Source organism: Mytilus trossulus, chromosome 3, assembly GCF_036588685.1.
Source record: "Mytilus trossulus isolate FHL-02 chromosome 3, PNRI_Mtr1.1.1.hap1, whole genome shotgun sequence".
In the NCBI taxonomy this organism is placed as follows: Eukaryota; Metazoa; Mollusca; class Bivalvia; order Mytilida; family Mytilidae; genus Mytilus; species Mytilus trossulus.
In genome coordinates, this window is record NC_086375.1 from 10,623,802 (window position 1) to 10,684,749 (window position 60,948).

The 60,948-nt window shown below is 32.0% G+C and overlaps 4 protein-coding genes and 1 long non-coding RNA gene across 5 annotated transcripts in view; 1 reads left to right on the plus strand and 4 right to left on the minus strand.

Moving 5' to 3' along the window:
• The window catches only part of LOC134709225 (uncharacterized), a 16,063-nt gene extending 15,643 nt beyond the window's left edge, over window positions 1-420 (minus strand). The window contains exon 1 of the long non-coding RNA XR_010105928.1: window positions 390-420. This is a non-coding gene — a long non-coding RNA (uncharacterized LOC134709225). The remainder of the gene's footprint in view (window positions 1-389) is intronic.
• Window positions 421-17,586: 17,166 nt separating this feature from the next.
• Window positions 17,587-32,706, minus strand: LOC134710136 (alpha-2A adrenergic receptor-like). Its single transcript, XM_063570349.1, has 2 exons — window positions 32,686-32,706; window positions 17,587-19,109 (listed from the first exon to the last, which is right to left on the minus strand). The coding sequence occupies exon 2, from the start codon at window positions 19,087-19,089 to the stop codon at window positions 17,875-17,877; it is 1,215 nt and encodes a 404-aa protein (XP_063426419.1). The 5' UTR covers window positions 19,090-19,109; window positions 32,686-32,706; the 3' UTR covers window positions 17,587-17,874.
• Window positions 32,707-39,706: 7,000 nt separating this feature from the next.
• On the plus strand, window positions 39,707-46,912 carry LOC134710137 (uncharacterized). Its single transcript, XM_063570350.1, has 2 exons — window positions 39,707-40,247; window positions 46,104-46,912. The coding sequence occupies exons 1-2, from the start codon at window positions 39,796-39,798 to the stop codon at window positions 46,150-46,152; spliced, it is 501 nt and encodes a 166-aa protein (XP_063426420.1). The 5' UTR covers window positions 39,707-39,795; the 3' UTR covers window positions 46,153-46,912.
• A 3,878-nt stretch (window positions 46,913-50,790) lies between these two features.
• Window positions 50,791-51,775, minus strand: LOC134709226 (transmembrane emp24 domain-containing protein 7-like). The gene has a single exon (XM_063569392.1). It carries the CDS (start codon window positions 51,733-51,735, stop codon window positions 51,082-51,084), a length of 654 nt encoding a protein of 217 aa, XP_063425462.1. The 5' UTR covers window positions 51,736-51,775; the 3' UTR covers window positions 50,791-51,081.
• A 1,842-nt stretch (window positions 51,776-53,617) lies between these two features.
• Window positions 53,618-54,301, minus strand: LOC134710371 (transmembrane emp24 domain-containing protein 7-like). The gene has a single exon (XM_063570727.1). It carries the CDS (start codon window positions 54,299-54,301, stop codon window positions 53,618-53,620), a length of 684 nt encoding a protein of 227 aa, XP_063426797.1.
• Between the last annotated feature and the right edge of the window lie 6,647 nt (window positions 54,302-60,948).

Consider the following 60,948-nt stretch of genomic DNA (forward strand, 5'->3'; position numbering starts at 1 on the left):
CAAAAAAAAAAAAAAAAAATATAATTTTATTTTATAAACACTGTATAACCTGTTTTAAAACTTTTGATTTGAAATGATTATCATCAATAATGAATGCTAAGCAAGCTTTTCCCAGTTTTTCGCTATTTTTGTCAAATTTTGCTATTTTTCACCCAAAAAATCCATTTTCCCACTCAGATATTTTGGAAGACTTTTAGTATGTTACAAAGAAAGCCTTTTAGAATTGAAAAATACCAAAAATAATTCTGTTGCAATTTTTTTGAGGTTGGCCACATTTTTCATCTATATTGACTAGACTAATATACATGATATAACCATTGTAATTTTTTTGATAAAATGCTTCAATTGTTTTTTAGTTTTTATACTTTTGTAATCAGTTAGTAACTTACCAGTACATTTGCAACATGCCTTTTTACATTTGCATCTTACAGACAGTTTCTCTACTTTCCCTCCTAACGAACTACATGTTTTAGAGTCCGAACAATATCCTCCATAAATCCCAGTACATTCAATGTTTCCTTCACCTGTAAATAGTTATCAAAGGTACTAGGATTATAATTTAATACGCCATACACACGTTTCATCGACATAATACTCATCAGTCACGCTCAGACAAAAATAAATAAAAAGCCAAACAAGTACAAAGTTGAAGAGCATTGAGGACCTAAATTTCCACAAAACACAATTATTGTACAGACAAATAGAAGCCTAATCTTGAAACGTCTACTATTCGCAATCATAAGCAATTCATACTTATATTGTTGTACTTCTTAAAAAGTCAGTAGGTAGGTAAAATATCATATTTTTGTTGAAATAGGTAAAATATTATATAGTTGTTGAATAAGGTAAAGTATTATATAGTTGTTGAAATAGGTAAAATTTTATATAGTTGTTGAATAAGTTGAATTATTATATGGTTGTTGAAATGGGTAAAATATTATATAGTTGTTGAATAAGGTGAATTATTATATAGTTGTTGATATATGAAAAATATCATGTGTTTCTAATGCATCTCTATTTTGATAACACAGTACTCAGTCAAAATGTTTTTAATCAAAACTTATTCTTTTTTTTTTAATTATAAATTGCATTAATAGAAATAAAAGTTTACCTCATTCTAATGTGGTTAAAAGTGAAAATTTGCATGAAAACTATACGTGATTTCTTAATAAATTTCGAGGAATCAAAAGTTATTCAAGCATAAAAGAAAAGAAAAGTCGTCCATCTTTCAATTGAAGAACCTATTCGTTGAATATATGAGTAATTTAAAACAAAATGTATTTTATTTTATTGTATGCTACAATTTCTTATAAATACTAAGACAAAACAATAGAAACAAACTATGTTAGCTGTATTAATATTTGATTTCAAACCACTCGTTTGGATACGAACTTTTAAATTTGTAAATGCATTTATCAGAAAAAATCATAAAAAATGAAAATAAACAGTTACCTTTAACCGCAATGAAAGCCACAACCAACACAAGAATAACAGTTATTTCCATGTTATTCGTCTGAGAAGTGTCATAGGAGAATGATTGAAACAAAGATGGGGATAGCTTATAATCTACACGACGTGGAAATATCAGGTAGCCAATGCACAACTTCAGAAATTATGTTACCGTAAAGAATGTCATTGACTTGTATTTTAATTGGTCCATATGTTACAATCGGGGGAGTTTCTCGATGCTGGGTGTTTTTGACGTCTTTGTCAAGATCTTACACGACAATGAACTTGTAACAGAGGCAAAAGGGTGAATAATACGCGACAAACGACAAAAAAGGACAATTTGCATTATACAGAATGATAAATAGAAAACTATGCTGAGGCACACTATCTTAATCAAAAACTTGGGGTTGTAAGAACAATACGGATTTGCAGGACGTTCGATGAGTGAAACAATTAATCACCCGACGCATCCTTTCACTTCCTCAAAAATTCATTCGATTCCATCAGAGATATTTTCATATTAAAAAGACTTGCCAATTGTTTAGCATAATTATACTCTTGTTGACTATCACATTGTATAATAATCATTTGGATGTTTTTCTATTATATTCAATTATTGTCAACCAAACCGAAATTATTTCATTGTATTAATTAAATTAAACATTTGTTAATCTGTAGAAAAGATGGAAAATAAATACGTGCGGTTTCATGCTGTAAATATAATAGAACATTTCCTCGTTCTTGTTTTGTTAACACCTGTTGATACATTTTACTAATAACAATATTTTGTTTCTTTTTTTCCCTATATACATTGTTTTTCCTACTTTTTGTGATATTTTGCAATGAGAATTGAACTGTCTTTTTTGTTTTCCTTGCTTGTTATTTGCAATTATGTGTATATTCAAAAAAAATCTTTCAGTGGAGATTTACATTAATTTCATCGTTTCAATTACATATTTGTAAATTTGACGTATCATTATCATCCCGTCATTGTGTTATTGAACTACTGTACATTTGTGTATTCTTTAATTTATTACTAATCTGTTTGGTGTTTACGTCTTTTTGTGCTTCTTTTTTAAATATTTGTTTTCTTATTGTGATTAAGATTATAACACATTGCTGACTGCTGTACCCTTATTTTTAATTTTTTTCATTTATTTTGTCTGTTTGATTTGTTCACGCATCGTTGTCGATATAATGTAATTTGATGCGACTGTCATACAAGTGAGAGGTTTAGCAACATTAGAAAAATGCATGTACCAATTCAGGAATATGACAGTTGTTATTCATTGGTTTGATGTGTTTGGGCTTTTGATTTTTGACATTTGATGAGGGACTTTCCGTTTTGAATCTTCATCGGAGTTCAGTATTTTTTGTGTTACAATTTTTAGATTGAGTTGCTGAATCGGTTTTTTTCATTACGAATTAACAATTCAAGTTATACACAAGAATACAAAAAGACAGATAGTAAAAACAAAATAAGGGTTTTGAGTTGCTCCACATTGAAGCTTTGAAATAATCACTGTCTGGGTAACTTGAAATTAGTTGTTGGCGTTTGCTTGACGTCCAGTGGCAACTATTTGATTTTCATAGTTTTCAAATAGAATAGTTTCCACTACATGAACCAGTGCACTGGATTACATGTTCCGATAAAAAGGTTATTTCTTTGTATGTATTATGCATACATGAATATGATGTTTTTCCTATACAAAGAATTCATTAGTTAATCAATTTGCATATGTTTATTCCGTTCAATAACCGAAGTAGCTGCGTAAACAATATTAATGAGACAGGTTGTTGCTATACACTCTTTAACCTTAGTATTCACAACACAATTGAGAAAGGAAATGGGGAATGCACGTGTCAAAAAGACAACAACCCGACAATAGAGAAGACAAAAACTGTTTAGTAAAATATATATATTTATATTTTGTTATGTTATTGTCTCCCAATTCACTTTGCCAATCAATAGTTGTAAAGGTCGGGAATTAAACAAAAGATACTGTTAAAAAAAGGTTTTCATGAGACCGTCATGCAACCTTCTTCTATAGGTTTTCTTTTTAAATCCCGCCTTTTATCAATATTATCACCAAGCACTGGTCATGTCTAACTGCAGCATCTGTTTCATAGATAATATAATATTGCAAAATATACACTTTATAAATATGTCTAAATGTTTTTGGCAAAAACTTGCATTATTTGAACGTACTTTTTCTCTATCGAAAAAAATGAGGAAAAAATGTGTTGTTGTAATCACTCATATTGCAGCATTCTGTAGACAAGCCCCGATTGCATGTTTACAAAATTCACATATTGAAGATATGTTACGAGATATCAACATTCACGGTTTGTATTTTAAAATATGGAATACTGAAAGTATTTTATTCAATTGTTCATAGCGTTTACAATACAACAAAAACAACAATACAACAAAAGATGGGATTCGTCCTCTATGAATTGAGACTTGCACAATAAATAAACATCCAACGTCACTTTATCGTTCAAAATTGATACAAAGGTCTTTATTTACTTTGGTCTTTTATCTTACAATAATCAACAAATCATTTCAGTTTTCAATGCACTATTCCGCTAAAGTTGACAAACATTTCTTGGAATCAGTTATTTGTATATTAACAAGTATTGTTCGTATGACATCGATACATAAGTGTTAAATTAAATTGAGAATGGAAATGGGGAATGTGTCAAAGAGACAACAACCGACCGACCATAGAGCAGACAACAGCAGAAGGTCACCGACAGGTCTTCAATGTAGCGAGAAATTCCCGAACCCGAAGTCGTCCTTCAGCTGGCCCCTAAACAAATATATACTAGTTCAGTGATAATGAACACCATACTAATTTCCAAATTGTACACAAGAAACTAAAATTAAAATAATACAAGACTAACAAAGGCCAGAGGCTCCTGACTTGGGACAGGCGCAAAAATGCGGCGGGGTTAAATATGTTTGTGAGATGTTGACTGTTATAACATGTTAATATTCTATGGGCCACTGTTTAATTGCTTAATCCAACACACTTTGTATGATAGTAATCATATCATGAGTTAATCTATGTGTGTTAACTTTACTTTTCTACATTGGTTAGAGGTAAAGGGGGAGGGTTAAGATCTCACAAACATGTTTAACCCCGCCGCATTTTTGCGCCTGTCCCAAGTCAGGGGCCTCTGGCCTTTGTTAGTCTTGTATTATTTTAATTTTAGTTTCTTGTGTACAATTTGGAAATTAGTATGGCGTTCATTATCACTGAACTAGTATATATTTGTTTAGTGGCCAGCTGAAGGACGCCTCCGGGTGAGGGAATTTCTCGCTACATTGAAGACCTGTTGGTGACCTTCTGCTGTTGTTTTTTTATTTGGTCGGGTTGTTGTCTCTTTGACACATTCCCCATTTCCATTCTCAATTTTAAACATAAAAGATGTAAGAATATTGTTATAACTATTAGCAGTTGTTTGCCTGTAAACAATAAGCATGCTGCTCCTGATGGTCTCATATCTGATAAAATTCAGCGAAACCTACCGTGTATTTAGAGTTATAAAAGCGGGACTAAAGATATCAGAGGCAGAGTCAAACTCATAGATAGAAAATGAACTGACAACGCCATGGCTAAAAATAAAAGTTATTAGAATCGCTAGACACTAAACAAACGTAATAGAAGAAAACAACGCCACTGGTTTACAGTAATAAGAAAAATTAAGAAATAATTCATGGAAGCTATAGATTGTTGGAAATTTACACATGGCCTGGGCCGTGATATTCGAATTTATCCTTAAGTTTTTAAGATAAACAAAATCACGTCTTCAATCATAATTGTTCATTCAATACCGAAGAAATTATTTTCATCGCAAAATGAAACAATTTAAGGAAGAATAAACAAGCCAATCAGGAAGAAGTCATTATTTTATAAGTTAAAATAACAAAATCAAAAGAAAAAACACCTCGAACCAATGATAATAAAAAAACTGTTAAAGGTTAAGTGTTAGATTTCTATAAAATTTAGACTTTTTTTTAGCAAATTTTTATTCTAGTGAAGGAGGAAGAAAAATTTAAACGCACAACTTATGGATACATGAATTCTCTACTTTTGAGCAATACTATTAAGTTTGGTATTCAGATCTATATATAAAAGAAGACGTGGTATGATTGCCAACAAAACAAATTTATACTTAGGACGAGGATTTTAACAACTATATATATATAGTTCATTTTGTAATCTTCAAATCTATATGAACTTATACCGCATACTAAGCATAGTAAGCAATAAATGATCTGGCATTATTAAATGTGAAACCTTTTCAAAACACAAAAACAACAGCCTGATTTTTAATAAAAACAAGAAATCACTTTGTTATTCTAAATACTTTGAGACTCCTAAATTAGAATTAGTAATACTTTGTTATCTTGAATGCTTTTTACCCTTGAATTAGAATTACTTTGCTATCCTAATTGATTTGAAACCCTAAAATAAGAACTATTTTGTTATCCTTAAATAAGAGATTCAAATGCGGATAGAACTGTAGTAAAAGACAATGTTTGCCATCAATTTTTTTTTTAAATCATATAGTTTTGTGTATCGATTTTTATCAAACATCCGCAAAAAAATTTAAATCATGGGATCTTTTAAGCGGAATTTAGTTTCTTTCCTACAGGTTTTGATTTTCATAATCACATTCACATACATGTATATATGAAAAGATTTTAAAACAAGTGGATCTCATTTTGTTTTATACTAAAATACTTTTTGATCAATTTGATTCCACAGTCGGGTATTGTTTCTTTTGTTAAATAGTATAGTAATTGTATATAACAGTTACATACTAAACCTAAAATCCATAATATAAGAATTTTGGAGAAAATGAATGTGTTTTTCACGAAACGATGCGGTTGAAACATTTTGCTTTAGGAGTGTGTTATCTCTACAAATGGAAATATCTTTTTAATTTTTGATATTCCTCGTGTGATTTTTTATTGCAAACAAACAATTTAAATTTTACACAAAACTACAGCTAGAAAATAAAATAAGAGTTTGAGTTGCTCCGCTTTGAATCTTGGAAATAACCACTGAATATATAAAAAATGTCTGAACACCTTTGGATTTGATAAACGACCAGTAGCAACTATTTTTTATGAAAATCAAGGACGATGTATCACCTCATAATAATAATGATAATAATAATGTATTATACAAAACTAATAATTATAAAAAAAAAATATGAGAGTAAATTATATCGAAGCCGGCATTTTGATAAAAAAAAAAAAAAATCTTTCATCAATGAAACTATACGGAAACAAAATATAAACATTTACAGAACGAACTTCGACTTAAATAATGTTTCAAGTTCAAACAGCACATTTGGATCTTATTTATTTAATATCTTTTATTTCTGTTTTGGAATCTTATTTCATATTACTGCTAATTAATGCATCTATACCAATCATCTCCCTATTTGTTGAACACGGTTGTGAATCGTCAACTCTTTACCTGTTCACATAAAAGATAAACAGTGCAAGTTGTGTAAAACGTTTTATACTACAACTAGTTGTGTTTATTTCCTAAATATAATAACATAGCTATATCCCAATTAATACGATATTCCCGTGTTTGCATTTCCTATCATGATTTTCTTGATAGAAGGCTGCTGCTCACAATGAAGCTATTTAACCAAGAGTTCCAAATGTTGAAGTTGAAATCATCCCTTCGTAATTTTTTCGAGTTGGTTGACCTTTATAGAAATAACCGTTTCACAAATGATATCGGATATTTCCCTTACATCGTAACTACAATCCCCTTCCCTTTCATGAATGTGACCTACCGAATAAGACTATTTTCCGGATTTGTTATCACATAAGCAACACGACGGGTGACACATGTGGAGCAGGATCTGCTTACCCTTCCAGAGCACCTGAGATCATCCCTAGTTTTTGGTAGGTCGTGTTGTTTATTCTTTAGTTTTCTATGTTGTGTAATGTGTACTATTGTTTGTCTGTTTGTCTTTTTCTTTTTTAGCCATGGCGTGGTCAGTTTATTTAGATTTATGAGTTTGACTGTCTCTTTGGTATCTTTCGTCCCTCTCTTGTATAATGTCAATTTCATCATGGAACACCTTCTCGAGAATCAGAGGTTCATTAAGGGATGAAAATAAGTTTGACATATGTGTTACGATTTAAAAAGTATCAATATATAAGTTTGTGTTGCAGTATAAAAAATAATCTTAGGTCAATGTTATTAAGATATAAGCTTTGTTGTAAACGGCGTAAAACTAGGGAAGGGTTCGGTAGATCCTCGCTCTTCCCCAGTTTGTTAGTATCATACAAAACAGTTTATATTTTTCTTACATTGACCTAATATTCTATGTATACAAGGCATTTGAATGTTCGGTATTTTCGAACAGCACAGTTTCCACTTTAAAATGCACTATTGCATTTTATTTCATGTATTGAAAAAGGCATATTTCTTGTAATTCATTTTATTATTTAATGAAGACGAAAATTTTGCTGTTATTATTTCTTCTTTACAAATGTTTTTTTTCTCAGACAAATATTTGATTAATGTTAATGAAGTGGTTGTGATCTACACTTTATTCAACCATTTGCTTTGAATGCATTCGTTAATCCATTTGCAAATGTGTACGTTCAATTAATAAAGCCGATGTGTATCGATACTAATGAGACAGACTGTTGCTTTACACTCCTTAACCATAGTATCTTCACAACTGTCGTCGTTTAGTGTTTTTGTTTCACTTGAGTGTTTATGTTGTTTCGTTGTTTTCCTCTTAAAGTTGGTGTATATCCCTCGGTTTTTGATCTACACTTTTTATTAAACCATTTGCTTTGAATGCATTCGTTATTCAATTTGCGTATGCTGTTTAATTAATAAAGCCGATGTGTATCAAAACTAATCAGACCGGCTGTTGCTTTACACTCCTTAACCATAGTATCTTCACAACTGTCGTCATTTAGTGTTTTTGTTGCACTTTAGTGTTTATGTTGTTTCGTTGTTTTCCTCTTATAGTTGGTGTATTTCCATCGGTTTTAGTTCGAAGCCAAGACTTGTTTTCTCTCAATCGATTTATGACTCTTGAACAGCGGTATACTACTGTTGCCTTCATTTAAAACATTACTTTGCACAACTGCTCATAAAACACACAACCAACCTGAGATTTCAAAATTAAATGTTTCGGAATATACTAAAAGAAGATGTGTGTAACTCATAATTTTGTTTTTGTATAAAGTGATGTACAAAACCAACATTTTTCTCGAAACACTTTTTAAAGTGGTTTTTATCTTGCACGCCACTTTTGTTGGGTTTTTTTCACATAAGATTAAATATGTGTGTTTATCTGTTGCTGTTAAAAACTCTTTTAAGGCCCTTGGTTATATCAGAAAGGCCGTTTTTATTTTTGAACTGGATTGAACAACTGACCATCGTAAGGTTATTTCATTTTCAATATTATATCAAGCAGACTCTCACTATACAAGTGCTTTATATTCAAATTGTTTTAAAACTTTTTGCCCTGTTAACGTTTGTAAAAGCTATCAATTACTAGCATTTCAGTAATTTCAGTAATAGTTATTCACCGAGTGATAGTTGTAAACGCCGTATCCCGAGGTGTAAAACTACTTACACCAAATACTAGACTCTATATTAGTTAACATTGATTATGTAATGAAAAAGAACTTTTTCGTGCATTTCTATTACACAAAAGAATACATAATGCTCCTTTTATGCAGTTGTCAATATGGACGAGTATATGACGACGACATTCATTTTGAGTCAAGCGTTAAATTTAGTAGAAGAGACTAAAGACAAGAAGCTCTCAAGAGCCTGAATCGCTCACCTGAATTGTTTTGGTTTAATCTTTCATTAATGATTATTTTGGCTTTTCAATTTATCTAAATGTTTTTTGAATCGTCCTATTTTCTTCAAATGCAAAAAAAAAATCATTTTCTCCTATGTTCTATTTTAGCCATAGAGGCTATGTTTCTTGACATACAAGGAAATGAAATATAAAATTTATACTAGATGCTCTGAAACTCTGAAACTCATTTAGCCTAAGTTTGGCTGAAATTGATACAGCAGTTTCAAAGGAGAAGATTTTTTAAAGTAAGTCAACATGATGAACAAATTGTGAAAAAAGTCTTTAAAGGGCAATAACTCCTTAAGAGGTCTACTGACAATTTTGGTCAATTGACTTATTTGTAGATCTTACTTTGCTGATCATTTTTGCTATTAACAGTTTATCTGTATCTATAATAATATTCAAGATAATGACCAAAAACTGCAAAATTTCCTTAAAATTACCAATTAAGTGGCAGCAACCCAATAATGGGTTGTTTAATTCATCTGTAAATTTCAGGGCTGATAGATATTGACCTAATGAACATGTTTAACCCTTGTCAGATTTGCTCTAAATGCTTTCGTTTTTGAGATATAAGCCAAAAACTGCATTTGACCCCTATGTTCTATTTTAAGTAACGGCGGCCATGTTTTTTGACGGATCAAAAATCGAAGCACACACTTTGTGCAGGATAATCTAAGGAACAATCATGCTAAGTTTCATCCAAATCCATTCAGTAGTTTCAGAGGAGAAGATTTTTTAAAGTTAGCAAATATGATGAACAAATTGTGAAAAATTGTCATTAAAGGACAATAACCCCTAAAGGGGTCAATTGACAATTTTGGTCATATTAACTTATTTGTAGATCTTACTTTGCTGATCACTTTTGCTGTTTACAGTTTATCTTTATCTATAATAATATTCAAGATAATGACCAAAAACTGCAAAATTTCCTTAAAATTACCAATTAAGTGGGAGCAACCCAACAATGGTTTGTTTGATTCATCTGAAAATTACAGGGCTGATAGATCTTGACCTAATGAACAATTTTACTAATGTCAGATTTGCTCTAAATGCTTTCGTTTTTGAGATATAAGCCAAAAACTGCATTTGACCCCTATGTTCTATTTTAAGTAACGGCGGCCATGTTTTTTGACGGATCAAAAATCGAAGCACACACTTTGTGCAGGATACTCTAAGGAACAATCATGCTAAGTTTCATTCAAATCCATTCAGTTGTTTCAGAGGAGAAGATGTTTGAAAAATTGTTAACGACGACAGACGACGACGACGACGACGACGACGGACGCCAAGTGATGAGAAAAGCTCACATGGCCTTTTAGGCCAGGTGAGCTAATAAAGTCAATAGTTACCCAAAGTACTTATCTGTTCCCGTTTGATGAATGTGATTATAAAGGTATTTTGCATGTAACGGTTATATTATACCCCCCTTTTCGCGAGAATAAACACACATTGCTTTTCGAACATACTAATGGAAAGGTTTGTCTGAATTAGTAATCCCACGACCGGAAACGCTCAGCATACAAAAAATGCAGATTAAATATTAGGCCGTTACTTTTCTCGTTTGAATTGGTTTAAGTTTGACATTTCGGGGCCTTTATAGCTGAAAATGCTATATAGGCTTTGCTCATTGTTAATGGCCGTACGGTGACCTGTAGTTGTTAATATCTGTGTCTTTTAGTGTCGTGTGGAGAGTTGTCTCATTGGCAATCATACCACTCTTTCTTTTTTATAATTCATTTTTTACACTATCAGAACTTCCTAAAAATGTGCATTTTTAATATCTTAAAACAACTTGTTGTGAACACAATTAGTAATTTCTAGTTTACACTTCGGTGCTGACATGAATATCAATAATGTGGTAATTTTTATAAATTTCTCGTTACAAAACTTTGAATTTTTCGAAATACTAAGGATTTTCTTATCCCAGGCATAGATTACCTTAGCCGTATTTGGCACAACTTTTTGGAATTTTTGATCCTCAATGCTCTTCAACTTTGTACTTGTTTGGCTTTATAAATATGTTGATATGAGCGTCACTGATGAGTCTTATGTAGACGAAACCCGCGTCTGGCGTACTAAATTATAATCCTGGTACCTTTGATAACTATTTCATGCTATTTAAAACATAATCAATTTCTATGTTCAATGTTATAAATAACAATTGACTGGGTTTTCTTGGATGTAGAAGCAGGGGTTCTCATAATCCCCGATCGTCACACACTTTCGTCAAAATCCATTTGTATTCGTACCAATACTTATATTCAATCAAAACTTGTTTCCGAAATAGAAACTAAGAAGGATAACAATAGAACTGGGATTTAATTTTTGGGGGTAGAACAATATTCAGTTTCCTCTAAATATACTTTTGTACTGTATTACATGTACTTTTTAAAGTGTATTTCCTGTAATTCATAGAATGCATTTATGACCATGTGTACCGTTATTTTTATCAGTCAAACTTTACAAATGTTTTACTCAGACAAATATTTGATTAATTTTTATGAAGTGGCTGCAATGAACACTTGTTATTCACTCATTTATATTGAATACATTCGTTAATCAATTTGCAAACTTTTGCGTTGTTCATTAAACAAAGTTGATGTGTAACAATATTAATGAGACAGGCTGTTGCTATACACTCTTAAGCCTCAGTATCTACAAAACTGTTGATAGAAGTTAAACGTTTTGTCAAATTTTTATCTAAAGGAGTTGTGTTGTTGTCAACCATTCCACGTTGCCGATCAATTTTTGAAGATGGCATAAATAAATATTACTACAAAAAAGTATTTGAAAATCTCATATGACGGCTTTTCTGAGACCGACATTTAAAATTGAGAATGGAAACGGGATATGTGTCACAGAGACAACAACCCGACCATAGAAAACAAAACAACAGGAGGTTACCAACAGGTCTTCAATGCAGCGAGAAATTCCCGCACCCAGAGTCGTCCTTCAGCTGGCCCCTAAACAAATATATACTAGTTCAGTGATAATGAACGGCATACTAATTTCCAAATTGTACACAAGAAACTAAAATTAAAATAATACAAGACTAACAAAGGCCAGAGGCTCCTGACTTGGGACAGGCGCAAAAATGCGGCGGGGTTAAACATGTTTGTGAGATCTCAACTCTCCCCTATACCTCTAACCAATGTAGAAAAGTAAACTCATAACAATACGCACATTAAAATTCAGTTCAAGAGAAGTCCGAGTCTGATGTCAGAAGAATGTAACCAAAGAAAATAAACAAAATGACAATAATACATAAATAACAAGAGACTACTAGCAGTTAACTGACATGCCAGCTAACCTTTTTATCTAGCTAGTTTTCTTTTTCAACCCCCCCCCCCCCCCCCTTCTTTTCAAAATTATCATCAGGCACTGGACATGTCTGTCTGATGCATAAATATCTTAAATTATCTATTGACAGCAAAATGAAGAATTTATATAAAGGTTAAATGTAATATTGCAAAAAACTGAATGTATATTATAGTACTACTTTTCTTACGAAATAAATGAAAATAGATTGAAAATAGAGTTTTATTGTTGTAGTAAATGTGCTCATCATAGATACCAGGATTAAATTTTGTATTTACGCGAGACCCGCGTTTCGTCTACAAAAGACTCATTAGTGACGCTCGAAACCAAAAAACGTTAAAAAGACCAAAATAAAGTACGAAGTTGAAGAGCATCAAGGACCATGCAAATTCCTGAAAGTGTTTTAAGTACAGTTACGGTAATCTTTTCCTGAGGTAGAAAAGCCTTAGTATTTCAAAAATTCTAATCTTTTGTAAACAGTTGATTTATTATTATATGGAAAAAGAAAATGTGGTATAACTGCCAATGAGACAACTGTTCACAAGAGACCAAAATGACACAGACATTAACAACTATAGGTCACTGTACGGCCTTCAGCAATGAGCAAAGCCCTTACCGCAAAGTCAGCTATAAAAGTCCCCAAAATGACAATGTAAAACAATTCAAACGAGAAAACAAACGCCTTATTTATATAAAAACAATGAACGAAAACAAATATTCAACACATAAACTCACGACAACCACTGAAGTACAGGCTTCTGACTTGGGACAGGCACATACATAAATAATGTGTCGGAGTTATACATGTTAGGGAAATCCCAACCCTCCACCTAACCCGGGACATTGGTATAACAGTACAACATAAGAACGAACTATAAAAATCAGTTGAAAAAGGCTTAACTCATCAGATGGACAAAAATACAAATGGACGTGGCCGGGTACTTGTACATCCCGACAACAAAAAGACACTAGGCACAGATCTGAAAGTACTCGCAGTTATCTGGCCCCTAGTTCAAAAACCACTAAAAACTTTTAAAAAAATTATGCATCTAAGACTAAACTATCTATCCGTACACATCCGTCATCTAATGAATTTAGTGAAAAGACGTAATAAACAGTCAGAGAAAAACATGACCTTGTGCAATGCCAAGTTACATGTATCGACAGATTCTAGATCCATGAATAACCATTATTATGACCATATCAATGATAATTCATGTCAGCACATAAGTGCTGACTACTGGTAGGTAATACCATCAGGGAATTAAAACTCCGCCAGCAATGGCATCGACCAAGTGGTTGTAAATAAACTCATCATACATACCAGGATTAAATTGTGTATTTAAGCCAGGAGCGTGTTAAAAAAAAAGTAAGAAAAATATATAATTAAAAGATCTTTGGGAAATGGGGCACACGGCAACCTATATTTCATTGCAATCAAAAAATGGAAATGATGGAGGAAACTTAACCATTATACCAATGATTTGTATAGTAAGATGTTAATTTTTACTATACAAATCCTCGATTAGACTATAGGAGGGTTTATTTTGTTTGCGGGTTTATTTTTTGTGCCAGTTACTTCTCTGAGTTTATTTAATAAAATAGACAACCATCATTTTTTTTTTTTTTACATTTGTAGCTAATTCATCAAAAATACCAGGATTCAATTTTGTATATTTTACCCAGACGCGCGTTTCGTCTTTAAAAGACTCATCAGTTAAGCTCGAATCCAAAAAAGTTAAAAGGCAAAATAGAGTACAAACTTTAATAGCATTGGGGACCAAAATTCTTAAAAGTTTCAGCTGAGGTAATATATTCTTGAGGTAGAAAAGCCTTAGTATTTTTAAATTAAACAGTTTTGTAAACAGTTAATTAATAAATGCATGAAATATGACCATATCAATGATAATTCATGTCAGGACAGAAGTGCTGACTACTGGGCTGATGATACCCTCGGGAAATAAAAAATCCACCAGCAGTGGCATTGACCCGGTGGTTGTAAGTAAACCCATAAAAGATACCAGGATAATTTTTTTTTATTTACGCCAGACGCGCGTTACGTCTACAAAAGACTCATCAGTGAAGCTCGAATCCAAATAAGTTAAAAAGGCCAAATAAAGTACAAAGTTGAAGAGCATTGAGGACCAAAACTTTCTAAAAGTTTTGCCAAATACATATCAACAGTGACACTCGACTCAAAATAAGTTAAAACGGTCAAATAAAGTACGAAGATGAAGCAATATTCCTAAAAGTTTTGCCAAATACAGCTACGGTAATCTATTCCTGAGGTAGAAAAGACTTAGTATTTCAAAAAATCAAAAGTTTTGTAAACAGTAAATTTATAAATACATGAAATATGACCATACCAATGATAATTCATGTCAGCACAAAAGTGCTGACTACTGGGCTGGTAAAACCCTCGAGGAATTAAAACTCCACCAGCAGTGGAATTGACCCAGTGGTTGTAAATAAACTCATCAAAGATACCAGGATTATATTTTGTATTTACGCCATATGTGCGTTTCGTTTACAATAGACTCATCAGTGACGCTCGAATCCACAAAAAGTTAAAAATTCCAAATAAAGTACGAAGTTGAAGAGAGTTGAGGACCAAAATTCCTAAAAGTTTTGTCACTTTTCTATACTACCTGATACTGATGGTGCAGTCGGCCTCAATATACATGAAATATTTGCCACTGGCTGTTATGCAATCATTCAACGACAACCAATGGCGTACACATGTAAACCACTAACACTACTTCCGGTCTAAGCCTACAGTTCGTTATTATGTCTGATGTCGTGGAATACTAATGCAACATGTACAAGCCATCTGACTCTTTTCATAATTATCTATTGAAAAACATGGCTTGCATTCAAAATATATGTTGTGTGTTTGTTTTAATTAAATAATTATAGTTAATCAAAAGTACTAAACCAACTCTCATTAATTAGGATACGCTGCTGTTGAAAATATATCATCTTAAGAGTTAGGTATACTTTTAAAGTAACTGTGAATCATGAAAAATCTTATAATTTACCATTTTGAAAAAGAATTGATTTTGCAGAGAAATTTCTCACGATTGCAATAGAAGTATTATGAAAATAAACTAAGAAGCTCATAGGTTCTAACAATAATAAACAAATGAACAAATAGTAAAAACCTAAGGAAAGATCAAAACCACTATTTTGACAGATTGTGGCAAAACTTTTATTAATTTAAAGCTATTATTGAAATATTGAAGAATTAATAAACGAAACTTCTAATTATCGCCAAAGAAAGGAAAACAAACAATACGAAAAGGAAAGTATAACATTATAGTCTTGGGAAGCGCAAAACATTCCAATTATGAACGAAACAGCGATCGCTTTTTCTTGGCTAGATTGGATAAGGGTGTGTTCAGGTAGATGGTTTTCAAAATATAGGTAGTTCAGTCGAACCTGCTATAAAAGTAGCCTCTATTAAAGCGAATCACGTCTTTGATGCCATCTTCTTGTTGTTCGATAGTTATAATACTCTATTTAAAGGTCCCCTCTGAGATCACATTCAGCTTTGGTGGGGTTCGTGTTGCTCAGTCTTAAGTTTATTGTGTAGTGTTTTGTGTACTATTGTTTATCCGTTTGTCCTTTTCATTTTAGTAATGACATTGACAGTTTATTTTCTACCTTTTTAGTTTGAATGTCCCTTTGGTATCTTTCCTATCTCTTTTGTACGTAGTTATCAAAGGTACCAGGATTATAGTTTTGTACGTCAGACGCGCGTTTCGTCTACATAAGACTCATCAGTGACGCTCATATCAAAACATTTATAAAACCAAACAAGTACAAAGTTGAAGAGCATTGGGGATCAGATTTTTCCCGTTGTTGATCTTTATAGTTTATTTGCATGTCTGATTGTATATGTCGTTTAAGAAATATCTCCATGTAGTTATCTATAATAATTATCAAAATTCACAGTATAAAATCAAACGGATAACATGTTAACTTGGCAGAACATGTATATTTCATATTAATAAATAATTTGACTTTGGAATGCATATATCAACATCAATCTTAATATAACACCTTTCGTTTATAACATAAACATATGTGATGAAAAGTTTATCTTGTATGTCAATCCCGGGTGTATACTGTAGCTAAGAGATTTCTAGACGTATTTCATGTTTTGTATTCAGATTGTTACAAATCTGATTCACATATTCACCAAGTCATTCAAAGTGGAAGAATTTTATATGTGCATCGGTATGCATTATAGGAAACTCATGAACTTTAATGAAAATGTTTTCCTTTTACCATCCCCTCTATAGTCTATAGAGAGGCTTTCGGGATATATGATGTCGGGACGAAAAACTTTTCAATTCTTTTTTGTGCCTTATATTCAAGTGTAATATAAAGAAGCTTGTTTTAATCTTTCCAAATTAAAACGTGTGCAAACCTTAAAAAAGTGTTTCTATACAGAAAATGAGACTCCTTAAGACTAAGTTGTCCAGTTTTCATTCATTATTTAAATACTTTATTTTGGAAAAGATCATTTAAAGAGTAATATGTAATTCTATCAAAATACCATTTCAAGACAACATCATTGTTTGCTCAAAATCTTACAGTCGTAAATTCTACCATAGATGGTTTACAAATGAACGTCTATGTATCATTGGTGTCTGCAGCATATGACATAATGTAGGTTTTATAATATTCAAATATCTAAACCTGAGCTTTCATACAAAGTATTTTAATCATGTTTTTATGTTTATTCATGGTAATTTTGAATTGCATTGTGTTCTTGATAACCGGACGTATTCCCTGAAGCAGTCATCTCGATGCTCGTCTAGTATCTTCCAGTAATTAATACTGAAAAACACTGAGAATCCGTGGCAGCTATTTCATCGGTTTTCATGATTAAGGTTTTGTCTTTTTCTAACTTGTTTAAAATATTATTACAATTTATACAATCCTCCAAATGAACGAACTAAGCAACAATAGGTTGTAATTATCTTCCTTCTGTTTAATAACTAGCTCCTTGGTATCTCATTTTGCATTTCTGTTTACCACCAGTGTAAACAAATATGTTTATAATCAAAACACATATGCCCGTGTTCGTGTTATTTTTACTGAAGTTCAATGTCGTTAACAGACATTCAAACGCAAATATTAACGTCAGAAGTTGAAATTTCCGTACTATTGCGTATATAAACTTTCAACCTCAGAATATTTAATACATAACCTATCATATGATTAAGGTTGATAAACGTTTTGTTTTGTACAGAAGAGTTTCCGGTAAAACTTGACACACTCCTGTCGGAATATCCGGTTAAAGTAAGAGTATATGATTGGATTGATAGCACAGTTTGCTAAGTAGGATCGCAAGAAAAATTGATAAAGTGTTTCTCCGGCCTGAGATAGATTCAACCATCGTTCTGGATATATCGATCGATGACTAGCTAACCCTAAGAATGGCGAGAAACATAGAATGTACGCAATGGTAACCACAAATAACATGATTGTTGTTTTCCCGATACGTATCGCCCGAGAGTCAAACACTTTTTTCTTCTTAAGCATGGTTGATGATTGGGATAAATATGGGAGTCTAGCTACATTCGGTTTCAGTTTCGGCTCATTTTCGTTTACAAGGGAGGAATTATTATCCTTTTCCTCGTCGTCTTTCCAAACGCTGTCATCTTTATCATTGCAATTAATAGACGAAATATCAGCAATTACTCCATCGTCACCATCGCCCACGGACTTTAACGATGTCGTCCGAAACTTCCAACGACGGCATACTTGGGCGCCAATTATTGAATAAATGACGACTAAAACTATAAATATAACTATAGTGCATGCGCACTGAACAAGAAGATATGCCAATGGGTATTGAGTGTCACGATATCCAGTTTCAATCAAGCAGAATTTCAGTTCGATCGTTGGTGTAATGGGCCGAACTTCTATGCCGTATATTATAAGAGATGGCCAACACGTGGCGACAGACGTCACAATAATTACGATTGATATCAGTTTGGCTATCTTTGGGTTCATTGGCTTTTTATACGGTTTACAAATCCTCATATGGCGATCTACGGCGATAGCAATTAGCAATAAAGCCCCGCCACTATTACAAGTGTAAGTAGTGAAACGAAATAACTTACACAATACGGGAAAATCGAAGTTAAAAGGGTTGAACATATGTGCCAACTCAAATGGGAATGTCAATGTACAGTTTGTCAAATCCAATATTGCCAGGGCAATGATAAATACACGAGTAGAACTTTTCTTCCATCTTGTAAAATAGATGTAGAAGACGGTGGCATTTCCTGGTATGCCGATAAACAGTAATATAAATGTATATATTATAGACGGAATATTTATATAGACTCTCCTCTCTGACAATGATTCCAAGGTAAACGGCACAGATCTCCGGAAACTTTGGGTGTTGTTTAAGGCAGTAGCATTCATGGCACGTATATTTGTGATGGCTGAAAAATAAAATAGATTTCTTTTAATGAAATGTCTTCTAAATGAACAACTCGATACTTTTCTGTTGTTTTTTTATGAATTAAGAAATTCAGATCCAGTAGTTCTGTGTATTCAAATTTTTACACTGTGTGCCTCTGCAAATATTGATAGAATTGTGAAGTGTCACTGCAAATTAGACAATTATCCACCAGAATCCATTTTTCTGATTTGTAAATTTGGAATTAAATGATTTGCAATTTATATTTCATTCCCGTTCTCCAGACATCTGACACAGTTCGTTCGTTTTCTGAATACGCATATATTATTTACACAGGTATGTCATTATGTACAGATTTTTTTGTATATTCAATGAACTTATAAATAAAAATCAAATATTGAATAATAATCTGTATTGGTTGGCCTTAAGCATATTGAAAACAGCTTGTGACAAACAAAATACAAATTACATAATCATATCAAAGTTATTTAATATAGATAAGCAAAAATAAGTTGTAATATCGAACGATCGAACAGAATGATTAATTCAAAGATGTAAAAGTCTAGTATGAGCTCATCAAAAATAGCTTTCGAAATGTAAACAAATATTCCACGAATTTGAAAAATTCTATTCTTCAACTTTTGAAAACGTAATGAAAACAACATAAGCTATAAGAGGAAGAAAACACAATATTTTATATAACTTCCATTCGCATTAATCCAACAAATATAGACTTTCATTGTATGACTCCAGCTACTCGCATATTTATGTTCAACTGAGATCCTTAGAAGATAGTTGAGTCGACCGTGCGAGGGCTGTAAAGTCAGTCAATGTCTCATAGGAGGATAGTGTGTGTGCATGGAAGATTATGGAATAGAGAATAATAGACAAACTGAATAAAGATATAGAAAAGCGGACAAAAAAATAGTATAATGAAGATCTAAAATATAAAGCAAAGAGAATAACGTTCAAACATTTTACAGAATGGAGAGAAATTGCCATACAAATATACTAATTAAAAAATGAATAAATGAAGGAACCCCCCCCCCCCCCCCCCCCAAACAAAACCAGACCTCTTAGGAGAGGTTCTTTCTACAACTCCAGGCAAAGATTTTTGGTTGTAATTGAAGAAAAAAAATATTTCAACGCTTTCCTACACAGACAACATTGAAGTTAAAGCTTACTTGGTTCTATTCGAAGTACTTGTGTATAAAAAAACAACTCAGTATTAAAATAAACTTTTAATTTGATAAATAAATAAATATACAAGTTTTAGGAAGAAATTATATAATCTGTTTCGGTAACTTTTTTTAATCCATTAATTGATTAATTATAATGGCGTTTCCGTATAGAGGAAAACTATTATCCGTCGTAATTTTAACCTATCTACTGTGATATACAATTTACATTTTGTATCGTATTTTTTTCAATTCAAAGGTACTTGTGGTTAGATATTAAAGTATGTATTAGACATATTTCTCATAAAATTATAATCCACCCCCTTAAATTCATATATAAATAAGAAATCAAACTTACCGTCTAGAAATTAAGCAATGTTTATAAATGCTTGGGATGTTGATAAACCTCTACGTACATAATGGGTTTCACAGGAAGGAAGAACGAAAATTAACGATAACTAAAAACTGTTACTAACACTTTACATCAATGAAAACTATGTCATAGTCTTCCCATCCCAACTGTTTTTACTTAACTTCACATAAACTAAAACCTTTTGAAAAGCACCATTCATTAGCCTGATTATGTTTACCAAAATTAAGTCATGATCCAACGAAGAGGAATACAACTGTAAACCCCAGATGCATGGCTACTGATAATAACTACCGCTCGGTATTTGTCGATATTTTCATTAAAAAGTGTGTAAACATTAATTATAGTGAATTAACACAAAATATGGATTAAATTAAATATTTGTATCGGTTACATGACCTAACATGTGACCCATATTTTATAAACTAAACAATTATCTCTACAATCGGAGGATTCAGTACAAATCATATCAGATCAAAATCAAATTATTTGTTTATGCAAACTCTAAATATTAGATTGTTAAAAACTTACAAAGATATGATGTCAATATTTTTTAGCATACACTATTCTAAGTTCAAAAACATTCGTAACATATAAACGCTGCATTTGCACCTATTTTAAGTTAGGAATATGTTGTTCGGTGCTTGACGTTTGTTGATGGTGGTTCATAAGTGTTTCTCGTTTTGTATATAAAAGATTAAACCATTGGTTTCCTTTTTTGAATTGTTTTACTCTCAATGGTGATTTCTGGAACCTTTTATATCTTGTTGTTCGATGTAAACCAAGGCTCTGTGTTGAAGGCCGTACATTGACATAAAAAAGTTAACTTTTGGATGGTGACTTGGATGGTGACGTGTCTCATTTGCACTCACATCACATCTTCTTATCTCTGTATATATATCATATAAGTATATAATATATTCAGTACAGTTACAGGATGTAGTATACTGATGATATATATATAATTTGGTAATATCTTATTGTATCTCTATTCGATCGGATCCAAGGTCACACAACAAGTATTAAATTTAAAAATATTACTTGTAATCAGCTTATTGTAATGGACATTTATACAAATATTAAAATAAAATAAAAGAATAACAACAATATCGCATTCAAAGACTATTTCGAAAAGTGGAATTCCATAAAACCTGACAGAGTCTAACGCTGTCAATCACCTGACTTGGTACCGGCATTTATCAAGGTATCAAGGAACATGTGGATAAAACCTGGTTTAGAGGTAGCTTAAACTTTATCTTGTATGAGAGTCAACACTCAACAAAAATCTTCAACTTCGTGAATAATCAATTGCTCTTTGCTTCACGTCCAGTGACAAATATTTCGTGGATAATCAACACATTTTGCCAATACAAAAAAAAACCCTAAATGAAGGACTGACGTATGCTCTCCATCCAATTAGTATGATTTCATAATCTGAAATCAAATCGGCAGCTATAAATATTGGAAAAAACAGAGTTTGATCAGATTCTGTATTAAATCAAATAATGAGGCAATTAACTTAAACGCATCTATACAGCTGATCGAATATTTATTAACAGGATAATTGTGTCGTCCCTAATAGCAAAAACGAATGTAAATACAAGTCTCTCATGAAAAATAATGTTTATATAATCATGATCGTATAATGACACTTTTTTTTCACTCTAAATGCAGAAAAAAGTCTGCAGACACTACTCGTAAGGTAATCGAAAAGAAGACAAAAGAGCTCAATCCTCCTGAAAATCTTATCAAATTTAAAAGATCCTTTAACAACAGGACATGATTAACACATAACTGAGAGGGTGATAGAGCAGATTGTTACCCCTCGAAAGAGCATTGCAAACCTTCGCGGTAGTCGATGTTTTTGAAGGGTTACAATCTGCTCTATCCCCCCTTCAGTTATGTGTTACTTATATTTATAGAGCATTCCAAGGAGTCAAAATTGCATGGATTGTCAAATGGGAGGACAGACCAGAAAACACATTACCCTCCTTAAACTACCGTATGCAGTGTCTAAGAAACACTGCAATGCTTAACACTGTCTGTCTTGACACCAATACCAAATTTATAAAACGTTAAAAAAAAATTAAGCAAAACATACTGATGTCATAGAAGTAATGATCATGTCTATACGGCCAAACGGATCTTTGTAAGACATTCTTCTTTTCTTTAATAAATAAATGATCATAACCATTAAAGCATAGGCATGGAATACCACATTTGGTTTTATTCAATCAAATGGAAACATGTTACTAATGATAAAATATCGCTTTTCATCACTTTTACTGAACGTGATTTTGACGTCATTATTTTAATGAATAAAAGAAAATGCCCGGTGTACGTTAATGCAACAGCAAGTATCATACGACACAAGAATATACTGAAAATCTGGCTGTTATTGATATCATAATGTAATCACTTTCACGTTCTCTTTATAGAGAAATACTTAATTGTTTCGAATATATAAAAAAAAAAAAGATGTGGTATGATTGTCAATGAGACAACTATCCACAAAAGACCAAAATGACACAAACATAAACAACTATAGGTCACCGTACGGCCTTCAGCCATGAGCAAAGCCGAATAGTTATTTTTAAAAAGATGCGTTGGCAAGATTAAAAGAAAAGTTTTTTTTTAGAAATAAGTGAACCTAAGAATGAAAATTATCAAAGACCCCATACTTTTAAAAGAGGTACCGAAAGTTGCAATTATCAAATATTGCATCCCCCACAAACAAAACCAACACAAACACAAAAAAACTATATTCACTCACACAAAACCAGATGATTAATTTAAAAATCGATCAAAATACTTAGGTATGTCAACAGAGGAGATCAAAAAGAAGAAATTCATAAATCCACTTAAACTGTCAGATTCTTCTGATCAATTGATCTTTCAATACATGCACTCTTAGATAATGAGGACATATACTTGTGTGTTAATTGATATAATGCACCATCATCAATCATCTTTTAGTGAGGTGACCCTTTTAGTGAGGTGACCCTTTTTGGAGTACGATATATGGGTTGGTGGGGAATTAGAATGTTGAATATATAAACTAGTATATGGCCCAGGTTAACAATTGGGATATGTAGGAAAAAAATATTGAAACAAGAATGTGTCCATAGTACACGGATGCCCCACTCCCATTATCATTTTCTATGTTCAGTGGACCGTGAAATTGGGATAAAAAATATAATTTGGCATTAAAATTGGAAAGATCATAACCTAATGAACATGTGTACAAAGTTTCAAGTTGATTGGACTTCAACTAAATCAAAAACTACCTTGACCAAAAACTTTAACCTGAAACTTGCACTATCAATTTCTATGTTCAGTGGACCGTAAATTGGGATCAAAAGTATAATTTGGCAGTTAAATTAGAAATATCATATCACAAGGAACATGTGTACTAAGTTTGATGTTGATTGGACTTCAACTTCATCAAAAACTACCTTGACCAAAAACTTTAACCTGAACGAACGGACGGACGGACGGAAGGACGGACGCACAGACCAGAAAACATAATGCCCCTGTACTATCGTAGGTGGGACATAAAAAGTAGAATTAAGCAATTGAGCGACCCCATGTCACCCCTCAAACTTTTGCGTTAATTGATATAATGAAACATTCTCAAACTTCTTAATCATCTGTGTTACTTAAGTCCAATTGTACGGAGCCCCGCTAGGGACATGCAAAGAAAAAAAAATATATTGTGCGCACAAAATAATATATTGTGCGCACAACTTAAATATATTGTGCGCACAAAATAATATATTGAGCGCACAAAATAATATATTGTGCGCACAACTTAAATATATTGTGTGCACAACTTAAATATGTTGTGCGCACAACTTAAATATGTTGTGCGCACAACTTAAATATATTGTGCGCACAACCTAAACATATTGTACGCACATTATAATATACTGCGCGCACTAAAATAATATGGTGTGCTCCCAAAATTAGGAAAACAGTTTTCACTTGACCATGACCTCATTTTACGTGTTCGTGTTATGTGTTCGTGGTTTAGACAAAATCTAAGATACCAAATGCAATAGTTTTTCTATATTTGGTTGTATTGAACGATTTTAATGTCTAAATGTCCACTTCACAGGTGTCATCTAACATTGACATCATTTTCAGGGTTAAGTGGTCCGGCAAATTAAAATGTTTGTGTTTTGGTGTATTTCTCGGATACTTTAAGCATTTAGTTAGATATATATTTGAGGTATGGAATGTTTGTATGGTGAAATTATCTATCTTGCAATTATATTAATCTGACCTTGATTTTATATTCATGGTTCATTGGTCCATGTTATTTGATTCTTGTTTGGTATGTTTTTTAGATACTATAAGGAATAAATTAACAATATTTGTTTTATAGAGTGATTGTAATGTATAATATATATTTGGCTGGTCGGTATCGTCATATATCAGAATTGGTCTATTTTTTTTATAGATACAATGATAAAGGTATACATGGTATCTAAAACTGTACTTCATGTACAAAATAATTATAAGGCGCGCACATCATATAAGGGTTGTTTCTCAGATATATTTGGTTCTTCAATACAACAAGGAAAAATCCCGCACCCAAATGCGTGCTTCAGCTGGCCTATAAACAAAAATATGGACTAGTTCAGTGAAAATTGACGTCATACTAAACTTTACAGTTGTTTCTCGTTTCTCGTTTTTTATATAGATTAGACCGTTGGTTTTCCCGTTTAAAAGGTTTTACACTAGTAATTTTGGGGACCCTTTATAGCTTACCGTTTGTTGTGAGCCTGAGATACTTGTGAAGACCGTACCTTGACCTATAATGGTTTACTTTTATAAATTGTGACTTAGATGGAGAGTTGTCTCATCTGCACTCATACCATCTCAGTCTTCCTTTATCTATCCAAAGTGTATACAAAAAACTAAAATTAAAAATCCAACAAAACCAATAAAGGCCAGAGGCTCCTGACCTTGGACAGGCACAAAAATGCGGCTGAGTTAAACATGTTTTGTGAGATCTCAACTCTCCTTTTATACCTCTAGCCAATGCAGATAAAAAAAAACACACAGCAATACCGACAGTAAAGCACGTGTCCGTTGTCAGAATAGGTAACAAATGAAACTTAACAAAATGACAATGATACATAAAATAACAAGGACTACTAGCAGTTACTGACATGCCAGCTCCACACCTCAACTAAACTGATTGAAAGATTATTTTCTAATCATATGAATATCAAGCAAAATCCTTACCGTTAGGGGTTGAGTATCATGCCATCATAAAAATATATGAGAAGAATATAACCCGTATTTGTATGAGCTATGTTGTATATGTATATAGTTGTCTCTTTGGCAATCGCATAGCGGGTCACAAAGTTTTGAATAAATGATACCCAAAACGGACCATATTTGGAAAAAATGAATCATAATTGTTTCATTTTTTTTTCAAAATATTCCACTGAGGAACTTCATTGGCTATTCTTAAATTGTTTCGTAACATTTTAGTTTCATAATGAATACGAACAACATACTGTAAAATTTTATGATGAAATCGATCAAAAATAGTCTACTATAAGTGACCTCTTATCCTCTCTTCTATTAAACAGAATGAAACTATAACTTGACCTGAAACATTTGTATTCAACGCTTAAAAAATTAAATTATAATAAGCATACTGTTCAATGTCGGGAGCTTGTTATTCAGTGATTGTCGTTTATTGGTGTGGTTCATATCTGTTTATCGTTTTGTTATAGTCATTTCGGGCCGTATAGTTTGCGGTTTGGTGTGAGCCAACGCTCCGTGATGAAGACCGTATTATAACCAATAACTGTTAACTTTTAATAAATTATGACTTGGATGGAGAGCTGTCTAATTGGCACTCATATTGCATCTTCTGCTTTATATATGTACCCAGTTTTATCTTTATTTGATCACAATTTCATGGTGAATTTCGTAGACTGAACACACCGTCACATTTCAATAACGAACAGTACATTTTGGGTGAGAACCTTACTTAACCATGATCAAACATAGTCACCTTTGATAAAAAACAAAAAACAAAAACAAAAACAAAAACAAAAACTACAACAACAACAACAACAAAACAACTTGTACGTGTATTCAGTTTTCAGTGGATTTGACTTACTCTACACTTTTACAATGATACCTTCTTAGAAACCACATAGTTCATTTAAGTTGGTGACACTAAAACTTCATCATAAACTATAACCAAAACATTTACAATAAAAAGAGACGGACGGATGAACGGACGTAAAGTCTTTTCAATATACACAATGTAATGACCATCTCTGTCGTCGAACAGGGTAACAAAATCAAAGTCATGAATTGAGTATAAGTGCAAAAAGTACTTTAATTCATATTTGTTACCAGAAAACAGGTAAAGCCATAGTACTGTGGATTCATTATTGTTCGTGGGATACCAATTTTCGTGGATTTCGTTGGTACAGGCAAACCACGAAATTAGATGTTCAACGAACGACGATTTTTACAAAACCTTGTATGCAGAGTTCGGTAAAACCACGAAATTGAATATCAACGAATATATAAGTTTCCCTAAATCCACGAAAATTGGTACCCACGAAAATAAATGAATCCACAGTATCAAAGTGTACATAAGTTCGATAGTTTCCTCGCTCTTTGCCAAGTCTGTTTCAAACCGTTCCAATAAACTCTGATATAAAGTGGAGGCTTCCAACGCATTTGTTGGTAAACCAAGTGTCAGACGAAATAAACGTTACTTCTTCAGTATTCCTGTCAGGAGTTGATACAAATGCAATGATGAATATATCCATGTATTCTAGCCCCATTTCAAAAGAAAACTTTATGCATTTCTCCATTCTGTCACTTTAAAAAGGAGACATTGAAGAACTGTATCATGTGTAAGGTCAAAGAATTTAACGCACACTATATTATTTTGTGCGCACAATATATTTAATTTGTGCGCACAATACATTTAAGTTGTGCGCACAATATAATTAAGTTGTGCGCACAATACATTTAAGTTGTGCGCACAATATAATTAAGTTGTGCGCACAATATATTTAAGTTGTGCGCACAATATATTATTTTGTGCGCACAATATATTATTTTGTGCGCACAATATATTTAAGTTGTGCGCACAATATAATTAAGTTGTGCGCACAATATATTATTTTGTGCGCACAATATATATTTTTTTCTTTGCATGTCCCTAGCGGGGCTCCGTACAATTGTGTTAAGCAGATGCAGTTCAAGTATGTGTTCATTGGAGTACTTACATTGTAATTTTTATTTTATAGACTGCAGTTATTACGGGGCGCCGAATGGGACTCTTGTGGTTTTGTACAAAATTCAATTCTGTCATAACAAAATCATTTTTGTCTTACAAAACTATGTGCTACAGATTTGTTTTGTGAGAACTTCAATTTTGTGATGACAAAATTCATTTGTGTAGACAAAATTCATTTTTGTCATGACAAAATTCATTTTTGTAGACAAAATTCATATTTGTCATGACAAAAGTCAATTTTGTCTTAAAGGTATGCAAATATAAACATATTTGCATACAAAATTGACTTTTGTTACCTGATATGGAAATTTAATCACAAAAGTCAATTGTGTACGGTAAGATTCAATTTTGTGAGACAAAATTGACTTTTGTGAAACAAAATTAACTTTTGTGAGACAAAATTGATTTTTGTGAGACAAAATTGACTTTTGTGAGACAAAATTGACTTTTGTGAGACAAAATTCAATTTTGTCAATTTTGTTGAGACAAAATTCAATTTTGTCATTTTTGTTGACACAAAATTCAATTTTTTCATTTTTGTTGAGACAAAAGTCAATTTTGTTAATTTTGTTGAGACAAAAGTCATTTTTGTAAATTTTGTTGAGACAAAAGTCAATTTTGTTAATTTTGTTGAGACAAAAGTCAATTTTGTCAATTTTGTTGAGACAAAAGTCAATTTTGTCAATTTTGTTGAGACAAAAGTCAATTTTGTGACGACAAAATTCATTTTTGTGATGACAAAATTCAATTTTGTAACAACAAAATTGACTTTTATGAGACAAAATTGACTTTCGTGAGACAAAATTGACTTTCGTGAGACAAAAATCAATTTTGTTGAGACAAAATTCAATTTTGTCAATTTTGTTGAGACAAAATTCAATTTTGTTAATTTTGTTGAGACAAAATTCAATTTTGTCAATTTTGTTGAGACAAAATTCAATTTTGTCAATTTTGTTGAGACAAAATTCAATTTTGTCAATTTTGTTGAGACAAAAGTCAATTTTGTGTAACAAAAGTCAATTTTGTGTAACAAAAGTAATTTTTGTGTAACAAAAGTCAATTTTGTGTAACAAAAGTCAATTTTGTGAAACAAAAGTCAATTTTGTGTAACAAAAGTCAATTTTGTGTAACAAAAGTCAATTTTGTGTAACAAAAGTCAATTTTGTGTAACAAAAGTCAATTTTGTGTAACAAAAGTCGATTTTGTATCCAAATTAGTTCACAGAAACCAAACTAAACTAATTTCAATACAAAATTGACTTTTGTCGCTCAATTTTCAAATTAGGTAACAACGAAACTTGAAATAAGCTGACTTTGTGATAACTACGGGGCGCCGAATGGGACTCTTGTGGTTTTGTACTCAAAATTCAATTTTGTACGGACAAAAGTGACTTTTGTTCAACTAAAATGAGTTCAGTTTAACAAAATTTGTATCATACTACAAATTTAAAATTTTGTCATACAAAATTATCTATCAGCGGACAAAAGTCACTTTTGTCATGACAAAATTCATTTTTGTTACACAGACTTGACTTTTGTTACCTAATTTGAAAATTGGGCGACAAAAGTCAATTTTGTATTCAAATTAGTTCAGTTTGGTTTCTGTGAGCTAATTTGCATACAAAATCGACTTTTGTGAGACAGAAATGACAAAATTGACTTTTGTCTCAACAAAATTGACTTTTGTCTCAACAAAATTAACAAAATTGACTTTTGTCTCAACAAAATTGACAAAATTGATTTTTGTCTCAACAAAATTGACAAAATTGATTTTTGTCTCAACAAAATTGACAAAATTGACTTTTGTCTCAACAAAATTAACAAAATTGATTTTTGTCTCAACAAAATTGACAAAATTGATTTTTGTCTTAACAAAATTGACAAAATTGATTTTTGTCTCAACAAAATTAACAAAATTGACTTTTGTCTCAACAAAATTGACTTTTGTCTCAACAAAATTGATAAAATTGAGTTTAGTCTCAACAAAATTGACAAAATTGAATTTTGTTTAAACAAAATTGACTTTTGTCTCACAAAAGTCAATTTTGTCTCACGAAAGTCAAATTTGTCTCATAAAAGTCAATTTTGTTGTTACAAAATTGAATTTTGTCGTCACAAAAATGAATTTTGTCGTCACAAAAATGAATTTTGTCGTCACAAAAATGAATTTTGTCGTTAAAAAAGTTGACTTTTGTCTCAACAAAATTGACAAAATTGACTTTTGTCTCATTAAAATTGACAAAACTGACTTTTGTCTTAACAAAATTGACTTTTGTCTCAACAAAATTTACAAAATTGACTTTTGTCTCAACAAAATTGACAAAATTGACTTTTGTCTCAACAAAATTAACAAAATTGACTTTTGTCTCAACAAAATTGAATTTTGTCTCAACAAAATTGATAAAATTGAGTTTAGTCTCAACAAAATTGACAAAATTGAATTTTGTTTAAACAAAATTGACTTTTGTCTCACAAAAGTCAATTTTGTCTCACGAAAGTCAAATTTGTCTCATAAAAGTCAATTTTGTTGTTACAAAATTGAATTTTGTCGTCACAAAAATGAATTTTGTCGTCACAAAAATGAATTTTGTCGTCACAAAATTGACTTTTGTCTCAACAAAATTGACAAAATTGACTTTTGTCTCATTAAAATTGACAAAATTGACTTTTGTCTTAACAAAATTGACTTTTGTCTCAACAAAATTTACAAAATTGACTTTTGTCTCAACAAAATTGACAAAATTGACTTTTGTCTCAACAAAATTGACAAAATTGACTTTTGTCTCAACAAAATTAACAAAATTGACTTTTGTCTCAACAAAATTGACAAAATTGATTATTGTCTCAACAAAATTGACAAAATTGACTTTTGTCTCAACAATATTGACAAAATTGACTTTTGTCTCAACAAAATTAACAAAATTGACTTTTGTCTCAACAAAAATGACAAAATTGAATTTTGTCTCACAAAAGTCAATTTTGTCTCACAAAAGTTAATTTTGTCTCACACAATTGACTTTTGTGATTTAATTTCCATATCAGGTAACAAAAGTCAATTTTGTATGCAAATATGTTTATATTTGCATACCTTTTAGACAAAATTGACTTTTGTCATGACAAATATGAATTTTGTCTACAAAAATGAATTTTGCATGACAAAAATGAATTTTGTCTACACAAATGAATTTTGTCATCACAAAATTGAAGTTTTCACAAAACAAGTCTGTAGCACATAGTTTTGTAAGACAAAAATGATTTTGTTATGACAGAATTGAATTTTGTACAAAACCACAAGAGTCCCATTCGGCGCCCCGTACCATCTTCCAGAATCACATTATAAATTAAACAAAAACATTTGTACGAATGAACATGATAAATACGTTTAGGGAGCAACCATTTAACTTCATGGAGGGGAAGTGTGGCTCTGTTTTTGTCTTAGTCAGAAAATTTAACAATGTAAGATATTGGGGAAACCTTGATTCAGATTAATTATTATTCTTCTTTTTTTTTTGTAAAATTGGGGACCAGAATTGTTTTCTCGGAAAAATAACAATACTCCTTCCCTCGAAGTTAAATGGTCGCGCCCTTGGTGAGGAGCCTGGTGATGTTTTTCGGGTCATTCGTCATATAAAATTTTTTAAAATTTCCTATTTTATTTTCCCGCCTTTTAACTTACGTCTCTTTTAAGCATTGGGTTTGATTTTTTTTTTAAACCAATTCTTAATCATTTTTTTTCCCAGAGTTATGAGTTCGCATTGTTTCCATTTGTTTGTGTGTTGTGTTGTTTTTGCTTCTATATCCATGTTTATGAATATAAGAAGCTTTAAAAGTGAGACTTTGCATCATTATATATTCAAGAGTACCGAAAGGCAACATACGTTTTCAACAATATAGAGACAGGTGTTCATAGCATATGCCAAACTCTACCTCTATATCGAGTTCATCCAGAGTTTTTAAGAGACGCAAAAACAGCTATAAATACGAAGTTCGGTAATTGATAAACAGCACAGCGCCAGGTGTGTACTGGTGTATAGGTAAATAAATCACTAACTCATGCACATCCGATAATGGTTTTCTTTAGATACATTTATATGATGGAGGACCCAATTATTTTAGTCTCAAAATCTGAACCCTTATTTTACTTTTTAATTATAGTCTTAACCTTATAATATCGGTAAAACAAACGAATTTCAAAATGTATGAGCGTACAGGTCAAACAATTATACCGTATATAATACTTGCATATACGGAAAGTAAGTTTAAAGTATTGTTTCTACTATAAAAGTCATGACATTTTATACTCGTTTGTAATTTTCTAAGAGTGCGACGCCATATTCACGATAAGAACCCTTGCAACAAATCTTTTTGTAGTTCGTAGGGGGCCTGTTGCTTGGCTCAATTTCTGTCCCTATCGAATATAACTTTGTTTTCCAGTAGCATTCCAAATTTCTCAAAATCCCGGTAAGCTTGTTTTTCAGGACTACCCAATTGTGAATCTTTTCCTGACTAAGTGAAATATTTGCCACTGGACGTTTCGCAAACAACCATTTATCAATCCAGATTCAGAGTTAATTTCGAAAGATGATTTATTGGAGTATAACAAACAACTTTATATAATTTACTACATGGACTAAGGTACAACGAAACTTTTTTGGTAGATTGTTATTGAAAAAAAGATGCTTTCATAGGATGACCATGACCTTTTAAAAGTTTTTTCACCATCTAGTTACATCAAAATCATAAACCTCGTATAATATACTCACTTGCAATGTCTGTAATCACAGTATTACGATAATACGTCCGCTTAAATACACTTTAACTGAAATCAAAAATGTTCTGTTCTGGGCATCTTTTATGCATATCTTAGTGAACTTGCTATTGCAAACGTTATAAACACAATAAAGTAATTCTTCTAAGTGTTCAATCTCATCTGTATAGTTTCATTTAATTCCTTCGTTCATGAAATAAGCATCCAATGATATTAGTGGAGGTTTAGAGAGAACGACACGCGAAGCCATACATCGACCACGATTTCTTTGCGGTAATGTCAAATCGTTGGAATAAATATCCAAATCAAAATACAAGTGCAAAGTTTATTATGGTATTGACAAATAAATATGTCAAAATTACCATATTAGTTTCATGTAATCGCCGTCCAGTGTCTTTAAGTGTCTGCAAACAAAACGACCAAATCAATTCTGGCTATAATTCTGAGTATAAAATTTTTTTCCTGGAATTATCTTCGATTTTAACATGAATTATAAACACTTTTATAAAAAATTCCTTTTGACTGGTTCGTTTAAATTTGAGAGTTTTTAGGGGGAAATGGTGTTTACCAGAAAACGAGGATACACTGTATTTCTAGATTAAAAAAATCTTTTACTGAAACCATCGGACCTTGACACAAAACACAATGAATATTTTATTTGGAACGTGATATTCCGGAAGGATCAGTTACAAATGTACATGCGGACATACAAATTAAAAAATATGTATATTATATAAAAGGTATAGCTATAACCGAAACCTTCCGGGTTTATTTTAAACTTCCTTGAATACAAAAGCCCCATGGAAGTGAAGATACAATCTGTGAACGCGCTGGGGTAGTTAGTACTCCAAAACGTATTTAGTTTGACGCTCATATCGAACACAATGGATATATTAAACCGACTTCATCTTCATGATACCGATATCTGTATCGCAGAATTCCCCTAGCTAGAATCTTTTAAGCCATACCAAAAAAAAGAAATATACTTGATATTATATTTATCTACAACACGGCAACTTTTGCATCATCCAAATTTCACAAAATCATATCTACATGTAGTGATAGTAAATTACCAACGAGACAAAATTTCCTGTACAGACCTAAAACGAGAATATAAACAAATTATTCTTCAATTGTACAACAAAACATCAGAATACTGAATAAAATTGAGAATGGAAATGGGGAATGTGTCAAAGAGACAACAACCCAACCTTAAAAATAACAACAGCAGAAAGTCACCAACAGGTCTTCAATGTAGCGAGAAATTCCCGCACCCGGAAGCGTCATTCAGCTGGCCCCTAAAAAAATATATACAAGTTCAGGGATAATGAACGCCATACTAATTTCCAAATTGTACTCGAGAAACTAAAATTTAAATAATACAAGACTAACAAAGGCCAGCGGCTCCTGACGTGGGACAGGCGCAAAAAGATTACTTGTCGCTGCATACACGTGGTATTCACCTAAATTTAGAAACCTTGTAAAATTGGTCCAGACTCAATTCAATAATTCATCCTGAAAACAGCGGCAGATCAGCTCGCTTCTTTTTCTAACAGATCTGTACCAAAAATCCCTTATCACCGGAGAAGTCCCACAAGACTGGAGAGATGCTAACGTGCATGTACCTCTTTTAAAGAAAAATGAAAGACATTTAGCCGCCAACTATAGACCTGTATCATTAAACTCTATGACATGTAATGTCTTGGAACTCATAGTTCCACAGCAGTGTTATGGACCATTTTGACAAACACAAATAAGTTTTCTCGTTTGACTTGTTTTACATTGTCTTATCGGGGCTTTTAATAGCTGACTATGCGGTATGGGTTTTGCTCATTGTTGAAGGCCGTACGGTGACCTATAGTTGTTAATGTCTGTGTCATTTTGGTCTCTTGTGGACAGTTGTCTCATTGGCAATCATACCACATCTTCTTTTTTATACAACATACTTATCTACGCACAGCATGGATTTCGCCAAAAAAAAAAACGATCATGCGAACGGCATCTTATAATAACAATCAACGACATTGCAAAAAAAAACTGGAAAAAGGATCCCTAGTCGACATCATCCTTCTAGACTTTGCAAGGGCATTCAACAAAGTACCTCATCACCAACTTTTACAAAAACTAGAATTTTATGGGTTAAACCATACAGCTACCGTGAAAATGGATTCAATCATTCCTTGAAAATTAACACAATGCAGGGCGTAATATTAACAGAAGCTGTCTCTTCTCCAGTCCCAGTACTATCATTCGTCCCCCAACTTCTCTTGAAGGAAGTAAATAACATATAGCGTGTATATAATTTCATTTGTAAATTGGCGAACGTTTTAAATGTAATTAATTTGGAGAAGACTTGCTGCCTTGTCCGGTACTGCGCTAAGTTTTCGCGGGACCATACAAATTCAATATGAATTTGGTTCCCGGTTACTTGAAAGAAGATGAAGAAATGCCGAAAAATTATATATAAATTTTACAAGAGGGAACTGTACCGTGGGGGCAATCACCAACTATAGCAAAACTCAAACCGTAAAGTAAGCTAAAATAAAAGCCTCTGAATAAAAAAAAATATGAAAATAGATGAGTCAACAGTAATATACGACCAATAAAATAGTAGTTTCAGTGCGTAGTGGTATTTTCAATTTTTAACAATGTTTAGCAACTCTTTTGTTACATTATAATTTGATCACGTCTACCTAAAAAGAAAAAGAAAACCTTCAGTTTTTTCGCAAATTTACATTTTTTTAATTTTTAGAGTGTATGATAACGGATATATCACCGTCATATACAATGTATGTCTCTGCCGTCTCCTATCAAGTATTTTTATAATTCATGACTGCTTAACACAGGTATTTATCTCAGAAAGAGAAAAATCCTATAAACTTAGTAAAAAAATATTCTGAGACAAGGGCCTGTTAGTCCTGTAAGGCTGCCTCGTCAGTTATTCGATTATTTTATACTTTTAAATTATAACAAATAATTATATCTGTTTTAAACATATACTCGAACGCCGATTAAAATAATTGTTTCAGCTGGGTGGGTAATTTGCTTTTGTATATCTTATATTGTAACTGATTAGAATTTTACAATACAAAAGCGATAAGTTGTAATATTTATTTTTAAAATTGGTCCTCTTTGAACATGTTGAATAGAATAATTTGCCGTAATTTATCTTATAAAATTTTCTGTGATGATTCCCCCCTTTTCCACAACAGATATTTCAAAATCGTTGTAATTGAATATATGTGATTATATATTGTACGTGTAACACTTATCAATTCAAAGTTTTAAAAAGTTTTGAAATTTTAGATTTTTGGAATTTTGATCAAAGTTTTAAAATATCAAAATTTCAAATTGTGTTAAAGTTTTGAAATTTTGAAATTTAAACCAAATTATTAAAATATCAAAATTCTAAATATCGTTTATAAATTTGATAGTTTAGAAATTTGACCAAACTTTTAAAATACTAAACCTAACGCGCAATTTTGATTATTTCACTTTTTGAAAGTTTGATTTTTTAAATGTTTGCTTAAAATATCAAAATAGAAAAGGGGCAATAAGAGGGATACCCGAAAAAGCGAAACGAAATAAAAGCGGAACGAAACGAAACAATATGAATTAAAAACATACTGATACTTAAAAGTTTATGTATGAAATAAAACGGACAGTTGAAAGCGGTGAAAAATTTGATGACAAAATTAATATTTCTTAAAAGAAGATAATTCATTTAAAAACCAGACGTACGGCTCTGATATTGACCATTTTACCTGCTGGTTTTTCTAGCACCCATATTTTAGGAGAAACAGGAGTAACAGTAAAAACTGAACAACTCGCAGTAGGTCAAATAGTATGGTTAACTTATGTTGAGCATGTATATATATACATTTTCTACTAAACTCTAAGCCATAAAAAGGCCCAATACACGATGTATTATCTCTTTTAATTTCATTTTTTTTCTGTTTTGCTTTACGAGTTCTTACTTTCTGCAATCATGTTGGCTAAAGAATATATCATTTCATGTACAGAATGAAAGATCATCTTAAACGTTTTTATCTGTTCTTTGTAAGTTGTTTGCCCTAAATATTCAGCTTTAAGCGTCCCGTAAGGAGGTCGACAAAGAAAAGCGCTTCATGATACTGAATGCATGGTTTAAGGTTGTGCTAGTCCACAGTATGGGAGGTTTTTAATATAATCTTTTTTACGCTGAAATTAAGACGGTAATAGGATCCAATATCAGCAAATTGGAGTCAAGATACTGTTACAAGGTATCTACAAAAACTCATCATAGATGGATACCGGAATATAAATTTTGCCGGTTTTTGCGCCAGACGCGCGTTTCGTTTACAAAAGACTTATAATTGACACTCGAACCAAATTAAGTTAAAAAGGCAAATAAAGTCAAATGAAATTGAAAAGGCCAAATAAAGTAAACTTTTAAATCCAACGTATAGCTCTGGTTTTGTAAAAGTTAAAACCTTTCATATCATATATAAACGTATACCATAAACATTATTTTCACGAGCATTCATATTTATGTAATAATTACCGCTGTACTACATTAAGCACCCAACTTGCATTCATGTTTATGTAATAGTTGCCGCTGTACTACATTAAGCACCCATCTATCCAGTAGGTGTCGGCATTTTGAAAGTTGAAAATTGTGTTCAAAAGTTTTTATCAGCGATAAATGGTAATCGTCTGGGGAACCAATATTTAGATAGTCCCTGTTTTTTACTTGATACTACCACTAGGGGCTTCGATAATGGTACATTAAAATATTCTGATCCCTAATTTGATGATTTAATATTCTGTGCCAGACGAGAACAAAAGAAAAATTATCCATGCCTTTTAGTGTTGAATTTTGAACCAGACAAGTTGATTAATGGCGATGAAAAACTTAATAAAATTGTTAGCGCTTCGACAAAACAACCTCACCCCACTTTTAAAGTTACATGGTTGCTACCTTAAAGACAACGTTTGGACTGGTTATCATACACGTAGCTCCATTATAGGTTCTAAATCAACCACTGTTTTATTATAGTAAACAAAAGGAAGAGATTTTTTTGTATTAAAGGATAGTACTGTCACGTATTTGCATTTTGTTATTTGGGTATTTATATTTGAAGTTATCGTACGACAATCGACTTTTAGCAAACTAAAAGTTCACATGTACACCCAGTCAGAATGGGGCGTTCAAAGAGAAGCCACATTGTCAGCTGCATGATGGATTTTTTCCATTTTTGGCCGTACACCAATGTCACTCTCGAAAAACCAGTACAATGTTAAACGCAGAATTTGAAGTAAAGAAATCACATACGGAACGCTGAAACTGAAATTTGAAATTCAAGCAAATAAGAACGAAACAATTAAAGAGGTGTTTGACCAAAGTGAAGTTAAAACATATTTAAATCCATCTATAAGTAGATATAGGAAGATGTGGTGTGAGTGCCAATGAGACAACTCTCCATCCAAAGGGCAACTTTGTCCTCGGAAGTTGAATCTTACGTTTCTTCGTAATTTGTATGTAAACAACCTATTTTAAATTATCGTTTTTTTTGTTGTTGCCAGTGACAAATATTTCATGAATGTTCTGGAACAAATTAGCAATAAATGCAACAGGGAGAGAGTGTGCATAATGAGGACATATAAAACCTTTCAATTAGTTTAATTGAGGTCTGGAGCTGGCGTATGACAGTAACTGCTAGCCTTATGTATAGTAGTTCTTTGTTATTTTATTATCATTGTCATGCATGTTAATTAGTTTCTTAGTTTGTTTCCTATTCTGACATAGGACTTGTATTTCCTATTGAAGTGCGTTTTACTGTAGGTATCACTGTGTGTTTTTCATTCTTTATTGGCTAGAGGTATAGGGGAGGGTTGTGATCTCACGAAACATGTTAAACCCCGCCGCATTTGTGCGCCTGTCACAATCCAGGAGCCTCTGTCCTTCTAAGTCTTGTATGATTTTGATTTGAGTTCATTGTTATGTTTCGGAGTTTAGTATTACGTCTATAATCGCTGAACCAGTACACTTTTTTGTCTAGGGGCCAGCTGCAATACGCCTAGAACAACTTTTATTGCGACGCTATATTTAAGTATTCCTCTCGTATCATTTCTTGGAACTGAAATACATCATAAAAGGCAATATATTATCATCATGCAATCGATAAACAAGAAAGGAAAACGTTTTAAGTTGTATGCCAGTCCACCGAGGCGCTTTTTCTGAATCTACCTTCATCAGGAACGTCAAAAAGGCGAATAATACTATATGGTTTACTGCGAGTTGGTAATTTTTCACTGATACTTCTAAATGTTGGGCTGGGAACACAAAATAGCTTTGAATTATTTATCTCAAACGCTAACCTTATATAAGAGATTTAAATCAACGTAGTTGATTCCAGTTTAAATAGGTTTAATTTTTTTTTTTTTTGATAGATGCACAACCTTAAAATTTCAGGATACTGTTATCCCATGTGATGTCTAATATGTTTCATAACAAAAAACCCGACTTCTTCTTTTCATTATTTATTTTGTTATTAAGAATGATTTGATATATTTCATGCTATTTATTTATAACTAAGAATAGTTCTTATCAGAGCCGTGTTTACATCAGTGATTACAGGTACCCCTCTTGTCGCCCCTTTATATTTTTGATATTTTAAGCAAACATTTAAAAAAATAAACTTTCAAAAAGTGAAATAATCAAAATTGCACATTAGGTTTAGTATTTTAAAAGTTTTATCAAGTTTCTAAAATATCAAATTTATAAACGATATTTAGAATTTTGATATTTTAATAATTTGGTTAAAATTTCAAAATTTCAAAACTTTAACACAATTTGAAATTTTGATATTTTAAAACTTTGATCAAAATTCCAAAAATCTAAAATTTCAAAACTTTTTAAAACTTTGAATTGATAAGTGTTACACGGACCGTTTTAATATTGTCTTTTTACTAAGTTTTTTTTTAAATTAAAAACCATTAGTCCGCGAAAAGGGACATAATCGAAAATTAAACGTTATTCTGATCTTGACTTTCAAGCGCCTGTGCGATCAATTGACATTGACAACGAACTTGGAAACTGATTTTGGACGCTTTCTCTTGCAATATGACAGCCCTAAGTATGGGCGCTTTTGGCGCCTATCGATTACAGTACAGTAAATATTTAAAAGAACAAGACGAGAGGGCGAGGAAAGAAAGTGAAGATCCAGAAACTGTGTGGGTAACAAAACGTTATATTCCAACAGATTTACGGACAACTGCACCAGTCCCTAGACACAAGTTATTAGCTCCAAAAGAACTTCCATTTCCAGACCGGCACTGGGTTCCCCCTACAGATCCACCACTTAGAGGTTTTGAACGGAAAACGCTTCCAGTCATTTTTAGATCTCATCCAAGTACAAGATCTGAACAATATTCAACACTTCGACAAATGTTGCCATCAAAGGGAAGTTATGGTACATTTCCACCTCCTCGCTGGGGAACTGGATGTGGTGTTCCAGTGGTGTATGAAGAGCGTCCTCAAAAGAGATTTCCAATCATAAATAGTCCAATGACAATGTAAGTAACAGCACTCAGTAACAGGTTTCACTTCAATAAATTTCTTTTAAATGTACATTTGTACAGAATCCGGGTCCGTACGCCCTAATTCATGTTCGCCCTAGTACCTGTTTGCCCTGATACCTTTCGCCCAGGGTCCATTCGCCCTGATTTTTATTTTTTACTAATTGTTGTCTAGTGGCATAATTTTATGTATTTGAATAAAATATGTTGAAGTTTGTTGAAAAAATCACCGAATATTGATATTGCCGCAATCAATTTCATCATTTTCCATTTGATTGCAGTAGAATACCGGAATACAATATATTTATCTTTGTTGATATTTGTTAACAAAATAATTGTATTCAGTCATTCACTAATGTATGCAGTATAACTTAGACTAGTCTCAGAGTATTTTAATGAATGAACTTGTAAATCCATTTTACAGTTCGTACATTTTTTTCAAATTAATTTCAAGCTGAATATATATTATCAAAACAAATTTGTTTTTTTATATTATAAATCCATCAAAAGACAGGTATCACAATAAGCAGTGATCCAAATTATTTTGTCATAAAACAGTAAATTAATGATCCTTAACAAGCCATAAACTTTTAGATATTTCCATGTTTCCATAAATTTCAAGAACATATACCATAGAAATATATCTGATTAAGTTTATTCAAGTTCAATGCCCTGAATATTAATATTTTTTAGTAGGGCGAACGGACTCTAAGGGCGAAAGAACTCAGGGCGAACATGTTACTACATGTAGGGCGAACAGTCCCGATACCATTTGTACATGTACATTATGTTTCACCGTCAGATTCAAAATTTAACAGATCTCCTAACTCTTAGTCTTACTAATTTATCTTTTGCAATAATTATCTGATAAGTTTGTACTTTGTTAAAATCAATATTCTTGGGGGTACAAGGGGGTAGGGTGAAATTTTTCTAGAGCAATAATTTATTTTCATCTTTTGCTTTACATTTTACATGACTTTTTTCGAATCAGGGTCTGTTCGCGTCCATTCACTTTCGCTCCCATTCACTTTCGCACCCTACAGGTTCGCACCCAATTTTTTATTGGTTTGGGGTTTAATAACTTTGTAATCAAGTTTTTGCAAGTGTATTCCTATAAGTATATTTGTTGTCATTACAATGACAACTGTTTTGTTTGTGCAAAATAAATCTTAATTATATTTCGGTTAGTGTACATGTATTTGGTCTACTATATCTTTATTTCATTTCTTCAAAATAAAGTGAGATTCTGACAACTTTTTTTTTTTGTGTTGAATAAATTGATCATGTTTTGGAAAGTGTTTTGCTATAATTTTTTGTTCCATTGTTTTGGATCAATGGGGCAAAGCTATAAAAAAAAACAATTATCTTGTGTGTTTTTCATTTAAAATCTTCAATGTTTTACATATACATGTACTAAGCTAAATATACATGCAGTATTTACATCAAAGCAATTTAAAACAACAATCACCGTTTTCTAATTATTCGAATCAACTGTAATTTGATTAAAATTGGGTGCGAACGGACTTTGGGTGCAAATGTGCGAGGTGCGAACGTGAAGGGTGCGAAAATGTATTGGGAGCGAACGGACCTGATACCACTTTTTTCGTGCAACTTTGTTTAGCAGTAGCACTATTTTCAGTTCTTCCCATTTGAGTAAAAACGAAATACAATATATATAAGTTTGAAACAGGCATGTTTCTATTACAGGCTAGGGAATTTGTAAAATCAGGGATTTTGTAAAACCATTGGACTAATCAGTGATTGTGTAAAATCACTGGACTAATCAGTGATTGTGTAAAATCAGGGATTTTGTAAAATCACTGGACTAATCAGTGATTGTGTAAAATCAGGGATTTTGTAAAATCACTGGACTAATCAGTGATTGTGTAAAATCAGGGATTTTGTAAAATCACTGAACTAATCTCAGTGATTGTGTAAAATCACTAACAGTTTCAGTGGTTTTGTGAAATCCCCGAAATTGTGTACTAGAGATTTTACCAAATCCCTGAAAATAGAGCTAGGGATTTTGTTCAATCCCTGATTACAATAAAGTATAACATGCTATTAGAAATGTGTTTTTCTTAATATAAAAATAGAAAAAACGAAAGATCACTAATGAAATGAATGATTTGGAAATATATTTGTTAAATAAACACTATGAACTAGAACTAGTGTATTATGAAAATGACTAAAAGGCATAAAAACAGAAATTTAGACCACTCTGAATTTGCTTATTTTTGCATGGCACCACTATAAGCTATTGATTTTGTATTTGTAAGCAACAAATTAATAATACAACACTTATTTGCTTTTTATGTATCAATTTTCATGCAGCATTGAGCTATAAGATGCTCTTGCTCTGATATGCATGTAATATTTGCCACTGGATCATATACCCAGACCCACTCAATTTCTTATACCTTACATACATTTGTGTATGTGTTTTTCTTCTCTAATGACAGCAATCAACCTAATGTTTCCGTTTTAATATTTGATTTTAAAAATTTGATATAATTGGTTTTATTTTCTGCAGTTATTATACAGAAAAACTATAATAAACAGTAACTTTCTGTCAAACAAGTTAGTGATAAGAGCTTGTTTGTCTTCTTTCTGTGGCTCATTCAGTCATTGACAAAATATTCCAAAATGTTCCATATGTTGCACTTTAATTTTACCTCAATTATTTGAAGTAACTTTTGTGTGTATGTTTGCTCTTGATTTAAAGACATCTGTGTCTTAGCCATTGTTCTACAGTATGTCAGTTGTTTTGTGCATGAAAACCACTCAATTAATATTAAGATAAAGTCTAGATTAACCTCAAACTTATTGAGTGTTACTGTTGTTGTCTTTTTTCACAGAAATTCTTTTTTTTTTTTTTCTTAATTTTTTTTTTTTTATTGAAATCTGTTCATTTGTTAGTTTAAAACATCAAGTACCAGTACCTTATCCCGGCCTCGTTAACATTAGTAAATAACATCTATATCAACAGCTGTTAGTTTTTGTTACTGTTATACATACAATTTTCCATATTTAGAAATTCTTAATAAAAATGATTGAATGTATTTTACAAATTCCCTGAATTTAATCAGTGAATCTGTAAAAAAAAATCTTAATTTTTTCAGGAATTTTGTAAAATCACTAGTCAAAATCAGGGATTTTATAAAATCACTAATCAGTTCAGTGATTTTACAAATTCCCTGAAATTTCAGTGATTTAACAAAATCCATGATTTCACAAATTCCCTCTCTAACATATACACAGGTTGGGGTTTAGTTGTGAATTCTTTATTTCTGGTCAAGCCACTTTCCTAAGTGCACAACTGATGTTTTTGTCGGTACTGTTAGCAATATAGTGTTACTGGTACTATTGGGAATCTACTGATATGTTTTGGTCGGTACTGTTAGAAATCTTAGTGTTACTGATACTATTGGGAATCTGGGTACACCAATTATTTTATTTATAACGACAGAGCTAGATTAAAGAAACATTTGGGTATTCACAATTAATATTAATTCCATCGATATACAAATATAGTCTTAATTAACTTTATAGATTTATCAATCATGATCTAAATCAGAACAAATTATATAGCTGAATACTGAATAAATAATGGATATTATACACTTTGAGACAATTGTAACATTGTATAAGAATCTAAGATTCACTTACAGAAAAATCAATTCATGCATGTATATTTTATCGTCGTATTGTTGGAATGTAGTTTTATGAAAAGGTGATAATTACCACTAAATAAATCCTGAATAGAAGGTAATGAGGGGATCATTAAAGAACTGTAAATAACAACATGAAAGTGGTTGAAATAATCAAGGACACCGAGCTAGAACTCCTCAATATCCTCGTTCTTATAACCACAGAGGCACTTGAAGTCTTCTGTGTTAAAAAACCTTCTTGAAGTTCTTTAAAGACTCTCTAGCTAAAGGTTATAATGCTAAGTGAACATGTACTGTAAATTAATTTTCGTCTTTAATATCTTTATTGTAAAACTTTTGACAACTTTAAGAATGTTTTATCCTTCCCTCATTATCAGATCCCGTTTTCGGAAAGAATTTAATTTTTAAAACAGCATGTAAAAAGAATGACTAAATTTAGCTCCATCTTTTTCCTACGACCTTTTTTAAATGGCTGAAGAATCCAAAACCATAAACCCTAAAAAAAGTCCCGTCCATCATACCATTTGATCTCCTATTGAATTTACTGTTTTTGTTTTTGTCCCAAACATGCATCAACTATTTTTCAATGGACAACACATTACAATCAATTATTATTTATCATAATCAACGCAGCATGTTGGTGAGTTTCCTGCTGATCAATTGGCGGCGGTGGGGTTAGCTAACTTCTTAAAAGCTTTATATTATAGAAGGTGACAGTCCTGGATGCTTCATACTTTGTTCTGATATAGATGCCTTATGTTATGCAGTTTCCGTCTGTCATATGTCCATTGTCTTTGACCTCATGTTCATGGTTCAGTGACTACGTGAAAAAAGTTAAGATTTTTTATTATGTTAATTTTTTCTTATTTTGAGTATAAGGATAACTATATTTTATTTGTGTGTACCTTGCAAGCTAGGTCCTCATGTCTGTCAGACAGTTTTACCTTGACCTCGACCTCATACAATGTATTATGGATCAATGAACAATTAGGTAAAGTTTCGGTGGTCAAGTCCATATCTCAGATACTATTTGTTGTATGGAAGGATTGTAAGCTGTACATGTCTGTCTGGCATGATTCATCTGAATTTGACCTTATTTTCATGGTTCATTGGTTAATGTTTAGTTTTTCTTGGACCAAGTTAAGTTTTTGTGATAGTTCATTTTTAGTTGTAGTAAAGCTTTATATTTAGGACTATCAACATAATATCAATGGTTAGTAAAGAAAATAGGAGCTACATTTCAGTGCTGGCACTCTTTTTTTGTGTATTGACGTTTGTCTTTTTGTCTTTCTTTTATGAATTGGATATTGTCCGCGTATCTGCCTTCAACGTCTTGGTTATATCTACCCTTCAAAGATCTTGATACATGACAAAAACAAATGTTTATAAAACTAATCCCAAACTAAGAATTCCGCCAATAGGTATTGCTGCCTTTTCTTTTATTTTGTATTCACAACTTTATTCTTATATTGTTTGTCGTTTTGTAAATGATGACATGACTTAGTTAAATAGGCTTGCAAGTGGTTTAAATTTACTTGACCATAGGTCTTGGGTGTAGACCGAACGATAAATACTCGTAAGTCGCCTGCTTGGCTTGTGTTTTTGTGTGAACTCTTGAGCATTTACAAGAAGATCACCACACAAAAACAAATCGAAACTGTTGTGATATGTAGATAATTTCTACGTTTGTAGTTTCCATCACCAAATATCGAACAATTTTTCTTTATCCCCACATGTCCTTTTTTTTATTTGTTATTTACCGGTATTTTTTTGGCTTGATTTGAGCAGAGACACATATACGCAGTCTCTGATTCGTGTGACGTACTTATTTATAAGCCTTAAACCTTTGGTGACTTTTTATATTAATATGTACACATACCAGTCTGCACATACATATGATGTAGGGATTGGATGTGCGACATCAATCATGTCTTATTTATTTACAGTCTAACCCCGGTACATGCATCATGTGCCTGTACCTGGGGAGTCAGTTGTCATGAGTCCGTGCGGTTGTTGTTTGTTGCTAGATGTCAAATTTGTAGTTTTGTACATTCACCAGCCTTTAGTTTTCTCGTTTTTAGTATTTACTTGATTTGTTTTAATGGTGTGTAGCGGTCTTATTTGCATCAGACCATATTTTCAGATAATGATCTTCTTATTTTTATATTTTTATGTTTTTCAGGTACGTAGATGAGATGCATACAACCAACAAATTGTTCAAGTTGCATTAGAAAAGGAGAAGAATTCTTACTCGAAAACAAAAATGGGAATTTAAATGATGGCTTCGTTATCATATAGTTATCTTCCATGACTGAACCAAACTTTATCGTTTTCCTTATGCAATCATGAAAAGTTACTATTTTATTCCATACCAGTATTCATTGTGTGCTAGAAGATCTCTTGTAATTATGAAACCATTCAGTATTATGTCATGAAATATTGTTATTATTGTTAATAATTGTTTGTTACATGTCTTTCTTGATAGATATATTTTTGATAGATGTTTTATCACATTTTATAGATACACTGCGTTTGAAAATCCCATTGCTTTCTTTATGTTTTTTACTACAATTTAAATAGAGTGAAATACCGTAAATCGTTCTTTTGATTAATTTACATGTATGACAAGGCCAATTGATAGATGGTCCCAATGAAAGTATGTACAATAGAAACTCTGTTCCTTACAATTGAAACTTGTCAAATTTTAACCATGACAACAGACGAGAGAAAGTGCGACTATTTGTGCATTACAGAAAATGAAATCTCAATGGTGTTTTTAGGCATGGTGTAAGTGTTTTTCACAGTATTACTATATATTCATTAGTCACTTCAGTATTAGTGTAAACAGTATTTAAAGTCTTGCTCAAATCTTTTTGTTATGCAATACTTATTTGTTATTAATGTTTTTGAGAGTTTAACATACCATTGTTATTTATAGATTTCCATGTTTTTGCATAATCTGCTGTCATAATAAAATCAATTTTAAATGTCGATATGGAAATAATTTCATAAGCCATTAAGCTGAAAATCCGTTTTATGTTTGGAGTTACCAAATCGTATTTTTGTGTAATAGTGCAAAAAATAACTTCAATGAAAGGTTAATCGGTTAGATTTATACAGTTAATTAAATTATTTATTCATTGAAAAGTATTTATTAAGTATTCATTTTCCATATCTATTGATTTATCCTGCATGGTTAAACTAGTTCCGACACAATAGTTTCGTTTTTTTCTATATCATTTAAAGGTGCAAAAAAAACCTTCTCATAACTGACTGTGCGGTATAGGCTTTGCTCATTGTTGAAGGCCGTACTGTGACCTATGTTTGTTGATTTCTGTGTCATTAGGTCTCTGGTAGAGAGTTGTTTAATGGCAATCATACCACATAGATCTTCTTTTTTTGGATGTAAAAGAAGGACCAGCAGACAGTACATATAATTTTACAATAAAACATTTAAATAGTTAAAAGACCACATGATTTAACAATGAAATCGAATGATGCCCAATGGTCAAGTTACGTATATTTCTCTTTATTTTAGAACAAAAAACAAAATGTCTGCCATATAACCTCCTTCAATGGAAGTATCGAATATGTGTTTTCTGTTGCCTCTACACTAATCTTGGTGTTTAAGTGAAAGAACAAAGACTGGACAGCTTGTATAGTTTGAACGGTGTGTGCGTTTTTTATACGCTTCTTGAGCCCTTAATAAGCATGGAATATTTGACAAAAAACTTTAAATAAACAGACCAGTGTTAAAAAAAATCAATCCTATATATCTATACTATACCAAGCGAGGAAAATGGCACAACCTAAACATAAATCGTACGTGGCCGCTTAAGTATGTTCCGTCATAAGTGATGTTTGCAGACATATAGAAGCAACTACTTGGAAGATTCTCATTGTTTAAAATATCCTTTCTTATTGATTGTGATTCAGAAGTCATGTTGAATCAACATAGTGTTGTCTGTCATCCTGGTACGTATAGAATGATTTCCACTGGACATATAAGTACAATGTGAGGTCCATTTTAATTTCTATTTCCAAATATAGACTTCAAACTTAGTGATAGATTGATATTCATTATTGTCACAAGTATAAAATGAAACTCGTACTATGGCGAAACACGAACAAATGTGTTTAATCTTTTGGCGATTTAATTGAATTTCAGACGAAAAATTGGAAGTGTTTATTTTATGTAAATAAAACAACAAACGTTTAAAATATCAAACTTCTTAAATTGTTCAACTCTATAATGGATAAATGTATTGCAGTTACTCTGAAATCTTTAAAAAAAAATATGCATCATATTATAACTATATACATTAATGTTTTACAAATAGATTTAACATCAGAAAGAGATGCGAAGATACCAACGGAACATTCAAACTCATAAACTAACAACGCCATACCTAGAAATAAAAAGACAAAAACCAGTACACAACACCGTCCTACTTTAGTTATGGCGATACTGAGAAAACTGAATAATAAACCAAATCAAACACGCTGAGAATGCATTCATTATTTTTCCTAGTGCCTTCTTCACAACGAAGCAAGATACATATTGCTTTTAAAAGTAGAAAGATATGCTGTATCAGTTGATCTTCTATTGACCTTAACATGTCAGTAAATAAAAATCTGAGTCTGTACAAACTTGTAGACAAACACAAAAATTTAGAACATACAATTGAACAATTTATTTTTTTACTTTCTCATAGTTTAACTACAGTCCAACTTTATCTAATATTTCATTGTATATTTTGTTGTTTACAGTTTGTATAACATGCATTCCTATTATAGTTTCGTCTTCAAGAATCAAATGTACTTGTAAAAGATAAGAAGTTAGCAATATCCTTTAAATCTACTTTCCACTATGTAGATGATGTTTTTTCACTGAATAATTCAAATTTTGGTGACTATGTGGAGCGCATCTATCCCATCGAATTAGAGATAACGGATACTACAGATACAGTTGAGTCGGCCTCATATCTTAACTTACATCTAGAAATTGACAATGAGGGTCGATTGAAAACAAAACTTTACGACAACAGAGATGATTTCAGCTTTCCAATTGTGAACTATATATATCTCCCAATTGATACGATATTCCCGTGCTTGCATTTCCTATCATGATTTTTTTTATAGAGGGTTGATGCTCACAATGAAGCTATTAAACCAAGAGTTCCAATCATCCCTTCGTAAATTTTACGGACGCCATCATGCACTAGTTGGTTGACCGTTATGGAAAAACCGTTTCACAAATGATATCGGATATGTTCCTACGTCGTAAATATTAACCCCTTCCCTTTCATGAGTGTGACCTACCGAATTAGACTATTTACCGAATTTGTTATCACATAAGGTAGCAATACACAGTTAGGAAAAAAACTTAAAATTGACACTCATAATTTTTAAACACCATCTTTCTTCCCCTTTCTGACAAAGAAGGCTTTATATGTGTGTTATGCATGTACATACTTATAGAAAGAGAATCTTCCATATATTTGATTTCTTATGGTCATAAGGGTGAAATATAATCCCTTTTGGATGTAACCATGGCAACAATCTACATTTCTTAGATACAAAATATAGCAAAAAAAAGGTGAACATGTCACAAAAGTCTCCAAAATTTGGTCTAAAAGGAAATTTTAATCAATTACAGTGATACCTTTCCTGAATCCATAGGTTTACATCTATCAAGTGGTTCAAAAAAATCATATACATTTCTGCTCGTTTTTCCATAAAATTGAATTGAAAAGATCGAGCGCAAAATCTTTGTTGATAAACACTACAATAATTTATGGACCTATGGACGGTACGAATAGGAAAATACGGACTGTCAATCATATAAATGGCCTATAAAACATAAAACAATCTAAATGTTCATATACACCCACTAAGAAGGCTATATTATTCTCTAATTATCTAAAAATCAATTTTATTGTACAAAAACTTTCATATTTAAAAAATTCACAGGGCCCATAATGCGAAACTAAACTTCTTACTGTGTATTGCTACCTAAGCAACACGACGGGTGCCACATGTGGAGCAGGATCTGCTTAGCCTTCCGGAGCACCTGAGAACACCCCTAGTTTTTGAAGGGTTTCGTTTTGTTTATTCTTTAGTTTTCTATGTTGCGTCATATATGTACTATTGTTTGTCTGTTTGTCTTTTTCATTTTTAGCCATGGCGTTGTCAGTTTGTTTTATATTTATGAGTTTGACTGTACCTTTGGTATCTTTCGTCTCTCTTTTATAGACAGCCGAAGAAAATGATTAACTGCTCTTTCAAATGACTGCTGTTATCATATACAATAATTTGAAGTAGTTTTTTTTTCCCGTAGAACAAAGAAAAAAGTTTTTTTTTAAACTCGCACTATTACAACTTATATCAAGAAATGGCAAATACATTTGTAAAAATTAATAACTATTTGTTAAAAATCTTAAACACTATTTTGACATGGATTTTTAATTATGAAATCACATTAACACATTGTTAACAATAGAATAGGAATTGATACATTAAGAGACAGACATCTGCGTCATCTTTTCCAAACCGGATTAACAACTGGTATACATATTGTATTGGCTTCACATGGTTATTAGATATAAAATATCGATAAAACCAATATCAAATTCAGACCTTGAAGTGGACGCGTAGTCTTTAAAAATAGATAAGTAGAACATTAGAAGTCCCACTAACTGACTAAGAGAAGGCTCTCTCCATTCATGCTTCAGTAACTCCAGTCCCAATTTAATCAACCAAGTTTTCCAACGAGAATGGGGGCGGGTACTTATTATTAAGTTTATCTTATTAATAATATTTAAACTTCGCTAAATACAAAGTTAGGCAAAATACTAGTAAAACATATGGCTCTTCTTGTCTACACATTAGCTGTCACCAATCTTTTTTGTGAAGTATATAGGAAAAAACGGTCTGTTAATAATGAGGCAATTAAAATAATTAGATCTACCATTATATGTATGATATGAGTAATTATAATATGCTAAAGAAAAATAATTCTGAGCAAGATATCTTAATTTTACAAATGTTTTTTATACAAATGTTTTTTAAGTACAATCATTTCACGAACTCATTACAAAATGACAGCAATGATGAATGTCATTGAAAATTCGTCTTTATGAAAATATTTAACGCTAAGTTTACGTTTCTTGGAGCTTACTGTGTGATGGTAACTTGTCAGTGAAAAATGTTTTAAGTATAAAGACCTGTCCAAACCCTATAATCATAACGGTCAAAGCTTGTCCTATTGACCACCACATTATGCGATTGTTCAGTTCCTCAGCTACATAGCGGCCCATGGACTCCTTCAGCCGGAAGTCCACTTGGTTTTCAAATACATCCGTCATAGCTGAATGAATTTCATCACATGCGTCTTGTAACATAGTCTGCGCAGTCGGCTTTTTATCGCCTGCTTCAACAGCTAAAGAATCAATCTCTTCTGGACTAATGGTAAAATAGACGACTTTATGAGTGATTGTCGAAAACTCGTTCCCAAAACAAAATTGGAAATCTCCTTTTGATGGATCAAATCTGAATTCGTCATGTTCTTTTCGTTGTTCCTTGTAGAGAATCTTACCGTTCGGTGAAACGACCCAAGCATCAACATCGTTGTTACCTCCCCTTATGACTTGGTACGAAAACACATAACTCTTGCCTCCTGGAAAAGTTTCAATAAAACAGCTTTTCTCCTGATCCCCAAGTTCGAAAGTAAGTGCGACACCACCGCTATAAAATGTTTGTGAAATTTTAACATTGCATCCCAAAATAAAGCAAAGCACAATCAACGTCTTCATTTTTCAAGATATTGAATATGTGTTCATTACTTATTTTGTCATATTAGTTCTGGACCGCAATCATAAATTGTTAAGCGAGAGGCGACAATGTTAGGGAAAAGGTATAAATAACAGCATATCTTCATTTTTAAATTTTAATATAAAAAAAAATACAGAAATATGCAAAATAAAATGTAATTTTTACCTTTTCCATATAAAGGTGTGGAGTTTTAATAAAAAGTGGCATTGGTTCCTAGGTCTTAAGCAGACACCCCCTCTTTACACTCAATGATACTGATTAAAAAAGGTGACATCTTGTACCATATTGATTCCCGCTCAGCAACAAAACGGATGCATTGTACTCATACGTCTGTATTTTACTATTCAAACGGTGACCACAATCGATTTTGGAATAAATCATAAAGATCATCTTATCTAATTATGTTCTTGACTTATGAAATATAAAACATTTTCTATTGCCTAACATCTGTGTCCGGTAACATTTAAGAACAATAATTGAATAAAATTGTATGTAAAACAAAATTGGGCACGTACGCTGAAATGACTCGCCTGCGTAATCGATTATGAATGAATAATTTGTTGTGGGGTTAAATACATGTATCAAGTTTTAAATAGACATCCCTATTTTACTCCTGTCCTCCATCTGATTCCCACTTATGATGTTATATTACACATAAAACACGATAATTCGTTAATGTCGTTGCGTTGCCGAATGGCTTTGGGTCAACCATTGTAACTCATTGTAACTCATTCAAAAAATAATCGAACTCAAGATAAGTGCATTGGCCTAGCGTACTAGTAGTTGCATACACAGATTAATCCTACTATGTCTAAGGAATGGGACGTTTGTTGTTTACTGATCATCGGTTACAATCTCCACAATCATCACAAAATCGTAGCTATGATTTAATAAACCTAGAAAGTGAGGTCAAGGTCAGGTGACAACTATCAAACGGACTTGTTGATCTCCAATATGTCCAATTAAAATTACTTTATTATAAATACACTTATTAACTGAGAAACTAACATAATAACAAAACTTGGCTTAGATCATAAGACCGTGAAAAAATGTATAAGCCAGATGAACACTGTCAAATTGACATGTACTCGATCCCGAAACATAACAGTAACTAAAGAATTTAATTATTCAGACATGAACCACGTAAATGACTTCAAGAATGACAGAAAACCAGACCAAAAATGAGATTATCTAACCCTACTATCTTTTAAAATTTAAGTTAAGACTGATTGAGGAGTCAGAGATTCATTGATAAATGTGAACTAGTGGAAGAGTTGGTTTGAAATATATCAGTAGTTCAGCTCTTCACTGTCTGCACTTTTCCAGACACCCATTCAGCAATTGTGAGAATATCTGTACTCGATAAATATATCAACAGTTTTCAAACATGTGCACAAAAATTGAAATAAGATAAACTAAGAAGTTAACTTCAAATCAACTGGCACATGTGGCAACATCAATACCATCTGTGAAGTTATCTATTATATACTTAACAGTCGCATCTTCTCAGGAAGAAGATTGAATAGAATCTGGACAATCGAGAATAAAACATCCTTTAAAAGTGATTAGATCCGCAAGACGAGCTTGCATAATTCCTTCCAATTATCAGGAAATATTCTGATGGTTTGTTGTTTTGTTCTTATGCATGTTGTGGGTTTTTTCACACGAAAAATAACAAGACGTTAAATAAAAAAAAAGATATTATTATTAATCAAAATAAGTACTTCGCATTTTAAAATATTTTCTACACAGTGTATCAACAATCTTTAAGTATACTGTCACTTTTTGAGCTCATAACTTCCTATTTATTTGATTTTCCCATAATTGTAGTTTAAGATGGTAATACAAAATTGTAAGAACGTTCTAAGTTGATGTTTCTACGGGTTTATTTTGTGCTGGTAGTTTTTCAGTGAAAAATGTTTTAAGTATAAAGACCTGTCCAAATCCTATTGCTAATAAGATGAACGCTTGTACTATAGACCACCAAAATACTCGGTTGTTAAGTCCCTCGGCTACATGGCGACCGATGGCCTCTTTAAGTCTATAGTCTCTCTGGTGTTCTACAACTCCTCTCATTGCATAATGTATTTCATCACACGCATTTTCCGTTAGTGTCTGAACTCTCGGTGTTTTATCGCCCGCTTCCACGGCTAAAGAATCCGGATCCTCTGGACTTATATCGAAAAAGATTGTTTTGTGACTTATTGTAGAAAATTGATTCCCGAAACAAAATTGGAAATCTCCTTTTGATGGATCAAATGTGAATTCATCTCCTTCTTTTCGTTGTTCTTTATAGAGAATTTTCCCGTTTGGTGAAACAACCCATGCGTCAACATCCTGGTTGCCCCCTTTTATAACTTGGTATGAGAACACATAACGTTTCCCTCCTAGAAAAGTTTCAGTAAAACAGCTTTTCTCTTTATCCTCTAGTTCGAAAGTCAGAGCGACACCACCGCTGTAGTAGCCTTGTGCAAAATTAGAATTAAATCCTAGGATGAACATAAATACTACCAACATCTTCATTTTCTCTATTAAAACTGTGTTCATTGCTTTATCATATTTGTTATTTAGTATACGCACAAATAAAGAAGGAGGGACGGTTTCGGGGAAAGAGGATCACAATTACTGTTCGCCTTCCTTTTTAAACCTTGAATCAAATTCAATTAATATAAAATGTGGAAGATAACCTTCTTATTCAAACACCTATTTGTATATAAATTTATAATTTTGACAAAGACAAATAATTTGTCATGTTTAAATCATAAAACCCCCCTTTTACACCTAAAAATGGTGACATCTTGCAACAAATTGATTTCCGCTTGACAACAATATGAATTTAATATTAGTTGTGATTATCATTATCAGGGACAAACAGACACAAATCCATTCCAGAACGAATAGATTTATCTTACAAATACATACAAAAAGTTTTAAGCGACAAATCTATTGCTAGATGGAATCATATGCATTTTTCGATAGAAGGCACTGAAGTCACTGGAAAACTCGATCACTGTGAAAGTACATGTAGGGTTCATGATATGATATAAGAGTAGACTATAAATTCGCATGGATGACGTTATTAAGCCTTTTTTCTTTTAATATTTTTGCACTGTTTATTGTCTATATGTTGTTATTACATGTTATGTATGTAGAATAAGTGTTACATAATCATTTCATGCAAAGTATTCATTTTACCTTTTTATCAATCTTATTGAAACTTCAAGGTTACTGTAAACGGAAACATATATTTAATAGTGACTTCCTATTGAGTTATTTACGGTTACACTTTCCTTTTCAAATGGAGACATGAATTTGTCATAAAATTAAAAAAAAAACATAAATTTTGATGATCACCTCGTTAAATTTTCAAATTAAACTCATTTTGATTTTACAAATATCACCCATACATCTGTGTCACTGACCACTGTCGATTTTTGCTTGTGGAATACCAATTTCAATGAATTTCGTGGGAAGGGTGAATAGTCATTTCAAGATTTCAGTGAAGAACATAATTTTCTAGGATTGTATACAAACTTTGACAGATGAAAACCATTACGTCGAGTATCCTAGGAAAAGACGTTAACTGATTTCATCAATTCAGGAAACTAATACTCACAAAACTTAAAAAATTCACAGTATCTACAGTTCCTAGATACAAGTTAGACGGTACTTAATATTTAATGGGTTTCCGTAGTACACTTCTTCTTTAACTTATACTTACAACACGCTTTCCATCATTATTATACATTGGTAACAGATCTTTTTTGTATTCAATATGTGACTTTCTATTTCTTTAAGGTATATCATGGGGTGTTGTAAACTTTCATATAAAAGATACTTGACCTATTGATAAAACTTATAAACAGAACTTATCATATACACTTCCCATTGAGCAATGAAACAAAATAATTAAGCCAAGGTCAGATGAAGCCTTCCAAAGGTATATGTACCATTTTGCGTATTTTTGCATCACTAAGGCGTTTCTACCCCAAGTATAGATTACCTTAGCTGTATTTGGCAAAACGTTGAGAACTGTTGGTCTTCAATGCTCTTCAACTTCGTACTTATTTGGCCTTTCTTACTTTTTTTTAATTCTAGCGTCATTAATGAGTCTTTTGTAGACGAGACACCCATTCTCGCGAAAATAAACCAGATGCTCCGCGGGGCGTAGCTTTATACGACCGCAGAGGTTGAACCCTGAACGGTTGGGGCAAGTATGGACACAACATTCAAGCTGGATTCAGCTCTAAATTTGGATTGTGATTAAATAGTTGACACAGCATAGGTTTCTGACACAGAATGAATGTGTTATAATGAACTTAAAATTTTTATTTTCTCTTAGAGCAATTCACTATGCTGTTGAATATTAATCCTCTCAAAAAAATGTTTGAAGAAATTTTCTTTTTATTTATGAAATTTCAAATGAGAAAAATTGAATCCAATTTTTTTAATCACACCCCCTTTCCCTTATTCCAAAACTAATCTCAATTAAAACTTCTAATGGAGTTTGCAACAATAACTACTCATTTAAATACATCATAAAATATTAAGATGTAAAAAAACTGCTTGTTATCACTGAATGGTAAAGATTATTTTAATTTATCAGTTGGTAGTAAAAAGTGAATATACATTGTATATTGTATATAACAAAGATTTAAGTTGATTCTGGACAAAGAAAGATAACTCCAATTAAAAAAAAAATCTTGCTATTGCACAATATTGTGCAATTAGATATTTCTTGCTTACTATTCTGGACAAAGAAAGATAACTCTAATTAAAAAAAAAATGCTATTTCACAATATTGTGCAATTAGATATTTCTTGACATTGTGCAATACTGTGCAATTGAAAAGACTTGCTATTGCACAATACTTAATATAAAATTTTTAGATCCTGATTTGGACCAACTTGAATACTGGGCCCATAATCAAAAATCTAACTACATGTTTGGATTCAGCATATCAAAGAACCCCAAGATTTCAATTTTTGTTAAAATCAAACTAAGTTTAATTTTGGACCCTTTGGACTTTAATGTAGACCAATTTGAAAACAGGACCAAAAATGAAGAATCTACATACACAGTTAGATTTTGGCATATCAAAGAACCCCATTTATTCAATTTTTGATGAAATCAAACAAAGTTTAATTTTGGACCCCGATTTGGACCAACTTGAAAACTGGGCTTATAATCAAGAATCTAAGTTCATTTTTAGATTCAGCATATCAAAGAACCCAACCCATTAATTTTTTGTCAAAATCAAACTAAGTTTAATTTTGGACCCTTTGGACCTTAATGTAGACCAATTTGAAAACGGGACCAAAAGTTAAGAATCTACATACACAGTTAGATTCGGCATATCAAAGAACCCCAATTATTCAATTTTGATAAAATCAAACAAAGTTTAATTTTGGACCCTTTGGGCCCCTTATTCCTAAACTGTTGGGACCAAAACTCCAAAAAATCAATACCAACCTTCCTTTTATGGTCATAAACCTTGTGTTTAAATTTCATAGATTTCTATTCACTTATACTAGCGTTATGGTAAGAAAACCAAGAAAAATGCTTATTTGGGTCCCTTTTTGGCCCCTAATTCCTAAACTGTTGGGACATAAACTCCCAAAATCAATACCAACCTTCCTTTTGTGGTCATAAACATTGTGTTTAAATTTCATTGATTTCTATTTACTTAAAGTTATTGTGCAAAAACCAAGAATAATGCTTATTTGGGCCCTTTTTTGGCCCCTAATTCCTAAACTGATGAAACCAAAACTCCCAAAATCAATCCCAACCTTTCTTTTGTGGTCATAAACCTTGTGTCAAAATTTCATAGATTTCTATTAACTTAAACTAAAGTTATAGTGCGAAAACCAAGAAAATGCTTATTTGGGCCCTTTTTGGCCCCTTATTCCTAAAATGTTGGGACCAAAACTCCCAAAATCAATACCAACCTTCATTTTGTGGTCATAAACCTTGTGTTAAAATTTCAAAGATTTCTATTCACTTTTACTAAAGTTAGAGTGCGAAAACTAAAAGTATTCGGACGACGAAGACGACGACGACGACGCAGACGACGACGCCAACGTGATAGCAATATACGACGAAAATTTTTTCAAATTTTGCGGTCGTATAAAAACTATAATCCTTGTATCTATGATGAGTTTATTTTATACAATTATTTCATAACCCAAATAGACCTGAACTAATGTTTATTGGCCTCTGAGCTCGACATATTAACCTAACCTTATGTGTATGGCCTCTGAGCTCGTGATATATACCTAACCACGAAAATGTTACATTGATCAGTGATCCATGAAATCAAGTCATGGTCGAGAGAACCATAACTGGTTGACATTATACCTGGCAAGGATGATATTAGTTGATTTGTTCGTCCTGTTTATACATTATACTCATAAATGAGAAACTTAATAATCTTTAGACAGTCCATGAACCAAGAAAATTATATCAAGGACAACATACATTAAGCATCTTTAAGAATGTCTGAAACATCCAGGTATTCAGCCATTTAAAACTGTAAAGGATTATACAAATGGTTTACTCTGTTGCTGCCTCCGAATGAGTATTCCTATGTCTAAATAAAGGCAACAGTAGTATACCGATGTTCAAAACTCAAAAATCGATAGAATAAAAACAAATCCGGGTCATAAACCAAAACCAAGGGAAACACATAAAATGTAACATACACAGAAACGAACTAAGCATTAGACAAAATCCGATTAGAATAACAAATATAACATCAAAACTGAATACATGAATTTAGGATACAAAAGGGACAGATGTATATCGCTGTTCAAAAGTCATAAATTGATTTAGAAAGAAATCTGTTTTACAAACTTAAACCAAAAGAAACACATCAACTATAAATGGAAAACATGTAAAAAATATTAAGTTACATCTGCACTTTTAGGTACAGCTCTTTGTAAGAACCAGGCAGGGTGCCATATACATGTGATTTATGAGGGTTTCAGATTTTATCTATAAATGGCCTAGAAGAAGCAGTAACTGAATACTGCTCAAAAATTAAATATGAGTGGGAAAAAATGAGCGGTTGCCATGGTAACGGACACTCTATTTTTTGGTTGTGAGGCATAGTAAAATCTGTCAAAAATCAGCTAAATCACTACACTTCAGAGCCTGATTAGGAATAGAATCAAGCATTTTTCATTAATTTTCTTATGTAACATTGATACAACTTGGTTTAAGCATAATTTTAGTTAAGATTGCATGTAAATTAAATTTGTAATTTTTTTGAAAATTTTTGCCCCAAAAATGCATATTTTCAACTTTTCTGAATTTGGGATTTTTGCAAAATTATCAAATTTTCAATGGTGTTTTTCAGAAAAGAGCAACTATGTAAAGCATAGTTAGCACTATAGTTATGAAGTTTGGATACTACTTTACCAAATTCAATAAAAAAAAGCTTGGGACTTTCTTTAGTTTTATCCCCATAGCAACCGAATTTTTCCTTGGAAACGGAGTTATTATTTGCAGAATATTGCAGTTTTAGAGCTTAAATGTACTAAATTGTTTCATAACTGATAAAAAAAAATACATTTAAGCATAAGCTTACTTTCAATTACCATCGTTAATAGTTGCTGACTTCAAAAGTTACCATGGAAGTACATATTACCCATAGCAACATCTTTTTTAAAATGTACCAATAGAAAGTTATGTAAAAAAATACATATATTATATATAGACGGTGTTTATATACAAGTTGGAATATGACTGCGTGCTTTGCTTCACTCACAGTCTTGTCTGTCCTTTCAGAAGGTCAAAGAAATGTAATATATAATGAAACATTGGGATTAGAACCGAAGGTTAGGAAAAGGAGGGGGGGTAGGTTTATTTAAAAAAAAAATCCTACATGTAGATTCTTGAAAAAGATGACTTTTGGTCGGAGAGCCTGATTATGAATAGAATAATGATTAAATTATGAACAGAATCAATTTTATTTTCAGAAATTTCATATATATGAATAACATCTATATAGCTTGGTTTTAGCTCCAGAGCTTAGTTAATATTGCAGTTCAACCCCGACTTTAGATTTGTTAAAAAATACTAAAAAACATTCATTTTTTTCGGAATCATTTTTCTCGTGTGTTCTTCCAAAAATTGAAAATATGTTAAGCATAACTAGCATTGTAGTAACAAAGTTTGAATACTACCTGACCAAAAAAAAAACATTGCGTGGGGCTCTCTTAAATTTTATAACCATGTAACGTATTTTCTCCTTGGGAACAGAGTTTTATTTGTAGAATTCTGCAGTATAGGGAATTCAATGTTCTCAATTGTTTCCAAACCTGTATGAAAAGGCATGCATCGAAGCATATATAAACTCTAAACTACAATCGTTAAGTATTATTACAACAGTTGCCATGGTAACAAGTATCACCCATAACAGTCAATCAATGATAATCATATAGTTAATGTAAAAAATTACATATCATTCTGTCTATACTGTTCATTTTTCTAAGGGGAATATAACTGCATGCTTTGCTTTGTTTCACTCTCAGTACTGTCATGACTGTCTTTGCTCATTGAAAAGACTCAACAAATTAAAATATACACACTGTTGCATTTTGAGTCGTTTTTGTTTGAATCTTTCATAGATCAGGATCATGCACAGCTAAGGTGTACATAATAATCATTAACTACCTCAGATATATTGCAAAGTTCAAATGTACTTTTAACTGATTGTAGGAGTGTAATTCCATAAAATAAAAATAAACAGCTGCGCCATGAGCGCATGTTACGCCAGTCGCTTTTTCTAATAATAATAAAAGTTTAATAACTTCTCAGTGTCATCTATACTAGTACTAAACGAGAAGACCTCATTTCGTATGTTGCTTCTCCTTCTTCCACAATAGATTAAGCATCATGCCTATAGATCTGTGTCCTATAGGTAACATGCATAGTCGCATTTGTCATCCATTCTTATGATCATTCAGTTTGTGAATTTTGGATAAAAACGAAAAAGAAAGCGTCCGAGTATTTTCCTGTCATTGGACAAAACTTTAAGCCAGATTAGACTTTCTGTGTTTTTCTGTACTTTGACATACAAAGACTATGAATAAAGTATATAAATTTGCTTTCTGCTATCGTTTTTAGTTCTAGCATGTATCATCCTTGCTTAACGTGTCAGTTTGGGTTATTTTAGGAGGAAAACAAAAATG

Excerpts from the sequence above, each read along its gene's own strand:
- LOC134709226 (XM_063569392.1), bottom strand. The coding sequence starts at position 51,735 with ATGAAGACGTTGATTGTGCTTTGCTTTATTTTGGGATGCAATGTTAAA.
- LOC134710137 (XM_063570350.1), top strand. The coding sequence starts at position 39,796 with ATGACAGCCCTAAGTATGGGCGCTTTTGGCGCCTATCGATTACAGTAC. Across the intron at positions 40,248-46,103 it reads ATAAATAGTCCAATGACAAT|GTACGTAGATGAGATGCATA; the intron begins GTAAGTAACAGC and ends TATGTTTTTCAG.
- LOC134710136 (XM_063570349.1), bottom strand. The coding sequence starts at position 19,089 with ATGAATGCTACTGCCTTAAACAACACCCAAAGTTTCCGGAGATCTGTG.
- LOC134710371 (XM_063570727.1), bottom strand. The coding sequence starts at position 54,301 with ATGAACACAGTTTTAATAGAGAAAATGAAGATGTTGGTAGTATTTATG.